This window comes from Carettochelys insculpta, chromosome 2 (assembly GCF_033958435.1).
Source record: "Carettochelys insculpta isolate YL-2023 chromosome 2, ASM3395843v1, whole genome shotgun sequence".
Taxonomy (NCBI): Eukaryota; Metazoa; Chordata; order Testudines; family Carettochelyidae; genus Carettochelys; species Carettochelys insculpta.
The window spans coordinates 4,573,135-4,643,334 of NC_134138.1; the positions used below are offsets into that span (position 1 = coordinate 4,573,135).

General features: G+C 58.6%; 2 pseudogenes; both read left to right on the forward strand.

Annotated features, from left to right (window-relative positions):
- Positions 1-5,819: 5,819 nt before the first annotated feature.
- Positions 5,820-6,699, forward strand: LOC142009486 (tonsoku-like protein; annotated as a pseudogene).
- A 568-nt stretch (positions 6,700-7,267) lies between these two features.
- On the forward strand, positions 7,268-31,446 carry LOC142009494 (tonsoku-like protein; annotated as a pseudogene).
- The last annotated feature ends 38,754 nt before the right edge of the window (positions 31,447-70,200 follow it).

The following is a 70,200-nucleotide window of genomic DNA, read 5'->3' on the forward strand; positions in this document are numbered from 1 at the left end:
CAAAACCAGACTCATTTTCTTCAAAATCTCTCTCTCCGTATGCCACAATTTTATTCTGTACCAGACTGGCATTTTGAAGACAACTCCGTAAGTTCTTTACAATCACCTCTGATGTTTCATCTGCATCTTCAAGAAAGTCTAGGAGTGATGTGCAGATTCCCTTATCTTTATTGAAGTACTGGATGACAACTGAGAATAGTTTCATGCTCCCTATATTAAAAGCATCCACTGAGATTGAGAAAGGTGCTGATCCAATGTCTTGCACAGCCAGTTTTAAAGAATGTGGTGCTAATACAGCCTCGATCAAAGCTTCTACTTTTGTCATTCCACAGTGAATTTTGGAGGCTATTTTGGAATCAGGGAAAACGGAGGGGTACAGTTTATTTCCACAATCTTGAGAACGGTAGCTGTGGTAGTGTTTAACTCCAGGATATGTTAAAAGCAATTCAGCTGCGCATATGCGTTGTTCTTCAGCATTGTTACTCTTTACGGAGACTTTATTGCTAGCATTACACCACACCTGTCCTTGTACTTTGATTTTGTGACCCTTTGTTTCTGCATGATGCTTGACGGCTTTTACAGAATCAAACTTAACTGTGAATTGAACATCACAAATAGAACAATATCCTGAGTCTTCATTTGCCTTTATAAGCCAATTCTGATACTCTGGGAGTTGCAGCCACTCATTTTTAAAAGTGCACAGCCTTCGAATCTTTTTTTTTCCGGGTTCTGTCATTTCGCCCTTGCATTTGTCCGACTGCAGCACAGTTTAGCCACCAGATAAGATTGTTGACTGTGGACATCAGTTGCTTCTCTCTGCTTTTGTTGACGCACTAAAAAAGTTACCCAGAGAGTCGATTAAACATATTGTTGTGACGGACCATCCCCCCACGCTTTACGGAAAAAGGGTTATGAACACACCTATGAATAACTCAGAAATGTTTTGAACAAAAAATGACTTGTGACCTATCATTTTTAATGTTATAACCCCCTGGACCTGTAAAATCTATTTATGTACACGTATAATTTTTATAGTTAAAGTTATGAGTAACGTCTGTTAATTAGGGTGGGGAGATAGCTCAGGGGTTTGAGCATTGGCCTACTAAACCTAGGGGTGTGAGCTCAAGCCTTGAGGAGGCCAGTGAGGGATTGGGGCAAATTGATGCCAGGGCAGGGGACTGGATGAGATGACCTCCAGAGGTCCCTTCCAGCTCTAGGGGGTGTGTGTGAGAGGGGGCGGGGCGGGGTGTGGGGTGATGGGGGGTGAGAGGGGACGGGGCAGGGCAGTGGGGTGTGGGGTGATGGGGGGTGAGAGGGGGCAGGGCAGTGGGGTGTGGGGTGATGGGAGGTGAGAGGGAGCAGGGCAGTGATGGGGTTTGGGGTGGGGTGGGGTGATGGGGGCGGGGCAGGGCAGTGGGGTATGGGGTGATGAGAGGGAGCAGGGCAGTGATGGGGTGGGGTGATGGGGGCGGGGCAGAGCAGTGGGGTGTGGGGTGATGGGGGGATCGAAGGGGGTGCACTATCTGGGGCGTGATGGGGGAGCAGAGGGGGCCGGGTGATGAGGGGAGTCAGAGGCAGGTGGGTGATAGGGTGGCAAGGGCAGAGGGGGTGTGGGATTTGAAGGCGATATTGCAGTTGTGTGTGGCAGGGAGGCAGGAGGGTGTCAGAGGGGGTGGAGTTGGGTGGGGCTGAGGGTGTGTGGGTCAACATGTGGGGCCAGAGAGAGGGTCGTTTATAGGTGGGATCGTTGAGCTAGGCTCCCAGACGGGTCTGGGCAGTGTGGGGTGAGGGGGTTTGGACTACCCTGCGACAGTCCTGTCCATCTGTCTGGGACTCAGCTCCTGTCTCCCCCAGGGAGCATGCAGCCAGGCTGGGGGTCAGATTCCATGGTGGTGGAGGTAATTGGAAATCCTGCGTGTTGTGATTTGTTGCCCTGAGCTGGGCACGTAGTTAGAGGGCCGATGACTCTGCGCCAGAGGGGTTTGATGCTGACAGGCTGTGGGAGCTTGACCGGGTTCTGATGTTCTTCTCTCCCCCCGGCCCCCCAGTGCTCCAGAAAGCAAAGGACAAGGCCCGGAGGAGTGGCAGCCTGAAGGAGGAAGCTGCCATTTGCAACCAGCTTGGGGAGATCTTGGCCAGACATGGTGAGTGGGTCCCAGGGCCTGGCTCTCAATGGCAAAGGGTGGCTAGCTGACTGCTGTCTGGCTCTCGTGGCCAGGGCTGACGCTGGGAGAGATGGGTCCGGGAGAGCCGTTCTGAGGAAGGTTTGGAGGCCCTGCTTTTGGGGCCACCGTTGGAAAGTTGGTCACTGGGCAATGCTCTAGGCTGTCTTTGTCGGTGCTGGTCTGGCTGTGTTTGTGACGGCTGGGCTGGGGAGGGCTCCTGGCCGTGGGAGCAGGCCTGGAATGGCTCTTGTTTGCAGGGATGGTACATCCATGGGCTGGGACCAGCCCCCAGGAGATTGTGTCTGGCACACAGCTGACCTTCCCCCAGCAGGGAGCCGATTCAGTGCGATGATCCTGGCCTGTGACCTGAGCCCTGCTCTTGAAGAAGAACGCCCCATGCCTGAAACTCCCTGCCATTGTGACATCTAGCTCTCTCTTTAACCTGAATCTTGTTTGGCCTCCGTCCCCACAGCTCCCTGCAATGGTTAGAAACCTTCTCCTTTGTGCCAGCCAACTTTACTCAAGACTCTCTGTTCTCAGGCCAGCATTGTCCCTTGCATTCCCTGCTTTGGCCCCAGCCTGGGCCTGACCTCCTGGGTGTATCACCGGAGACTCAGGGGACACACTCACAGCCTTCTCTTTGCGAGCTAGGCCAGCCAAGTTCTTCCAGTCACCTCTGCCTTCCTCAACAACCTGAGTGGCTCTTCTCTGCCTTTCTCTGGGGTGAAGTCCCCCTTTGTGCTCAGGAAATGGTACTTCGTGTTCCAGACCAGCTGTCACCAGTCATGGACGTGGTCCTCTCTCTGCTGGAGAGACTGTGCCTTTGCCTGCTGTGTGGCTGCATTGCATAGGTGGCTTTAGTCACCCTATAACCAGCCAAAGCATCCAGGTTTCTCTCACCTTCCTTCACTTCAGCTGATGAGCCTCCGGCTATCGGTAGCCCTTCACTCCAAGCACCTTGTCCTTTGTCGTACTGAGCAGCGCCTCGTTTCTGCTGCAGGCTTTGAGATCCCCCCGATCGTCCTGCCTACCATGCCGATCCTCCTCCGGAGCGAGCGCCCTTCCTGACTTGTGTCTGCAGCAAAGCCCATCAGTGCACTCCTGCTGTTCCTGCCTTGGGCATTAATAGATATGGTACAACTGGGCTCGTGTCGGATCTCTGAGGAGCTGTGCCAGGAGCATCCCTGCCCTCTGCCAGTTTACCTTTCGGCACAGCCTGTTGCCTTCACCCCCTGAAGCCTGTTCTCTCCCCCTGTACGCTCCTGGGCTGATCCCAGAGTGCTCCAGTTTGGCTAACGTTGCATGTAGCTAATTTTGTCTGATGCTCTGCTGCCATCCAAGTGTGCTAGAGCCACTGTATTTCCTGTAGCTAGAAAATCAGAGGCCGTCAGCTACAACATGGGAGATGAGTATCACAGAGGGAGCCATGTTAGTCTGTAACTTCGAGAACAACAAGCAGTCCTGAGGCACCGTATAGATTAACAGAGATTTTGGAGCATGAGCTTTTGGAGGCAATGAACCGCTTTGTCAGAGCATGTCTAGGAATGAGTACAGCAGAAAGGGATCTAGGGGTTACAGTGGACCACAAGCTAAATATGAGTCAACAGTGTGATGCTGTTGCAAAAAAAGCAAACATGATTCTAGGATGCATTAACAGGTGTGTTGTGAACAAGACACGAGAAGTCATTCTCCCGCTCTACTCTGCGCTGGTTAGGCCTCAGCTGGAGTATTGTGTCCAGTTCTGGGTACCGCAGAAGTTCAGGAAGGATGTGGAGAAACTAGAGAGGGTCCAGAAAAGAGCGACAAGAATGATTAAAGGTCTAGAGAATGTGACCTATGAAGAAAGGCTGAAAGAATTGGGCTTGTTGAGTTTGGAAAATAGAAGACTGAGGGGGGACATGATAGCGGTTTTCAGGTATCTAAAAGGGTGTCATAAGGAGGAAGGAGAAAACTTGTTCTTCTTGGCCTCTGAGGATAGAACAAGAGGCAATGGACTTAAACTGCAGCAAGGGAGGTTTAGGTTGGACATTAGGAAGAAGTTCCTCACTGTCAGGGTGGTCAAACGCTGGAATAAATTGCCAAGGGAGGTTGTGGAATCTCTGTTGCTGGAGATATTTAAGAACAGGTTAGATAGATGTCTATCAGGGATGGTTTAGACAGTACTTGGTCCTGCCATTGGGGCAGGGGGCTGGACTCGATGGCCTCTCAAGGTCCCTTCCAGTCCTAGTGTTCTCTGATTCTATGTGATGCAGCAGGTCTTTGCCCACGAAAGCCTTTGCTGCAAAATACGTTAGTCTATAAGGTGCCACGGGACTTGTTGTTGTTAACATAGGAGATGTGCTCTTGAGTCCCCGGTGCATGTCAGCTCTGAGCCCCAAGAGGGGTTACGGCCCGGGCTTGTTACTCTGGCTGCTCTTGTAGCTGATGGAGTGGGTGCGCCTCATCCCAGGGGCCCCTGCTGTGCCTTGGGAAGCCAGCTGGCTCGCTCGTCACCCCAGTGTCTCTCTGCTCCCGGCAGGGCGGTACCGAGAGGCGCTGGTGGACCACCAGGAGGAGCTGCGCCTCCTGGAGAGCGTGGAGGATGTTATCGGCTGTGCCGTGGCCCACCGGAAGATTGGGGAGCGCCTGGCTGAGCTGGAGAACTATGAAGCTGCTTTGAAGGTAATGGGGGAGAGGGGGATAATCAGCTGCAGGGATTGGGGCTCCCCAGGAGCTGGGCTGAGAGCTACTTTCCCAGTATTCAGCCCCGCCAAAGGCCACAGGGTGAGAGGGGCAGCAAGCCAGAGGAGGGGCGACAGAATGGCTGGAGGCGTTTAAAAGGGAACACTAGGGCACATAGTGGTAACCCCTGAGCTGTCAGCCTTGCAGGGCCCAATTCAAAGCCAGCCCAGATCCATGGGGCTTGGGGGGTCTCATGCGCCCTCTTGTTCTCCTGCTCCATCAGCACCAGCGCCAGCATCTGGAGCTGGCCTGCGCTGTGTCCGACCACACTGAGCAGCAGAGGGCTTGGGCCACCATTGGCCGCACCTACATGTTCGTGGCGGAGAGCGGCCAGGCCGGGGAGGCGCTCTGGGAGGCGGAGCAGGCCTTCATGAAGAGCCTGGCCATCTTGGAGGAGCAGCTGGAAGGTGAGAGCCGGGCTGGGAGCTGTGGGACACGGAGCTAGGGAGGGGAGCCATCAGCTTTGGATGTGGTGCGCCCTGGGGAGGGTCACCAGTCGGCCTCTGCCTTGGCTGTCTGACCAGACGGTCTAAGTCCCCACCTTTTACCCCTTGTCCTTGCCCCAGAGCCTGCATCTGGGATGTCCCTGGTCCCTGAGCTCCATCCCCTCCCCGAGCCGGAACTCCCTGGCCTGGCCAGGAAGGGGCAGGCCCTCAGGCTTTCATCCGGGCTTCCCATCTACTCGTGCTGGCTTGTAAGGCCCAGTTAGGCTCGCCGCCAGGATTGTGGGATATGCAGGGGCACTCAGGGACCTCCAGCCTTATCTGACCTGTCGGTTCCACACCAGGGCAGCCAGGACCGTGCCCGAGACTGTTCCGTAGGGACCTCCCAGCACTCCCACCCCATCCCTTGGGAGACAATTTGCTCAGCTCATTCGGCCAGCTGGAGGGTGAGGGGTCCAGCACCTGTCCAGCCCCTCTCTGGCCCTGGAGCTCCTGCCTTGTGGAGCCGGCTGGGTGACGGGCTGGCTCTGGCTGTCCCAGGGAAGGTGCCGCAGCGGGAGCTGAGTGAGATGAGGGCCCGGCTTTACCTCAACCTGGGCTTGGTGTACGACAGCATGAAGGACCAGGCCAGGTGCAGCCAGTACATCAAGAAGAGCATCTTCATCTCCGAGTAAGGCCCTGGCCCCACCCTGGGGGGGGCGGGTGGTGGTGCTGATAGGCCGAAGGCCCCTCTGAAGAGCTCCTGTGTTTCCCTGGGGTTCACCCTCTGCTGGTGGCTGCAGCCGTTTGGCTCAGGAAACCGGCTGGTGCTGTGGCTGGGGGGTGTCAGGTGGGGGCACAGGGCCCAGGGGTTTCCTGAGGACGTGAATGGGCGGGCGACCCTGGGGGTGACCCGTCTCCCTCTAGGCAGACTCACCTCTACGAAGACCTGTACCGGGCCTACTTCAATCTGGGCCACATCCACCTGCGGGAGGGGCAGCACTCCAAGGCCATGCGCTGCCTGGAGCGGGCACGCGACTGCGCCCACACCATGAAGGAGAAGTGCATGGAGAGTGAGTGCTGTGCCGGCATCGCCCAGGTGAGGGCAGCGGGGAGCCCGTACTTGGCCCCCAAGCTCTTCCCCCTGGGGCCTGACCACCCAGCATGGCCAGCAAGGGGACAGCCCCCTCCCCCCCGCCAGGCCAGCACCCTTTGGTAGTTGGACCTCTCTGCCCCTCCGCTTGCTGACCCTGCTGCCCTGGGGCCTTGCAGGTGCTCCTCAGCCTGGGGGACTTTGTGGCCGCCAGGCGCTCGCTGAAGAAGGCCTACGTGCTGGGCTCCCAGCAGCCCCAGCAGCGCGAGAGCATCCGCAGGAACCTGCGTTACGGTGAGGGGGCTCGGGTTGGGGCTCCCTGCGACACGGCGCGGGGGGGGGCTGAGGGGACCCAGTGGCCTGTGCAGCTGGCCGGGAGGAGGTTGGGTGTCACTCCCCAGGGCTCAGCCCAGGCTGACTGGGGCTGGGAGCTCTCCACCTCTGGCTCTCAGTGCAGCCCCTCCCCTTCACAGCCCTGTGTGGCTTGTGGCTCCTGGGGCGGTGCCCGCCCCCCCCACCCCCGTGTCACAGGCACGCCCAGGGAAAGGTGCCGCGGCTTCTCGGGTGCAGGGCCGCGCTTGCACAGGCCACTCCTGACAGGGCTTCTGGCACGTCCCCGACGTAGCCCCAGTGGCACCACAGGGCGGTGCTTTGACACTGACCCCGCACCAGCCCAGGGGGGCAGCGAAGGGGACTCGGCAGGTGCTCACTGTCCCAGAGGCCTGCAGGCTGGGTTGGGTGAGGGGGACCTTGGTCCCCACATACCCCTTCACCTGTGGCTCCCCTACCTGCCCTGAGCCTCTAGGGGGAAGAACCCAGCCCACCCCCGGTGCGTGCCACTCACACTGCTGGCCTCTCCCCCAGCCATGAAGGTCAGCCATCTGCAGGAGGCTCTGGAGGAGGCAGTGCCCGGCGACTTGCAGACAGCCCTGGGCCTGTGTGAGCAGCTGGGGGACCTGTTCTCCAAGCATGGGGACTATCGCCGGGCGGTGGAGTTCTACCAGAGGCAGGTGGGTGAGGGCTGCCCCTGCTCTCGGCCTGTGGGCTGGGGGAGGACCAGGCTGCCTCGAGGCTGGGCTCCGTGCATGGTAAGGGGCTGGTTCCGCTTCCTCCTAGCCGCCGAAGTGCTGCCAAGCTCTGGCCCGAGGGCAGGGGCACCCGCTCAGATTCCTGCAGGCAGCAGGGATGGGGCTGGGCGAGCCCTGCGGGGGCGGGCGGCCACCCCGGGCACAGCATGCTGTGGACGGTGTCTCTGGCAGCTGCGCTACGCCGAGTCCCTGCAGAAGCCTGAGCAGGAGCTGGGTGTGATCCATGTCTCTCTGGCTACCACCTTTGCGGACCTGAGGGAGCCCGGCCGGGCGGTCCAGCACTACCAGACGGAGCTGGCGCTGCGGCGAGGAAACCCACTGGAGGTGAGGGGGCGGCCTGGGCTCTGCCTTCTGCCCGCCGGTCTCACCCTGCAGGGCCTGGGGACCCCGTGCTGGGCTTGGCCGTGCTCTGGGGAGTTGCGGGAGGGGAGCTCAGCTAGCAAGCAGGGCCTGGCTGGGTCCCACAGCTCGGGAGCAGGGAAGGAGGGTGGGGCAGGCGTAAGAGTCAGGATGGCAAAGGACTTGCTGTTTGTCACTTACCCCGTGCCCCTGGGTGGGCTCCCTGCCAGTGGAGCTGGACTGGTGGGGGGAAGCTAATCCCATTGTCTGTGTGCCCCAGGAGGGGAAGACCTGGCTGAACATCGCCCTGGCCAGGGAGGAGGCTGGCGAAGGCTACGAGGCCCTGGAGCCCTGCTTTCAGAGCGCGCTCCGGTGCGCGGAGCAGGCTGGGGAGCCCAGGCTGCAGGTGAGGGGACGGGCCCAAAGCTGCTGCCCAATGGGGATGCCAGTGCTCGCCTGCAGCACCCCCTTCAGGCTGGGCAGCTGGCAGTGCCCCTCCCGGGGTCCCCCGAGCCTGCGATAACTGAGACTGGCACCCAGGAGTCCTCCCAGCCCCCCGCCCTACGCACAACACCTCCCTGCTAGGGCCTGTGGCCGAAAGTGCTGGTTTCTGGCCCCCTCCCGCTTCCAGGCTCTGCTCCTTGTTGGCACATGCCCGGGAGGGACCGTGCTGCTCACCTGCCGGGGAGCCCAGCTCCTCACTCCGCCCAGGATTCCAGGCTGCACCCGGCTCCTCCTGCGCCAGCACAGCAGAAAGGCAGGGGAAGGGCGTGGGGTGCCGGGGCTCGGAGCTGAAAGGCGCCCAGGGCAGCTGCGGTGCTGGGGCTGGACTCGAGAGTGCCTAGCCAGCGTCCTCCCCTCACTCGTAGCCTGTCTGCTGGGCCAGGCTGGGGGGCCTGGCAGCTGCTCCAGTGGTCAGTGCTGGGAGCTGCTCCTTCTGGGCTAGGCAGGGGCTGGGGGACCTGGGAGCTGCTCCAATGGTCAGTGCCCTGGCCTTGCTCCCTGCAGGGCCCCTTCAGGCCTGGGGCGGGGCCTGGGGACTGCCTTAAAGGCCAGCGCCCCCAGCTGACAAGGCCTGGGCTAGCAGCCCTGGGAGCGCCCAACCCCATCTGCGGCTGGGCAGGGTGATCAGCCCATCCTTTCACCCCCCCAGCGGCAAATCCTACAGCACCTTCACCCCCTGCAGCAGAAGTGGGGGCGCCCTGAGGCCCCCGACACGCTGGCCAGGCTTCAGGGCCTGTGCTGCTCGCAGGGCTGGAGCAGCGCCAGGGACAGCCGGGGGGAGGAGGAGGAGGAGGAGGAGGAGGACAGCAGCGAGCCCCTGGAGGAGAGCGACCTGGAGCTGTCTGAGAGCGGTGAGTGGGCCGGCTGGGGGGGACGGGGAGGGAGCCGGAGCCGAGTCCCGGCCGGGTGAGGCTGTAGCCCTGCGCGTCTGCCTGGCGCGGGCCCCCCTTTGGCAGGGTGGGGGCTGTATTGGAGCCGGGTGCCTCACTCAGGCCTGTGCGTTCCAGACGGGGAGGAAGATGACCTGGACGGCTACAGCAAGAGCGTGCCTGGCCGCCGCAGCATCGCCAAGGTGAGGCTGGGCCTGGGCGCAGCGTCCTCGCCCCGTGGGGCCGTCGCTCCAGCTCCTGCCCTGGCGAGGCCGGATCCCAGGGCGCTGCGCGGGGCGGGGGGCCGAGGGGGTGGCTCTGATCTGGGGCCCCCGGGCAGTGCTGACCCCGCCTCCGCCCTCCCTGTGCCCTGCAGTGGAACCGGCGCAAGGACCGGGGTGAGACCCCGCTGCACCGCGCCTGCATCGATGGGAACCTGCGCCGGGTCCATTTCTTCCTGGAGCAGGTGGGAGCCGCTCCTCGTTCCCGGGCAGGGCGCCCTGGGGTACCTTCCGTCGGCCCGTGGGGGCAGCTGGGCGGCTGGCTGGGGTCGCGGCGTCCCTCTGCTCTGGCCCTCACAGCCCCCAGCAGGGGACGCGTTCAGCAAGTGTGTCCTGCCTGCAGGGCGCGTGGGAGTGAGCCAGGTAGGCGCTGGGCACTGGGGCAGCTTCCCGGCCTGGCCTGCAGGGAGGGCAGCTGGAGGGGGAGATCCTGCGGGAGTTGGCATGAAGCCCAGCAGGGCACCTGGCCCCCACGTAACCCTCATGCCTGTTCATGTCTCTTTCCTCCTGGGGGCAGGGCCACCCCCTGAACCCGCGGGATTACTGTGGCTGGACCCCGCTGCACGAGGCCTGTAACCACGGGCACCTGGGTGAGTGGTGAGGAGGGTGGGAGGGTGTCGGTGTGGGGGGCGGATGACGGCAGGGGCTGGAACGGGTGATGGGGGCCGGCTGGAGGGGGCCCTGGTGCTGCCACCCAGCAGTAACTGCCGGCTCCTGTGCCCAGAGATCGTGCGGCTGCTGCTGGAGCGTGGTGCCTCCATCGATGACCCCGGGGGCCCAGGCTGCGAGGGGATCACCCCCCTGCACGACGCTCTCAACTGCGGCCACTTCGACATGGCCGAGCTGCTGCTCCAGAGGGGCGCGTCGGCGGTGCTGAGGAACGCCAAGGTGGGGGAGCAGCGGCCTGTGGGCGGGCGCTGGGCTCGGCACCCCTGCACAGCTGTGGGGTTTCTGGGGGCGGCCCTGAGGCTCAGCCCCTCCATCTTATCCGCCGCAGGGCCTGAGCCCTCTGGGCACCCTCCGGGAGTGGGTGAGGATGTACGGCCGGGACCTGGACCAGGAGACGCGCCAGCGCTGCTGAGCCATGGAGCAGCTGCTCAAGGAGGCGGTGGTGGGGCGAGGTGAGGCCGGGTGGGAGTGGTGCTGTGGGGGGGCATCTCTTGGGGGCTGGGCCCAACTCACGGGGTTCTCTGTCTCCCGCCCAGCAGCAGAGGTGGCTCAGCCCCCACAGGATGTGCCGCAGAGCCAGCTGTTTGATGCGGAGCTCTCTGAGCCGCTGACACCCCCCCACTCAGCTGTGGCCCCCCAGCCCCAGAGTGGGGGCCCCTCCACGAAGGCGACTGCGCCCTGCAGGATCCTGACCCAGCGTGGCGGGCAGGGGCCAGAGTGCTGGGCCAAGCTGGACGAGTGCATGACCCCGCTCCGGCCCATCAAGAAGAGGCAGCGGCTCCTGAGCCTGAGGGCGCCGGGGGAGGAGAGCCGGGTGCCGGGGTTCCTCGGGCGGGCAGAGCCTGGGCTGCCCCCCTCTGGCACCGGGCAGGCCAAGTACGAAGCATCCATCCGTGGCGTGGGCAGTGCCCAGTCCTGCCAGGTCCCTGAGCAGGTGCCGGCCGAGGCCTCTGCCAGGCCGTCCCTGATCCCAGCCGAGGAGTACGTGGGGGATGACTGGCTGGAGGACGACCTGGGGGCGAGCCGGGAGCCCCACAAGAGGAGCCACCGGCGCCCGGGGGAGTCGGGCTCGGACTCAGGGGGCACCAGTGGGTCTGAGAGCGACGGCGCAGCCCCCTTCCCAGCTGCTCTGCCCCAGAAGAGGAGGGCCCGGCAAAGCCGCCTCACCCAGATAGTGGACAGGACGTCGCTGGGTCGGTCCCGCGGGGGCCAGGCCCTGGTGGCTCCGGAGCCAGCCGCTGGTCTGAGGCCCGTAGACGGCAGTGGAGAGGCCCCACAGGTGAGGTGCTGGGGGTGCACAACAGCAAGGGAGTCCCCTGGGCTGTCTCTTGGGTCTTGACTCCCCTCCCCTGTTCCCAGGCCCCACTGCTGGCTGCAGCCCCGACTCGGCCACCCCCCATCCGAGTGCGGGTCCGGGTCCAAGACAACGTCTTCCTCATCCCCGTGCCTCACAGGTGAGAGCCGCCTCGCATCCTTCCTCCCAGCGTGGCCCAGAGCCCGGGAGTCCTGCCCCCCCAGCCGGGTCTGGGGCAACATTAGCAGCACCCTCGGAGGGGTCCAGCTCCCAGGCAGCGCCAGGGGGTCAGGGACTTGGGGTAACAGGGCCATTCCCCTCTGCCACTGGGGGGGCTGCCCTGTTCCTGCCCCACCCTGGGAGGGTGGGCTGGGGGCCTGGTTCTGGTGGGGCGCTCTGGCTCAGCCCTTCCCTTCCCTTCCCTTGCAGTGGCCTCGAGAGATGCCCGGTGGCGTGGCTGGCAGAGCAGGCGGCCCAGCGCCACTACCAGGCCTGTGGCCTGGTGCCCCAGCTCACCCTCAAGAAGGAAGGGGCACTGCTGGCTCCCCAGGATCTCATCGTGGACGTCCTGCAAAGCAACGAGGAGGTGAGGGGCACCCGAGCCAGGATTGGCGCTTCCAGGGCTGGGCCCACCAGGTCCCCCTGTAGGCCGCTGAAGGGTCGTGGTGGGGCCCATCACTGTGGACTCTGCACCAACCGGCAGGGCCCAGATGACTGGGAGCTCGGAGGTCTGGCTTCACCCCTCACTGGCGATGCCCTTCCCCTTGTGTTTGAGCCTGCCAGTGCTGCCCAGCCAGCCGGCCTTCCTTCCTACCCATAGGGCTCTCGTCTGCCTTGCAGGTGTTGGCAGAGGTGCAGTCCTGGGACCTGCCCCCGCTCGCCGACCGGTATCGCAAGGCCTGTTGCAGCCTGGCCGTGGGTAAGGGGATGCCACGGACCCTGCTGCCTGCCTGCGTGTGGGAACCGTTGGATGTACAGGGTCTTGCTGGGTTTTGTAGCGCCTCAGGGCGGTCAGCCGGCTGGGGAGAGTGCCAGCCGGCCCGTGGGGGGGACAGGCAGGAGGGGCTCCAGTGGGAAGGCTGGTCCAGGGGGCTTGGGCACAGCTGTGCCACCGTCTGCGTGTGTGACCTCGGGCAAGTCCCTCAGTCTCCGGGTCACTGGCCCAGCTACGGAAGGGGACAGAGGTGGAATGTGGCTTCGGGTGGACAGATTGGCACCCCCAGGGCCGTGCTACATGCCAGGGGAAGACCTGTCCAGCATCCGCTGAACGGTGCGCAATGTCAGGAGCCCCCGGTCGCGGCTGCCCCCCACGTGGTGCTGGGCGGGGGGAGGGTGTCCTCGGTCACGGCTGCCCCCCACCCTCTCCCTGGCTGCTTGGCTCTAGCCCCGGCCAGGCAGCAGCTGGCTGGGAGCTCGTCAGTCTGGGTGCCCCACAGCGACTGGTCTTCCCTCATGGACTCCTGTTGCAGGCGAGCACCGGCTTCTGCTGAAGATGATGGAGCTGCAGGAGTCGGGCCCCTCGTTCAGCACCTGTGGCCTCTCCTTGCACCAACCCCACCTCACCCCACTCCTGCGTGCCCTCAAGCTGCACAGCTCCATCCGCCAGCTGCGGCTGGCTGGGACGGGGCTGGACGATGGCCTGGCTGCCGAGCTGCTGGCTACGCTGGGCACCATGCCCAGCCTGGCCCTCCTCGACCTGTCGGCCAACCAGCTCGGTGCTGAGCGGCTCCGCGCGCTGGCAGCAGGGCTGCCCTCCCAAGCGGTCTTCCAGGTTGGCTTGTGGGTGTGTCCAGCACCTCCCTTCCCCTCAACGGCAGGTGGGAGGGGCCCCGGCCTCCCGCCTGAACCCCAGAGACACAAGCAGGTTCGGGGACCCCCAAGCTGCCCATCCTGGCGCTCTGGGCTACGGCTCTGGCACTGCTGGTGTAAAGGGCCCTGATGAGCTCCTGCCAGGGCTGCCCTGATGGACACCAGGGGCTCCCCGGATCAGGGAGGAGTAAGCTGTGGCCATGCTGGTGCCAAGGTGCCTGCTCCTAGGTCCTTCTGGGGAGGGGCTGGTTGTGAGGGTCCCTGTAGCATGGGGGGGGCTCTGCTGCTCTGTCCCTTCTCTGGGGCTGAGGCTGCCGCTGTGGTCCTCCCAGCGGGGGTGCAGCCCCGGCTGTCTGGTGGCACAGGGCAGAGCCCAGCAGGTTGGGGTGACTCCTCCGCCCCTGTTGTTCCAGAGCCTGGAAGAGCTGGACCTCAGCCTGAACCCCCTAGGGGACAAGAGCTGCGAGGCCCTGGCCTGCCTGGTTCGAGCCTGCCCGGTCCTGACCACGCTGCGGCTGCAGGTCTGTGGCTTCTCTGAGGCTTTTGGGCAGCACCACCGCCTCCTGCTGGCCAACAGCCTGAAAGGTAAGTGCCCCTGCACTCCCCCAGCCCCGAGTGGGGGCACAGCAGGCGTGGCCTCATGGTACAGGTGGTGCCCTCCCTTGTGGCTCCCCTCCCCCAGCGCCACGGTCTACAGGCTAGGCCCCCCTGTGACACAGAGGCACTGCCAGGAGGGCCCCATTCACTGGGACGGGGCCTACAGCTTGGGGGTGAGATGTGGTGACCTTGAATACTGGTGCAGGTGTGACGTGGAAGTACACGAGATTTATACGAAGGTGGAAGTGCCTTTGGTCCAGGGGAGGGAGGGAGAGAGAGAGAGTGTGTGTGTGCGCGCGCGCGTGCGCACACTCATCCCCCCAAGCCCAGGGGCCCCCTCTCTAAGCCAGGTGACCGCGAGAGTGTAATTCACCTTTGGTCGGTTCTCCAGCACCGACAGTTTTTAAATCTAGGCGGGCTGTATTTCTCATGGGACAGGTCTGCTCTGGGAGTGAGCTGGGGGCAGGGCTCTGGCCAGAGGGACACAGGGGAACAGCCTGGGTGACCACACTGGTTCCTCCAGGCTTGGAATAAACAAATCTATGCAGTCTCTCCCCCCAGCATCTAAGTCAGTCAGGCACAGTAGGGCTATGTCTACACAAGCCCCTTCCTTTCAGAAGGGACGTGGTAATGAGCGAGTTGGGAAGATGCTAAGGAGGCGCTGCCATGAATATGCAGTGCCTCTGTGATGTAGTGGGAGATACCTGTGTGTACACGTGGGGCTCCTGCTGAGGGTAACCTGGCGACCAGGTGACACCCCTGGGCTGCAGACAAAGGAGGAGGTGGAGCCTGAGGGGTTTGAACTGGAACTGGGTGTTGGAAACAGTTAGTCGGGGCTGGGAGAGAGAGAGACAAAGGAGGGGGCAAGACCCCGGCTCCGGGGGCCCCTCGGGGCCTCCTCTCCCCAGCATGGCTTGGACTGGCTGTCTCTGCCGGCTGCACTGACTCCTCTGTACGACGCTGTGCCCTGTTGCCTAATAAACCTGCTGTTCTCCTGCCTGCGGATGGGGTGCAGAGGATGGAGACCCCGAACCCCCTCACAGCCTCATTAGCATAATGGTGGCTGCATGTGATTTGAAAGTGTTGCTTTCAAATCGCGCACCGCCCATGTAGACAGGGGCTTTCGAAAGGACCCCCCGGACTTCGAAAGCCCCTTCTTCCTATTTGGTTTTAGGAAGAAGGGTTTTTCAAAGTCTGGGGGCGGAGGAGTGTCCTTTCAAAAAGCCCCCGTCTAAAGAGGCAGCGCACAATTCAAAAGCTGTGCTTTCCAATTGTGTGGGGCCACTATTATGCTAATGAGGCACTGCATATTCACAGTGGTGCCTCATTAGCATATTCCCAACTCGCCCCAAAAGGAGGGGACTAGTGTCGATGCGGCCTACATGTAGAACTCAGCAGCAACACAGCCCCCCCCCGCCCCCACTGTTCTGGGAGCCCTCCGAGATTCCTGTCCCAGAGTCCCCAAAAGCTGTACTGCTGGAGGCTGAACTCATCCGGAACTTGCGGCAAAATTCATCGATGGAGCCAATTTCGGATCCCTGTACCTGTTTGAAGGCAGCTTTGTACTGGACCAGGAGCCGGGAGCAGGCTGCGGTGTACCTGGGGCAGTGCATGGAGTAAGAACAGCTGGAGTGGCTCATGCCAAGCAGGAGGGGAACACGGAGGTCGAAGATGTACAAGCAGGTCCCCAGGGGAAAGGAGAACACTGTAACAGCCCCCACGGCAGAGGAGGCTCCCCAGGGTCTCTGACTGGAGACCCTCTGCATGGAGCAATGTTGCCTGGCCCCCAGGGGAAGTGGGCAGGGCCTGAGGGGGGACTAAGGGGCTGTTTTGATGCTTCTCTGAGCCCCCTCCCCAGTGTGTCCGCAGTGCCCTGGGGAGGGGAGGTCACTCTGCTCCACTCGGTAACGACGCATCCTGCAGGAGATGCTCCTGCTGCTGCATCCGCTTGGCTCCCCTGGGAGAGACCAGGCTGGAAACAAAACCCAGCTGGGGACTCACTCGTTGGGAGAGACACAGTCCTTGATATAGGCTTTCTCCAGAGCCTGCATCGTCTTCACCACCGCAAACAGCTCAGCCATGTTATCGTACCTGAAACCCAAGCGCAGAAGCCCGTGAAGGCGCATAGCCTGTGACCCCCACCGCTATACACGCGCCCGCGTCCTTGGGAACAGCACAGGGGCTCTCATGTTCCACAGCCCAGCAGGAGCACTCCCTTTTTGTGGAGAAGACCCTTCCGCCTATTGCATCTTTCTCAGCCGCAGGCTGCCCTGGCCAATGGCAGAGGCGGAGCAGAAGGGCTCTTGGGTCCTTCCTAGCTTGGCGCGGGGACAGAGCATCAGAACGCAGAGCTCCCTGCACCATCAGCCCCAGCATCTCCCGAGCAAGGACCTCACTGCAGACAACAGCTTGAAGTCCCAGCACTCCCAAGCCCCACAGAACTGTGTACCACATGGGAACCCATTCGGCTGGGGATGGACTCACTTTTCTCGCTCCCGTGCATTTTTATACAGCTTCACCTCCTGCAAGGAGAGCAGATACACAGCCTGTCAGGTACCCACACAGTGTGTGGTCAGCTGCACAAATGGACAGGCTGGAAGCAGGTGGGGACGGAGCTGACAGATACGGACCTCCTGCATCCTCACCACAGGGTGGAGGAGACAGGGACCAGAGAAACCCACACTGAGATGGAGGTAAGGAGCTGGGAATCACCTCAAGAGCTGGGGTCCCCTGAATGCTCCAGCACTGAGGGCTGTGAAACCGTTTGCAGAGCCAAACCCGACGTACGCTGGAAGGTCATTCTGCCTCCTGTGCCAGAGACAGGACGAGGAGGGGAACGTGACCAGCGTTACTCGCCTCGTACAGTTCTGGCTTATTCCCTGGGGCTGAAAAAGAGGAAATCCATGAACAGACCTAGCACTTATAGCTAGGGGCCTACCAGTGACGCCCACAATGCAAAACCTTCCTGGTAACCCGGTGTTAGGAAGGACCACGTCCACAGCTCCTTAGCCTACTAGCTACAGGGATACTGCTAGCACCCAGGACCTCTACAGCCTGCTCCGCTCTTCCATCCCGCCCCTCCTGCTGATCACCGCCCCTTGCTCCAGGCCAGAGAACCCAGCACAGTTCACAAGGGAGAATCAGAGTCTGAGCTGGAAGGGTCCTTGAGAAGTTGAGTCCAGCCCCTGCACTGGAGCAGGGCCAAGTAAACAGAGCCCATCCCTTCCAGGCATCTGTCCAGCCTGTTCTTAACAACTTCCACTGATGGGGATCCACAACCTCCCTGGGGCACCTGCTCCACAGCTTAACTGCCCTCAGTGTGGGAAAGCTGTTCTTTATCTCAGGGGGTCTCAAACTTCATTGCTGTACAATCCACTTCTGCCAAGAAAAAGTAATGCACAGACACATGCCTCAGCCAAAACCCAGGCCCTGCCACCAGGGGTGCGAGTAAGGGGAACAAAAGACCAGCCCCATTGCCCGAAGAAAGGAGAGGCTGAGGACCCAGGCTGCAGCCCCAGGAGGGGCCTGGAATCTGAGCCCCACTGCACAGGGCTGAAGCCCTTTGTCTGGCCTCGATCTCAGCAAGTCTAAGCCAACCCAGGGAAACTCATTAAAATGAGGTCCCAACCCAATTTGGGAACTGCTGTGCTATCCTAACCCCTGTTGATGCAGACTGAGCCATTGCTTTGTAACCTGCCTCTGTGGCCGTGATACCCACCCTCCCATGAGCCCAGTGTCCCACCACTCTGCTGCCCCCAGCCCCGCTAGCCTGACCCCTGGGGACTTTGAGGGCGGGCAGTCCCCTGAGGGGAGCTGGAGCCCACGGTGTCACTGGGTCTCTGGCCAGGGGCGGGGTGGGCCTGGGTCACAGCCCTGCTCATGGCCAGCATGCAGGGCTCTGTCAGGTGTCGACCGGGCCAGTCTGTGTCTCAGCCCAGGCCATGGGGTGGTGCTGTGGGGCCCCTTGCTCCCCACGGCGGCAGGGCCAGCGGGACTCACCTCCTGGGCCAGGCGCAGCAGGGATCCCGTGGAACATTGTGGTGGGCTGGGGCACTGCTGCCAGGGGGACCTCTGCGAGGGAGGGAGAGGGGCGTTAGTGTGGCCTGGTGGCCCGGCCCCTGCACCCGACGCGATCCCTGGACCCAAACAGCCTGGGGCCCCACACTCCCCACCGCCCCCTAGTGACAAACACCCCCCAGCCCTGCGCTCCCCACCGCCCCCTAGACACAAACACCCCCCCGGCCCCGCGCTCCCCACCGCCCCCCAGTCACAAACACCCCCCCGGCTCCGCGCTCCCCACCGCCCCCTAGACACAAACAACCCCCGGCCCTGCGCTCCCCACCGCCCCCCAGTCACAAACACCCCCCCCCAGCCCCGCGCTCCTCACCGCCCCCCAGTCACAAACACCCCCCCCGGCCCCGCGCTCCCCACCGCTCCCCAGTCACAAACACCCCCCCCCCCGGCCCCGCGCTCCTCACCGCCCCCCAGTCACAAACACCCCCCCCCGGCCCCGCGCTCCCCACCGCCCCCTAGTCACAAACACCCCCCCCGGCCCCGCACTCCCCACCGCCCCCCAGTCACAAACACCCCCCCCGGCCCTGCGCTCTCCACCGCCCCCTAGTGACAAACACCCCCCCTGTCCCTGCGCCCCCGACCGCCCCCAAGTCACAAACACCCCCCCGGCCCTGCGCTCTCCACCGCCCCCTAGTAACAAACACCCCCCCTGGCCCTGCGCCCCCGACCGCCCCCCAGTCACAAACACCCCCCCCGGCCCTGCGCTCCCCACCGCCCCCCAGTCACAAACACCCCCCCCCGGCCCTGCGCTCTCCACCGCCCCCAGTGACAAACACCCCCTCTACATGTCCTCCAGGGCCGGCAACGTCGATGTTCAACTTCGACGTTGCTCAGCCCAACATCGAAATAGGCGCAGCGAGGGAACGTCTACACGTCAAAGTACCACACATCGAAATAGGGATGCCAGGCACAGCTGCAGACAGCCGCAAACGCCCCCCCCCCCCCGGCCCCGCGCTCCCCACCGCCCCCCAGCCGCAAACACCACCCCCCGGCCCTGCGCTCCCCACCACCCCCTAGTCACAAACACCCCCCCGGCCCTGCGCTCCCCCCCGCCCCCCAGTCACAAACACCTCCCCGCCCTGCGCTCCCCACTGCCCCCCAGCCGCAAACGCCCCCCCCCCCGGCCCCGCGTTCCCCACCGCCCCCCAGTCACAAACACCCCCCCCCGGCCCCGAGCTCCTCACCGCCCCCCAGTCACAAACACCCCCCCCGGCCCTGCGCTCTCCACCGCCCCCTAGTCACAAACACCCCCCCCGGCCCTGCGCTCTCCACCGCCCCCAGTGACAAACACCCCCTCTAAACGTCCTCCAGGGCCGGCAACGTCGATGTTCAACTTCGACGTTGCTCAGCCCAACATCGAAATAGGCGCAGCGAGGGAACGTCTACACGTCAAAGTACCACACATCGAAATAGGGATGCCAGGCACAGCTGCAGACAGGGTCACAGGGTGGACTCAACAGCCAGCCGCTCCCTTAAAGTGCCCCTCCCAGACACAGTTGCACTAAACAACACAAGATACACAGACCTGACAACTGGTTGCAGACCCTGTGCCTGCAGTATAAATCCCCAGCTGCCGCAGAAGCAGCCAGAAGCCCTGGGCTAAGGGCTGCTGCCCACAGTGACCATAGAGCCCCGCAGGGGCTGGAAAAAGAGCATCTCTCAACCCCCCAGTTAATGGCCACCATGAAAGACCCAGCAATTTCTATGTTATGGGACACAGATCGTCTACATAGTCCCTACTTTGACATAGAACATAGAAGTAAAACACTATTCCTTCCTCCTCATGAGATTAGCAACTTCAACGTCTCACCATTTAACATCAAAGTTAACTTCAAAATAGTTCCCCATGCATGTAGACGTGACGGGCGCTATTTCAAAGTTGGTGCTACTACTTCAATGTATACGTAGCTAGGAAGAGTTTATCAAGCCAGGTTTACAGCTATGTGGCCAGAGCATAGGCAAGGCCATGGCACTCAGCAAACTAGCTCAACCAGTACTCCTCCCTTGTTCCCTCCAAACGCTTTAAACCAGGGAGCCCTGTGTAATCAACGTCTTTAACAGCTACGGTGGCTGCCCTGTCCCCCACAACAACCCAGAGCATTGGTGACATCTCACAACTCCCGCTTTAAGTGTCAGCTTAAATTGTGATTTTACAACTAGATGTTTACAATAGACCAAATCTCATGGCTAACTTGCTACCCATTAGGCTTTGCCTGAAAAGGTATGACACATGCACATCTTTTGCATACTCAAGCAGATGACCTCTGGGAGACTCAGTCCTCCCAGCCTTCAGCAGCGCTGCGTTCCCCTGCTCCCCATTCCCCACACAACCAAAGGCAGGGGAACTGCTGCTGCCCCCCACTTGAGCAGCCCACCTCCTCATCCAGCAGCTGCTGCATCCTCCCCCCCCAGGAAAGGTAAGGGGCTTCTGAAAGCGGCGGTTGGGCCCCCTCCACAGGCCTCCTCCTGTGGAGTGGCCTGGGAGGGGTGAGTTTGGGCAGAGCCCTTCTTTTCCACCGGGGCTCCAGAGGGGTGGCTGCATAGCCAGGGGTGGGGTGTTAGGGTGTGCCCCTGCCCCACCCCTGCAGCCACCCCCCCTTACTGCCCCCCCACCCCCACCCAGCTGCCGCTGGGGGCCCCTCCTCCACCTGGGCCCCCTTCTAACCAGCTGCCCCTTCCTTCTCCCCCTGGTTTGTTAAAGGCTCTGCAGCAGCTGCTGTGGGCCCCCCCCCCCCCTCAGGCGCACGTGGGCACCCCCACCCCCCCATTTCCACCAGGTTGGCTGTGCCCACGCCCCCTCCCACCCCCCTTTATTTTTCACTTCACCCAAGCGCCTGAGCCCCCCCCCACACGCACAAACTTCAATTCCCCACATCCCAGTGCAGAAAAGGAGCCATCTTACCATCTTGTGCTGGGAGCAGCGGCCGTCTTAGGTCTCACCTTCCCCTGACCTCACTGCCCTCGCTCTGCCCTTCCCCCACCTGACTGGGTCCTCAGCCCGGCCGGTGGGGGAGGGGCAGCCACGCCTCCACCCTTCCTTCCCCTCCACTCTCCTCCCCTCCCCCGCTCTCTCTTAAAGGCCCCACGCCCAACAAACTTCCCCCATCTTATAAACCCGCCACCATGACCCCCACACCCGCCGGAGGGTCATCCGGTGACCCCCTCCTCCCCTCGTCTTCCACTGTCACCCCTCCCACCCCCGAAACAGCGGCCCACTCACCCAGGGCCGCCCAAGACTCTGCCGCCATGTCGGCTGAGGGCGCGGGCGCAGGCTCCGGGGCTCCCACCACCTCCGCCGCGGCGTCCTCCAGCAACCTGGCCCCGAACCCACCCCCCCAAAAGGGCAGGAAGGGCCAGGGGAAAAGAAAGGGCAAGAGCCCCGCCCGGAAGGCTAAACCCCCCGTGGCGGGGACTCTCCCCCCGGCTGCAAAAGCATTCGCCGCAGCCTCCCCTTCTCCCCCTCCCCCTGCTCCCTCCACCACCCCTGGGGGCCCCGACATCTCGGCCCCCAGGTCGTATGCCCAGGTGGCGGCCGCCGCCCTACACCCTGCTCCTTCCGCCTCCGCCAGGACTACCATCCCCGACGGTCGCGGCCCCTTCCCCGCGCTCACCAGGAGGCACGGGGTCCGCTGCCTCCTGGTGGCTGCCTCGCCCCATGTGGAGACCTACGTGCGGGCGTTGGCACGGGTGGTGGGGTCCGCGGCCGTGGTGGCGGCCTCCCGGATGTTCGGGAAGATCGTCTTCTTCCTGGCTTCGGAGGCTGCCGCCCAGGAGGCGGTGGAGAGGGGCCTGGCGGTTGGAGGCGTGCACGTGCCCCTGGAGCCGCTGGAAGACCTGGGTGTGTGGGTGGTGTTCTCGTCCGTCCCGCCCTTCCTTCCCAACGCCGCCCTTCTGCCTTTCCTCACCGCCCTGGGCCGGCCTTTGACGGTCCTGAGTCCCCTCCCCCTAGGCTGCAAAGACCCCGCCCTCCGGCACGTGCTCTCATTCCGCCGGCAGGCCCGAGTCCAACTGCCGCCGGTGGCAGCACAGGGCGGGGTGGCCCAGGAGGGGACTATACTGGTGCCCTATCAAGGGGCCCAGTACCGGGTCTTCTACACCCTGGGGGAGGCCCGGTGCTTCGGGTGCCGGGCGGCGGGGCATGTCCGGAGGGATTGCCCCCTGGCCCGGCACGAAGGAGAGGAGCCCGGGACCTCCTCCGACCCGGGGGGCGTCAGCCACGAGACCGGCGGCGCCCCGACCGCGACAGGCCCTGGGACCGCCCCTCCTCTTTTAGGCCCGGACGGATCCATCGCTGCTCGGGCGTCGGAGGGCGCCCGGCAGCATGGTGCCGGGAGAGAAGAAGCGGGCGCCGGCGCCCGAGCGGGCACAAAAGCCGGGCCCGTGGAGGAGAGGGAGGCAGGCCCGGCGGCAGGACCAAAAGAGGGACCACCCCAGGGCGGGCCGCCCCTCTCCCTCGCCGCCCCACCCCCCTCCTCCCTCCCTCCCTCCTTGTCGGCTCTATCCCCTGGCCCCTCCTCCTCTACTGCCCAGCCCGCCTCCTCGGAGGACTGGGTATTGGTGGGGGGGAAAAGGAAAAAAGGGGGTGCGCGCGTCCGGCACCCCACCCCGCCGGAGGACGGGGTGGAGGTGCCACGCAAGGCACCCAAGAGATCCGCCAGCCCCGCTCCACCCGCCGAACCCCCGGCTACCAACCATCTGCCAGGGGTGATGGAGGTTGCCGCCGCGGCGGCCGAGGAAATTAACACCCCCTCGGCCCTGGAGCCAGAGCCAAAAGAGGCCGAGACGGCCCTCCCTGTGCCCGCGCCCTCCTCCGACACCCCTCCAGCCGCTACCCAGGCGGCTGTAATGGAGCGCCCGGAGGAGGTGGCTCCCAACCTCGCCCTCCTCTCACAGGAGGTCGAGGCCCTGGGCCTCACGCCGGTGGCCCTGGACATGGAAGGCCTGCTATTAGAGGCCTGTGGGCCGCCTTTGGACTCTCTCCCACCCCTCCCACTTTCCCTCACCCCTCCCACCAGCGATCCCTCACTTGCCACCTCCTTCTGCCCTGAGCTGTCCCAAGGGGCAACCCGTCCCCCAACTAGGGACGACCCCCCGGCGGAGGTCGGCCAGCCCCCACACGCCCTAGGGGAATTAGGGCTCCCCTTGCACCCCCCCTTCGTCCCTGCAACTGAAAACCCCGATACCCTCTCCCCCGACCTGCCGGCGCCTCCCGCTGAGAGTGCCGGCACCTCAACCTCTACCCTGCCATTGCCTCAGGAAGCCCCCCTCCTGGAGACCTCCTTGGCCCATATTTCCGCCCTTGCTCCCACCTTGGCCTCACTGCTTGCCACCCCCGCCATACCCCTTCCCAGCCAATGCCCCGCTCCAGAACCCGCAATCCCCCCCACTCTTAACCCTCCCCTTCCTCCTCCCCCCCACTCCTTCCTTTCCCTCCCCCGCATGACCCCTCTCTTCCCCCACTGATCTCTACCTCCCCTGCCCCCATACCTCCCCCTCCCTTTTACCCCTGCTCACTCATACCTGCCCCCGAGGACGTAACCCCTCAGGAGGCCCCTCTTGCACTGCCCTCTCCCAGCACTTCCGGGGCTGCTCTCCCTCCGCCGCCCTCATCCCTCCCAAACTTAGGCCCCAGTCCCTCCCCCAACCTCTTCTCTGGCCAGGGGGCCCAAGAGAACGCGAGGCCGACGGGTTCTCAAGACCCCGAGACCTCGGCACCCCACGCGCTGGCGGGTGAGATGCGCCAGTTCTTGGAGGACGTTCGCGGCTCCAAGAACAAGGTTACTCTCGCCCTCCAGCGCTGGGGAGATTTTCATTTTGTCCTGGAGTCCGCGAGGGCCCTTCTGAGGGAGGGCAAGGGGACCGGGAAGAGGGACGCCGCGGTCTACCAACGGGCCCGTGGCATCCGCGACGCCCTTGTCACCTTTGGCGTGGCTCACGGCTTGCTGCGTGGCCCCACGGGAACCGCCGGCGCTCCCTCTGGCGAGGATCCTCCCCAGCCCTCCAAATGGCGCCGTTCATCTTTGCCACACTAAACGTCAGGGGCTGCGGGTCGGGTCTCCGCAGGTGCCGAGTGCTCTCCTTCCTCCGAGAGGGCGGGTACTCGGTCACCTTTCTACAGGAGACCCACACTACTCCGGCCGCCGAAGCCAAGTGGCGGCTGGAGTGGGGAGACGGGGTCCACTTTAGTCATCTCTCGGCCCGGCGGGCCGGGGTAGCGACCCTGTTCTCCCCAGACCTGCAGCCCGAGGTGCTGGGGAGCGTCGAGGTCGTGCCGGGCCGCCTGCTGTATCTCCGGGTGCGGGTGGAGGGGCTGCCTCTTCACCTTGTCAACATCTATGCCCCGACACTCGTTCCGGAGAGAACCCCTTTCTTCCGGCAGGCGGCAGCCTTCCTCGACACCATCGATCCTCGCGAGTGCCTGGTCCTCGGCGGGGATTTCAACTGCACCCTCGAGGAGCGGGACCGCACGGGGACCGAGAAGTGCCAGGCCGCTGCGGACGTCCTCAGGGAGCTCATTAACCGTCGCTCCCTGGTGGACGTCTGGCGCAGCCACCACCCGGACGAGGACGCCGGCTTCACCTACGTCCGGGTGGTGGGCCATAAATCTGTACACTCCCGGTTGGACCGCATTTACATCTCGCGGCACCATCTCTCCCAGGCCCACGCCTCCAGCGTACGGCCGGCCCCCTTCTCGGACCACCATCTGGTGGCCGTGAAGGCTTCCCTCTCGCCGGGGAAGCGGGGGTCGGCCTACTGGCATTTTAACAACAGCCTGCTGGAGGACGTGGGCTTCGTGGCATCCTTCCGGGAGTACTGGCTGACCTGGCGCGAGCAGCGGCACGCCTTTCCCTCGGCACGGCGGTGGTGGGACCTGGGAAAGGTGCGCGCGCGGCTTTTCTGCCGCGACTATACCCGGGGGGCCAGCCGGCGGCGGGATGCGTTGATAGGGCAGCTGGAACGGGAGGTCCTTGAGCTGGAGAGGCGTCTAGCCGCCAGCCCCGGAGATCCATCCCTCTGCGGCACATACCAGGAGAAGCGGGACGAGCACAGGACCCTCGATGCCCATTGGGCACAGGGTGCCTTGGTGAAGTCGCGAATCCAACTCCTGCGGGAGATGGACCGCGGCTCCCGCTTCTTCTACGCCCTGGAGAAAAAGAGGGGCGCCCAAAAACATATCCCCTGCCTCCTGGCGGAGGATGGCACCCCTCTTACGGATCCGGTGGAGATGCGCGCGAGGGCTCGCGCCTTCTACGCCGCCCTTTTCTTCCCGGATCCGACCGACGCCGACGCCCGCAGGGTGCTCTGGGACCAACTCCCGTCGGTCAGCACGGGCGACCGGGACCGGCTGGAGCTTCCTCTCACTCTGGCCGAGCTCTCGGAAGCCCTCCGTCTCATGCCCACCAATAAATCCCCGGGCATGGACGGGCTGACCGTGGAGTTTTACCGCGTGTTTTGGGACGTCCTCGGCCCAGACCTGCTCGGCGTCTGGGCCGAGGCCCTGCAAAGCGGGGTGCTCCCCCTTTCCTGCAGGCATGCAGTCCTCAGCCTGCTACCGAAGAAGGGGGACCCCCGCGACCTCAAGAACTGGCGTCCCATCTCGCTCCTCAGCACGGACTACAAGATCATTGCCAAAGCCATCTCCCGTCGCTTGGGGTCCGTGCTGCAGGACGTGGTCCACCCCGACCAGACCTACACCGTCCCGGGCCGCACCATCTTGCAGAATTTGTCCCTGGTCCGGGATCTCTTAGAGCTTGGGTGTAGGGACGGCCTGTCGTTCGCCCTCCTGTCCCTGGACCAGGAGAAGGCGTTCGACAGGGTGGACCACGGGTATCTCCTAGGCACCCTGCAGGCCTTCGGCTTCGGACCCTGCTTCGTCGGGTTTCTCCGGGTGCTGTACGCTGCCTCGGAGTGCATGGTCAAGCTCAACTGGACCCTGACCGCTCCGGTCAGCTTCGGACGGGGAGTACGACAAGGCTGCCCGCTCTCAGGACAGCTGTACGCTCTGGCCATCGAGCCCTTCCTCTGCCTCCTTCGGCGAAGGTTTACGGGATTGGCGCTTCCAGAGGCAGGGCTGCGGCTAGTCTTGTCGGCGTATGCCGACGACGTGCTCCTCGTGGTCCAGGACCCGGGAGACCTGGCGCGTCTGGAGGCCTACCAAGCTATCTACTCGGCAGCCTCCTCCACCCGGGTCAACTGGGTCAAGAGCTCTGACGTGGTGGTCGGGACCGGCTGGCAGATGAGCCGCCTCCCACCCGCGCTTCAGGCCATCCGGTGGAGCGCGGGTCCGCTGCTCTATCTAGGCGTCTTTCTCTCCGCCACGCATCCCTCTCCGCCGGAAAACTGGCAAGGCCTAGAGAGCAGGGTCGCTGAGCGGTTGCGGAGGTGGACAGGGCTACTCCAGTGTCTCTCCCTCCGAGGGAGAGCGCTGGTGCTGAACCAACTTGTCCTGTCCATGCTCTGGCACCGCCTCAGCACCTTGGTCCCACCCCCCGGGTTCCTGGACCAGCTCCAGAGGTTAATCCTGGAGTTCTTCTGGCCAGGACTGCACTGGGTCCCTGCAGGGGTACTCCATCTTCCCCCAGAGGAGGGGAGACAGGGCCTGACCTGCACGCGCACTCAGGTCCATGTCTTCCGCCTCCGGGCCCTGCAGAGGCTTCTCAACACCAACAGTGCAGATAGTCCGGCGTGGAGCACGCTGGCGCACGCTTTCCTCCGCCGTTACCGAGGGCTCCGATACGACCGGCAGCTCCTCTATTTATCCTGCAGAGACCGTCCGCGAGGCCTCTCGGAGCTGCCGGCCTTCTACCAGGACCTCCTCCGCACTTGGCGGCTGCTCGCAGCCTCCAGGTCCTTAGGGGCCACCGTGGGAGAAGACCTCCTCGCGGAGCCCCTGCTACACAACCCCCACCTTCGTGTGCAGGCGGCGGAGTCTCGCACGGTGCGCTGGAGGCTGGTCCTAGGTGGAATCACCAGGGTCGGAGACCTCCTGGACTACGAGCGGGGGGACTGGATGGAGGCCCCGGCGCTCGCCCGGCGCGTGGGGCTCTCCGACCTACGCTCCTCCCGTCTCGTACTCCAGGAGGTGAAGGCTGCCCTGCCCTCCACCGCTCACAGTTACCTCGGCCGGGTCCTGCGAGAGGGTGCACCCCGCCCCCCTCCCACTCCTAGCCCTCCGGACCTCTTCGTGGGCCCCCGGCTTTGCGATCCTGCCCGCCCCCTCCCCCACATCACCTCAGCCGGCTGCACACTTTCCAGCCGGTCCCCTTCCGAACCACGCCTCGACACCTTCTGTACGCGCTCGTGCTTCACACGCTCCACTTCCCCACCCTCGTGTCCCGCCCCGATCACAAATGGCGGGACCTCTTGCCGTCATCGGAGGGTGGGGAGCCCCGGTGGGCCGGCCTCTACTCCACCTTGGTCCCGCGGCCCGCCGGGGACATCAGCTGGAGAATCCTCCACGGAGCGGTGAGCACGGGCGTGTACCTGGCGCGGTTCACCCCCATCCCGGACACCTGTACCTTTTGCGGCACGAGGGAGAACCTGGCGCACATCTACATCGAGTGCGCCAGGCTGCAGCCCCTCTTCCGGCTCCTCCAGAACCTCCTCTTGAGGTTCTGGCTGCACTTCTCCCCACACCTTCTCATCCTCTCACACCCTATCCGTGGCCCCACAAAGTCACGGGACCTCCTCGTCAGCCTCCTCCTGGCCACGGCCAAAATGGCCATTTACAAAACCAGGGAGAGGAGGCTGGCAGGGGGGGTGACCTGCGACTGTGGGGCCTACTTCCGTTCCTCCCTCCGCTCACGAATCCGAGCAGAGTTCCTCTGGGCGGCGTCCACCAACTCCCTGGACGCCTTTGAGGAACGGTGGGCGCTGTCTGGGGTCCTCTGCTCGGTGTCCCCCTCTGGCTCCGTCATTTTAAACCTTTGATCCTCACTCCCGCTCCTGGTTTTCTTTCGTTGTCCCCCGTATTTACTTGGAACCGGGCTGTTTTTAATGGGTCCCCTCTCATCGTGAGAGGGGCCTTGTAGCTGTAGCCTGCCCACTCCCCCGGCATCCAATAGGTACACTTAGAAATCTCATGAGTACATGAGACCAAGGGAACTTGAAACTACGTGGGTTTTTTTTCAAAAGCAGCTCTGTCTGAACAACGAGCATCTAACAAGCTACGTTGGCTGTGTCTACACGTGCCCAAAACTTCGAAATGGCCACCCAAATGGCCATTTTGAAGTTTACTAATCAAGCGCGGAAATGCATATTCAGAGCTTCATTAGCATGCAGGCGGCAGCAGCGCTTCGAAATTGACGCTTCTTGCCGCCACGCAGGGCATCCAGACAGGGCTCCTTTTTGAAAAGACCCCACCTAGCTCAAAGTCCCCTTATTTTCATGAGCTAATGGGAATAAAGGAACTTCAAAATAGGCAGCCTTTTTTGAAAAGCATCCCATTTAGACCTGTCACACAAGTGGCAAAAAGCATCAATTTTAAAGCACCACTCCTGGGTTGCGCAGGGATCCTTTCATCGGGGGTGGAGGATATAGACCTTTTTTTTGGAAGTGAAAGTGTTTGGTCAATGTGGGTCCTGTTTTTTTTTTGTTCTTCTTTTTGAGGAAACCTTTGGAAATGTGGTTGCAGGTGTTTTTGAGCTGGGGTTGCAGGAGGAGTGGGGGTTTGTTGTAATCAGTTTTCAGTAACTTTTCTTCATGGAAAAAGATAGAAGAAGTTCTTGGATTTTTGTAGTAAGCATGTGGTGGATGGTTGTTCTGGGGGTAATATAAGCTGTTGCAAAGGGGTGCTGTAGAAGGCATGGAATTTGTAGACAGGATTTTCATCTCCTGGACTGAAGCTGTATTTTGGAATGGCTATGCTAATAACTGAATGGAAAAACAGGAATGAGGTGCTGAAATGAATATTCAGTGCCTCATTAGCATGCTGCTGGACAGGGCACTTTGTGGCTTGGTTCCATGGGGATCCTTTTTGAAAGGCCCTTGCAGACTTGGAAATCCCCTTATCAGTGGATAGGAACAAGGGAATTTTGAAGTGTGCAGGGTCCTTTGGGAAAGGACCCCCATGTAGCCAACCCACACGCAAGCAAAATGGGGCACTTTTGAAGTGCCGCGGGCGGCAGTATGCTAATGAGGTGCTGAATATTCATTTCAGCACCTCATTGGTATTCTTCGATTTGGCCATTAGCACGGCCATTTCAAAATTTTGGCCAAGTGTGGCCACAGCCCCCTAGTCTTCAAAAGCCCCTAAAACCAAATAGGAATAAGGGGCTTTGCGAAGGCCCCCATCTGCACTGCATAGGCAGCCTGCTGTGGCTGCCGTTATGCTAATTAGGTGCCTCATATTCATGGTAGTGCCTCATTAGCATGTTCTGACCTTGCTTATTACCATGCCCCTTTTGGAAAGAAGGGGCTAGCGTAGATGTAGCCTTTGTGAGACTCCTTCTTGGTAGGTGCTGTAGTTAGGCCCAAAGCTGAAACTGCTACGAGCTGAGCAGAAGAACTGGCGGCTCAAGCCATGGAGAGCTGGTTTTGCCTCCAGCCACAATAGAGGGGACAAACGGCCAGTGGGGGGGCAAGCAGGACATGGGACCAATGAGAGGTTGTCTGGCCTTGCCTCAGGCTCAATGAGGGGTGCATCAGGGTGATGTGTCAGGGCCTGCACGGACTGGACAGAGCTTAAGTGGGGCATTTGAGGTGGGGTGCAGAGAAAGTTTGGGTGTGTGGATTGGATCTTTACAGTACTGGACTGGTGAGCCTGAGAGGCAAAGGACACTGCTCAATCCATCTGAGCTGGGACAGTTACTTGAGGGTTGGTTATGAACTCTGGGTGTGGGATTTTCCCAAGCTATTGCCATGTGAGTTCTCTGCCTCTTTCATTAAAAGTTTCTTTCCTACACTGAGGCTACGTCTACACGTGAAGCCTACATCGAAGTAGCCTATTTCGATGAATAGCGTCTACACGTCCTCCAGGGCCGGCAACGTCGATGTTCAACTTCGACGTTGCTCAGCCCAACATCGAAATAGGCGCAGCGAGGGTACGTCTACACGCCCAAGTAGCACACATCGAAATACGGATACCAGGCACAGCTGCAGACAGGGTCAACCTGCGGACTAGCGCTTCCGGGGCAACAGCTAGCTGCTCCCTTAAAGGGCCCCTCCCACACACACTCAGCCTGCACAGCACGCGGTCTGAGGAGCCATAGGCACACAGACCCCGGGCGCCGCAGTCATGGACCCCCAGCAGCAGCAGCAGCAGCTAGAGGTCCACCCAGCCCTCCCAGCAGGAGCAGGGCTTGCCCTGACCCATGCCATGCGGGAGGCAGCTGAGCACCTCCTTGCCCCAGGGGAGGAGATGCCCCCAGGGCAGCAGGGCTCAACCCCTACCCCTGCAGCACCCCGCTCCATCCTCCGCCTCACACGCCAGCGGCTGTGGAGCTACCCCACCAGCACCAACTGGTGGGAGTGGCTGCTGCTTGGGGAGTGGGACGACGACCCCTAGCTCAGGAACTTCAGGATGACCCGGCAGACATTCCTGGAGCTGTGCCAGTGGCTCACCCCCGCACTCAGGCACCAGGACACTGCTATGCGGCATGCCCTTACGGTGCAGAAATGGGTCGGCATCGCGGTCTGGAAGCTGGCCACTCCGGACAGCTACCGATCCGTGGGACAGCAGTTTGGTGTCGGAAAGGCCACCGTCGGGGCTGTCGTCATGGAGGTAAGCGAACCCACGGGGGGAGGCCAGAGCAGGGGGGCAGGGCAGGGCAGGCCAGGGCAGGGGGGCCAGAGCAGGGCAGGGGGGGCAGGACAGGGGGGCCAGAGCAGGGCAGGGGGGCCAGAGCAGGGCAGGCCACGGCAGGGGGGCCAGGGCAGGGCAGGGCAGGGCCACGTACACGCTGCTCACCCCTCATTGGTGCCGTCCCATGTGCTTTCTCTGCAGGTTGTGCGTGCCATCAACGCCATGCTCCTGCACAGGCTCGTGAGGCTGGGGGACCCACATGCCACCATCGCCGCCTTTGCCACCCTGGGCTTCCCCAGCTGCTTCGGGGCTCTGGATGGGACTCACATCCCCATCCGCGCCCCGCATCACAGTGGCGGACGATATCTCAATCGCAAGGGCTACCATTCTGTCGTCCTCAAGGCCTTGGTGGACAGCCGGGGACGTTTCCAGGACATTTACGTGGGCTGGCCTGGCAGCACCCACGACGCCCGGGTTTTCCGGAATTCGGGCCTGTGCCGCCGGCTGGAGGCGGGGACCTACATCCCCCAGTGGGAGATCCCTCTGGGGGACACCACCATGCCCTTCTGCATCATCGCAGATGCGGCCTACCCCGTCCGGCCGTGGCTCATGCACCCCTACACGGGCCATCTCTCCGCTAGCCAGGAGCGCTTCAACGAGCGCCTGAACCGTGTGCGCCAGGTGGTGGAGCGCTCATTTGGCCGCCTGAAGGGACGCTGGAGATGTCTCCTGACCCGCCTGGATGCGGGCCCCAACAACATCCCCCAGATTGTGGGTGCCTGCTGCGCCCTGCACAATTTGGTCGAGAGCAAGGGGGAGACCTTTCTGCAGGGCTGCGCTGCGGAGGCCGCCAGGGCACACGTCCAGCCACCTGCTGCCCCCAGTCGGCAGGTGGACCCCGAGGGGACCCGGGTCCGGGAGGCCCTGCGGGCCCACTTCGACGACCAGGCCGCGGGGTGAACGCTGCCCAGGCCCCCTACTGCCCGCCCCTTCCTCCCCCACACTCCTGCCCCAACGCCCACACCATGGAGCACCCCAGCGTCCCACCCTCCCACTTGTCCTGGACAAATGACAGCACGCACTTGTGGCTGAACGTAAACTTTTTTTTGGTCTTTCTGAAACTGTTTTTTTGGGGATGTAACAAGAAATATGTGAACCACAAACAGAAAACTGGGGAGAAACGTCCAACCAAAGCAATATGTAGAACAATAAAACAATGCAAATAAACAACAGTGTGCAATAAATAATAAAAAGGAAACCAGGGAGGATAAAGGGGAGAACTATTTACATGGGGGGGACGGGGAAAACGGGGGGGCCAAACAAACAGGGTGCAACTATATACAAAGGGGGGGGGCCACGTCCCGGGCCCCTCGCCCCTATAGCCCAGCACTGGGCGTCGCTGGCCGGGAGCCCCGCCGCGCCTGCAGCCTGGTCCGCGGCTGGGTGGGAGCGGGCTGGAGCAGAAGGTATCGGGGCCGGCGAGTGTCAGGTGGCTCCAGGGGTCCCTCGGCGCTCTGGCCCTCGCGGGTGGGTGGCGGGGCGACGGCGGACGGGCCGGTGACGGGCGGAGCAGCTGGTGGTGGGGCTGCAGGAGCGGGCAGGCCGGGCGATCTTTCGGCCGGCGCGTCATGGGGGGCCAGGTAGTCCACAAGCCGGTTAAATGTCTGCATGTAGGCCCCCCATGCCTCCTGGCGCCAGGCCAGCGCCCGCTCCTGCAGGTGGAGGTGCTGCTCCGCGACCTCCAGCTGCCGACGGAGGATGGCCAGCAGCTGGGGGTCCATCACCGGCGGCGGTTGGTGGCGCGGGGTCCGCCGTCTAGCCCTCCGCGGGGCCGGTCGGTCCTCGGCCGAGGGGCTGCCCTGGAGCGAGGGTCCCGGAGGGCTGTCCGGGACGACTGACGCCTCGCCGGCGCTCTCTTCCGGTCCTTGTGATGGTGCAGGTGCAGGACACAGGAGAGGAGGGGGGGAAGAAGAATGGAGACAGGCGTTAGTGTGGGCCCCGAGCCGTGGCCTTTGTCCCTCCAGCCCTGTGCTGCAGGTTCCCCATCCCCGTCCCCGGGAGATGCTGCTGTGATGGATGGGGTTCAGGGGTCCCCCGGCCCTGCATCCCGTCCCCTGGTGGGAGCGACTCTCACTTCACCCGGCAGGGTCTGACAGCAGGAGAGGTTTCTTAGGCCACAGATGGCCAGTTTCTGCCAGGAGTGACAGCACCAGCTGTCGGAAGAGACAGTCCTTCCAACCCGTGGTGGGGAGAAGACCCCAAGGGGGGGCCCCTCGGGGATGCAGCTTTCCCCCTCCTCAGGCTGGCTGCCTACCAGCTCTCCCTTCCCCTAGCCTCTACCTGTGGCCCCCGCCCTCGCCCCCCAATTCCAAGCCAGCTCGGCTCCTCCCTCCTGTTAGTTCAGGGCAGAGGTGTCACCTGCCAGCTGTAGCGCCAGGATCCTCCTTTGGCCCTGGGAGGTATTCAGCTCTTGGGGCTCATATGTAGCCTGAGTCTCCCTTTTGCATTCCCCCGACTCCATCACATGCTGCTGCTGCGGGGTGTCCCACCCCCTCCTCCCGGGGGCCTCTCGAGTTTCCGCTCCCCCCTGGCCCGGGGATGGGGCATGGCACTGTCATACGGAGGGGGGGCGGGGGAAGGGGCTGATGGCTGCAGTGCTGTGAGGGCCATGGCCCTGGTGTCCTTGGGGCCATGGCCATGTGAGCATGTGGGGGGCCCAGGACACATATTTCTTACCCCCGCCCCTCAAGCCCAGGGGTGTCCACCAGAGAGGGGTACCTACCTGTGGGTCCGCTCCCACGGTCCGGAGATCCCCGGGGGGTCAGAGGCCCTGCTGCTGCTCCAGGATGGCAGGAGGAGGATCTGTAGGCTGGATTCTGCGGAGGAGGAGCCCCCCTCCTCCTCCTCCTCCTGCCGCGATGTCCCGGGGGTGGCCTCCGGGGGGGGGCCCCGGGGTGCGGGGCTTGCCTCCGGGGCGGACTCCGTCTGCAGGGCCTGCTGGGGCTCATCAGCTGAGGTGTCAAGGGTGGCCGGAGGGGAGGAGGTGTGCCGGGAGCCCAGGATGTCCCTGAGCTCCCTGTAAAAGGGGCAAGTGACGGGGGCGGCCCCAGATCGGCTGGCCGCATCCCGGGCCCGGGCGTAACCCTGCCGCAGCTCCTTGACCTTACTCCTGACGTGGTCAGGAGTGCAGGCAGGGTGACCCCGGGCAGCTAGGCCGTCGGCCAGCCGAGCGAACGCATCCGCGTTCCGCCTCTTGCTCCCCATTACCTGGAGCACCTCCTCCTCGCTCCAGAGCCCCAGCAGGTCCCGCAGCTCGGCCTCCGTCCAGGAGGGGCCCCGCTGCCGCTTCCCAGCCTGGCTGCCCTGGCTCCCCTTGGGGGGGGTCCCCTGGGGGCGCTGGGGGGGCTTCCGGCCAGCCATCGCCGTTCTGTGGGGCGGCTGAGGGTGCTGCAGGCTGCCCGCGTGTGCAGGCTGGAGCCTGCACGTTGCCTCAGCTTCCTGCAGAGGCAGGGAGCGGGAGGGGACCTTTAAGGGGCCGCTCCACGCGGCCACCAGTGAGCTGAGGGGCTGGAGACAGCGTCTCTCAACCCCCCAGCTGATGGCCGCCATGGAGGACCCGGCAATTTCAACGTTGCAGGACGCGGATCGTCTACACTGTCCCTACTTCGACGTTGAACGTAGAAGTAGGGCGCTATTCCTATCCCCTCATGGGGTTAGCGACTTCGACGTCTCGCCGCCTAACATCGAAGTTAACTTCGAAATAGCGCCCGACGCGTGTAGCCGCGACGGGCGCTATTTTGAAGTTAGTGCCGCTACTTCGAAGTAGCGTGCACATGTAGACACAGCTTTAGACTCTGTGCGTGCGAGTGGGGAAGCATCGCCTCTCCGAGGCGCCCGGGGGTGTACATTTCCCAGGCTACGTGGTGTGGGCTGGAGTCAGTTCTGTGTGAGATGGGTGAAAAGGAGCCCCAAGATGTTGAACTCGGCCCTGCGTGCTGCCGATTCCTTCTGGCAGAAGACTTACATGTGAACAAAGGACAGGAACGCTGCTTGTTGTGTCTGCCTGGCTGGGTTTGCTGGGCACATGGGAACAGATAAGAGCAGTTACAGGGTTACGGGCCATGGTACGGGCCATGGCGGGAATGTAATACATGAGTATACACTGTAAGGCTGCCTGGCTCCCTCTCTCAAACTGAAGTCAATTTACGCCCATTTAGAACTGGCAAGAGGGCTGGGAGGGGCGGGGGCAGCAAAAGCAACAGTAAAAGCTAAAGAAAATCCTGGCCATGGCTGGAACGCACCCTCTCCCATGACCCCTCCCCCGTGGGATACAAAGGAGGTGGGATGAAGCCTCCTGTCTCAGGACTTGCCCAAGTATAGAGTAGGCATCCTTCAGTCTCCATAGACTATGGATCGCGCCCTTTATAGTTTCAATTGAGGACTTCATTTACAGCGTCTACTGTGACTATGAGGACCCACATGAGAGTGACAGTCCTTGCTGCATCTCTTGCAGATGTGGTGGGTGTCTGGCAAGTCCTTAGTGTGCTTTCTGTGCGCTTGCTTCTCCTCTGCTAGCTGTCTGATCTTCATCTCGCCCTTCTGAAGGCCCTTGTGTAACCCCTGCCTCCATCTGCTGCGGTCGTCTGCTAGTTCTTCCCCGTTGTCCAGCTCGATGTCTACCTCTCTGAGGTCTCTCTTGCAGACATCTTTGTAGCGCAACTGGGGGCATCCGGGAGGTCTTTTGCCAGAGGCTAGCTCACCATACAGGATGTCTTTTGGAATCCTTCCATCATTCATCCTGTGGACGTGGCCAAGCCAGCGGAGCCGACGCTGCCTGAGGAGGGTGTGCATGGTTGGGATTCCAGCTTGCTTGAGGACGGCGGTGTTGGTCACTTTGTCCTTCCATGATATTCCAAGGATGCGCCTGAGGCAGCGCAAGTGGAAGACGTTCAGCCTCTTTTCCTGGCAGGCATACAGGGTCCAAGTCTCGCTGCCATAAAAGAGGGTGCTGAGGATGCAGGCTCTGTAGACTTGCATTTTGGTGTGAGTGTTCAGCTTGTTGTTATTCCACACTCTCTTGCTGAGTCTGGACAGAGTTGTGGCCGCTTTTCAGATCCTCCTATTTAGCTCAGTGTCCAACGACAGGGTGTCAGTGATGGTGGACCCGAGGTAAACGAACTCGTGGACGACCTCTAAGGTATAGTTGTCAATGCTGATTGATGGGGATTCAGCAACATCCCGACCGAGTACGTTTGTCTTCTTTAGGCTGATGGTAAGCCCAAAGTCCTTGCATGCTTTGGAGAACTGATCCAGCATTTTTGAAGCTGGTCTTCTGTGTGAGACACTACAGCAGCATCGTCTGCGAACAGCATGTCTCTGATGAGGACTTCTCGCACGTTAAACTTAGGTTTCAGCCTTGCAAGGTTAAACAGTTTCCCATCAGATCTTGTGTGCAGCAAGATGCCCTCTGTTGAAGATCCAAAGGCATGCTTCAGGAGGATTGTGAAGAAGATCCCGAACAAGGTCGGAGCAAGCACGCATCCTTGTTTGACGCCGCTCCTGATTCTGAAAGCATCCGATAATGAGCCATCATATTGGATGGTTCCTCTCATGTCTTCGTGGAAGGACTGGATCATCTTGAGTAACCGTGGAGGACAGCCTATCTTGTGGAGCAGTTTGAACAGACCATCCCTGCTGACCAAGTCAAAGGCCTTGCTCAGGTCGATGAAGGCTATGTAGAGTGGCTTCCTCTTGTCAGGGATTTTTATCCCTTTGGGCATTATCGTCCCCATGGGCCAGGGGAAACAAGCCTTTGGCTTATTTAATATCATTGCAAGGGCAGGTAGACTCTAAAGATACATAGACTGCCATTTAGCAGCCCCCTGTAACCGTCACTCTGTGTCAATTGGTTTCCCCGGTAGCCTGAACTCACAAACACCTCAGAATCATGGATTTGAAATTCAGGCTCCTCATTGGGTGCAGGTGAGCAGCTTCTAGAAGCTTCCCTGGCTCGGAGGACCTGTTTGAAAACATGTGCCTAGAACCTTCGTATGGAAATTAGCTTATGAATCATGTATGAACTCTACCTATATAAGCCGTTCCTGGCATTCGGGGCCCTTGGGTACTGCAGACAAGGATCCTGCTGACCCGACACGAAACAGCGAGGCCACGAGGCGACCGCTGAGAGTTCCGAGGCCGGCCAGGCTTAAGAGCCGAAGAGAGCTGAATCACAGCCGCGCTTGCGGCTTAGAGCTGAAATCACCTCAGAACTCGCCTTTGAGCGGTGCTGAACAGAGCTAAATCTCTGCTTGGCTAGTTACACCTAGCCACCTCAGCCAATGGTGACAGGACCCTGAGCCGCCTTGCGGCCTGAAGCGGCGTCTTTGCACCATCGCGCCTCACCGCTCTCTAGCATCGAGGAGCAACAAGCAGCCCTGAGGTAGATCAGGCGGGCGGCGACCTGGCCTCACCACTAGGGTGAGGTACTGCGTGCTCGCCTGCTGAAACCCAGGGCCTGCCATCACAGCGGCACCTTTGCTCCTGCCGCCAGCCATCTTGCGGCATCGACGCTTCACCGCCACTGGACTGGACTCTTACTAGACTAGACCTTACCTAACCGGACTGGACACGTAAAATTGCCTTAACATAGCTATATACATATACTATGTTCACTCCCACCTGGGAAATCGGGACCCTCTGCGAGGGAACGGGGGGTTGCTCCTCCGTTGTTCCTTCCTCTGACGAGGGGAGGGAAGCGCCCGGGGGCCCGACCCCCTGAGGCCGGGCCTGGACACCCCAGGCAGGGTTCATTATATTAACCAGACCTCAGCACATTTAATTAAGAATTAATGTTTAAGTTTAAGTTGTTATAGTTTGTCCAGCTCTTCACGGTTTAACAATAAGGCAAAAGTTCTAACTTCCCTTTTCCCTTCTATCCTTTTCCCCCCATCCTTACTCACCTCCTCTAAATAGATTGCAGGAAAAGGCATTGCCTCCCTGCCGCCCTCAGTTGTCAAATCCTACCATAGTGACCTGAGGAAGAGCATAAGCCTCCCAGGTACACTTAGTTGGACCCACTAAGGGAGTACCGTGAGCCCCCCAAAAGAGGGACAGTCCAGACTGGCTCTCGGGTACCAACCCCTTGGGTCAGGCTAGCAACCTGACCCTGCACAGAGGTGGGGCTTAGCACCCCCACCCCGGCTTTGGAAGGAGACAGAGGGGATTTTTCAAACTCCCAACACCCCTCACTCCTAAACTCCTCTATCCTTTTACCTTTGCTCCTACAACCAAATCCTTTGCCTTGTGGTACAATAAAACCAACTCAAGGGCCAAAAGAAAGCCAACAAATGGACACAGTTTCAAACATAAGTGTACCTATCGTTAGAGCGTAAATAAGTTTCTCTCTTAGAACTGCTACTTGTTATAGTTCTAACCTCGTTGTGTCCTTTAATAAAATCCTAGTTACTTTGTTGTTTTTTAACCTTATAACCCTTGTCCTTGTCTCATTGTTCCTGCCAGCCTCTCCTTTCCAGAAGGCTCTAATGCAGACCCAAAAGATTCACCTAGGTGGTGACAACCGGTTTGTGGTTTGTAGCAGGGATTTGATCTGGGTCCCGGCATAGAAGAAACAGGGGGTTCACGTACTCCCTTATTCAGGGACTCATCACCTCTGCTCCCTGCACTTCTCCTGCAGCTGCCTTAGCGAGAAGACCATGTCAACAGTAGACCTCTGTGCTCGGAATCCGCACTGCGATTTGGGGTACACCCTCTCAGCAGTCTTCTGGAGTCTGCCAAGGATGACGCGAGCGAATAGTTTACCAGTGACGCTTAGGAGGGAGATTCCACGGTAGTTGTTGCAGTCGCTTCTGTCTCCTTTGTTCTTTACAACGTTACAATGTTAGCGTCGCGCATATCCTGTGGAACCTCACCCTCTTTCCAGCACAGGCACAGTAGCTCATGTGGACACCCAAGTGGAAGTGACTGTAAGGGATGTGGCTAAGGGCACACGCTGCAGGTATAGTGAGGCCTAATCAGAGGGGGTGTCAGGGCATGGGGCCAGCGCGGTGTTCTGCAGTGTCTGAGCTGGGAAGCGAGACAGCACGAAAGCTCTGGGGTGTCAGGCTGGCAGAGGAACCCTGGGGAGCAGATTTGGCCAGGTTGCAGAGCTAGGGGTGCACTCACTTGGAACTAACTTGCCTCGGGCTTCCGATCTCCTGATTTCCGCTTGTGTGACGAGAGGTGGGAGCGGGGTGAAGGGAAAGCCTTCTAACACTGCCTCCCTGGGAACCAGAGCCACCTCCCCACTTCCACCCCCACCCACCCCCCTCTACAGCCACTGGGCTCACACACCTCTAGCCTGGAGGCAGAGCTGGGCCCTGCCTGTTCACATTGTCCAAATGCCCACCAGCTAAACGGGGAGCCCAGGGGGTTTGGCCTTTGGATGAAGAATGCTTGAAAACAGGGGCAGCAGCTCAGGTCTGTTCAGCTTTTGCAAAGATCACCAGACCAGAACAGACACAATATATAAAGCCCAGAGGTCCAAAAATCGTCATCAAGGTTGGCAAATCAGAAGAGCAGAGGGGTGGCGGGACGGGGGGCGGGAGTTAAGAGTTAGATAAAATAAGCAAGCACTTAAAAGGTAAAAGAGTCCTTATAATGGGGTAGGTAGTTGCTGTCCCTCTTGAAACCACGTGTCAATGTGTCGAATTTGAATACGAATGTTAGTTCTGAGCATTCCCTCTGTAGACGGTCGTTAAAGTCCCGTTTCAGTAGCACACAAGCTCTCAGGTCTTTAACAGAATGGCCCGCTCCAGTAAAGTGCGGGCTGACAGGTTGGTGTATTTGGAGTTGTTTAATGTCTGCTCTATGTCCGTTCATTCTTTGTCGAAGAGCGTTTGCGGTCTGTCCTATATACGTGGTGTGTGGGCATTGTTGGGGGGTTGAGAGGGGGTCAGAGGCTCAACACATTCCACGTGCGCTGCCTTAGGCGCATACTCGGTACCTCATGGCAGGACAAGGTCCCCGATAGCGCAGAGCTTGAGAGAGCAGGCACCGCCTCCATGGTCCCCCTTCTCAACCACAGGCATATGCGCTGGCTGGGGCATGTCTCACGCATGACGGATGGCCGAATACCGCAGGACCTCCTCTTCGGCGAACTGGCGTCTGGAAAGAGGCTGAAAGGGCGATCTAAATTGCTCTACAAGGACACGTGCAAGCGTGACCTCAGCGCTCTCTCTATCAGCGTGAACACCTGGCATTCGCTCGCCTCAGACAGGAACGCCTGGGAACAGGGAGTGAAGGAAGCTCTTGTGATGTATGAAACTACCTTGGTGAAGGAAGGGGAAGACAGGAGAGCCCTCAGGAAGATCCCTGCCCGTGATACCAGAGCGACATCTGCCTACTGCTGCTCACAGTGCGGAAAGGACTGCCACTCCCGCATTGGATTGCACAGCCACAGAAGACGCTGCTCGAATCAGCCCAACTGGGGCACAAACCCATGATGCCTTGGGATCGAAGGATGCCTACTGAGCATTGTTGGCACATGAGGGCATATATGATTTTAGCTGAGGAACAGGAGAATGTGCCCATGATTCTGTACTTAATGTGGTTAGGTCCAGGGATGAAATCGCCAGCATAGATATGTGGGCAAAGCTGGCAACAGGGCTTGTTACAAGGAAAAGTTCCAGGATTAGTATTTTGGTGGTATATCCTGTGGTTGCTAGTGAGAATCCTCATAAGGTTGAGAGGTTGTCTGTAAGAGAGAACAGGCCTGTCACCTAGGTCCCTCTGGAGTGTGGCATCATGATGAAGGATAGGTTGTAGGTCTTTAATAATTCGTTGCAGTGGTTTGAGTTGGGGGCTGTAGGTGATGACCAGTGGTGTTCTGTTCTTGGCTTTTTTGGACCTATCTTGGGGTAGTTGGTTTCTGGATATTCATCTAGCCCTCCTGATTTGTTTTTTTTTTGTTTTTGTTTTTTGTTTTTAACGTCACCTGGTGGGTAATTCAGGCTTATGAATGTTTGGTAGAGATCTTACAAAACAAAGCAGCCGAAATGCAGCACTTTAAAGACTACCAAAATGATTTATTCGGTGATGAGCTTTCGTGGGACAGAGCCACTTCTTCGGATCAGTGGTAGAGATCTTGTAGTTTTCGGTCTCTGTCACTAGGATCAGAGCAGATGCGATAGTATCTCAGGGCTTGACCATAAATGATGGATTGTGTTGTGTGTGCAGGATGGAAGCTGGAAGCATATAGGTAAGTCTAGCGATGAGTTGGTTTCCGGTAGAGTGTGGTACCGATCAGGCCATCCTTGATTTGTACTGTAGTGTCCAGGAAATGGATCTCTTGTGTGGAGTGGTCAAGGCATAAGTTGATGGTGGGGTGCAGATTGTTAGAGTCTCTGTGGAATTCTCCTAGAGTCTCTACACCAGGGGTCCAAATCATAAAGACGTCATCCATGTTTCGTAAGTGCAGGAGGAGTCAAAGGGGACGAGAGCATCTTTGGGAGTGGCAGTGACACTGCTGTGGTCCCAGGAGTGGCTCCCTTTCCCAGCAGAAAATGCAACACAATCAACACAGGTAGGACTTGAATCTACAATCCTCCATTAGGCTACTGGGTCTGGCTGTAGATTACAGGCTTTTTGCTTCTCAGCGTGATGAACGCGACTGAGCTGCCGCCCCTCAATGTTCTGCCAGTGCGGGGGTCAGGAGGGAATTTCTGACTTCCAGACTTTGGCAGCCAAGTGCCTGATTAGGATCAAGTGGGACCTTTCTTAGAAACAGCTGGTGTTTGCCACTGGCCCAGAAAGGCTCCCACCAACCATCCCATGCTTGGAAAGCAAATCCCTGCAAGGGAAAGGACCAGAGTGTGTTGGCAGGTGTAATACGACAGGGTTTCTCGGCACAGCTAGAGAACTCAATCCAGGGAAACTTTGCTTAAAATCCAGGCTACTTACAACCTCAGGCTGGGATTTCCTTCTCACTAAGGCAAATCCAACCAGCCACCACAGCACCTCTGCCAGCTCCACTGGCCAGCCAGAGCCACACCAGCAAACCCCCAGACTTCCCAGCTGCTCTACCAGCCCCGACCAACAACCCTCAAATTCAGGTGAGAGGCTCTTAAGCCTATTTCACCAAACTCCACACAGATTGTTTCAGTTCCCAAAGGGCCAAGCCCCAGCCCCAGCCCCTAGTCAATATATACTTGGATCTTACCCAAAACAACACGCTCAGCAATTCTTTAGATCTCATATCTAAAGATTTATTTACAAAAAAGAAAGAACAGGGTTAGAGAGAAGAATTGTTAAAGCAAAACTTTACATGTCAGTCATAACTTCTGACGCAGCCAGCGATGTTATTTGCAGATTCTTGAAAGTCTCTGAAAGTTCATTGCATGTTACATAGATGCAGTCATTGGAGCACCGTAGGTCCGGCCCGCTGGAGTCCACATGCTGGAACATGGCCCCTTGGAGACCACAAGACAAAAGATCCAATATGGACACTGCTAAATCCACCTCATCCTGCCGAGGGATGGGCCCCCAGTCCAGACAGGCTTAACTCCTGAAGACTGAAGAACCAAGAAAGTCCCTGCCAGGGCCCATCTTACAGCTTTTCATATGCAGATGGACGATTCCATTCTGCTCCACGGGCCTTGGCCCACCACCTGAGCCGGTGGGTCACTGTGCCGAGTTCCCATTCGTTGCAGGCCCAGCAGTAAACCCACCGTCACAAAGTGAGCGTTGGCCGTCTGGGCCTCTGCTCAGCCAATTGTCCTGGCTGGGGTCGAGCCCCACCTCCCTCTGTGAACCTCAGCATTGAAGCATTTCTCAAACAGCTGCAGAGCTAAACGTCTATAACTCTGCCTACGTCCATGCTACAGACACACAAGTAGCACACATAGCTTCAGGGCATCAGCAGCTTTCATTCGACACCTCACATACCGCCCCCGCCGCCCCAGGAACAACATTTGGGGCCAATAGCCACCCTGGGCATTCAAATGGCTTCCAGACCCCATCCAAAAGTTCAGTCACATGACAGCATGGCCTATCTCTAACCCTCTGGCTCTCCGTCTCGCGCCGTGGGGCGACCATCCACGTCACTGCAGCATGCAGGGCAGCAAACAGGATCAGGGCACCAGGGCTGTACGGTAGCCAACTAACAGTACTGCAGCTGGCCCAGACAGAGACACACGCCTCATGGAGCGCGCTGGGGAGTGGGGCAAACTGGCGAGAAGGAGATCCTGGCCTGGGGCTGTGAGGGGCCTGCACTTTAAGCAAAGGTGCCCTGGAGTGATTTCTCCAGCCGTGCCCAGAACCTCCCGGCCGTTATGCCGCTAGTGGTGGCTCTGGGTCACTCCTGCAGGGGCTCGGTGCGCTGTCGGGCTAGGACGGTTCGGGCTTGGTGGCCGAGCTGGAGTTCAGGAGTGATGCAATGGGCCCTTGGGGTGAAAAGTCCTGTAGTACCTATAGTGCCCTGTAGTACCTATCCAGGGAGCCCAGGGCTCCCCCAGGCTGTCTTGCTGCTTGGGGCCGCCTTGCCGAGCAGGAGGAAGGATCTCATTTCCCGGGGAGGCAGTGCCAGGGTAGAGCATGCCCAGGACTCCCTTGGGGGATGTACATCTCCCGCCCCGGAGACGCACACGGGCCAATCTGCGGTGAGCTGTCAGCCAGCCCAGCCAGGCAGGCACCTTGTGCCGCTGCAGGTGACGAGCCCATCTCCTGTGCACAGGTGTGGAACGAGCAGGGGCAGTATTACCACCGCTGCCTCTGGCAGTCCAGATGCCAGGGTGATGGGCCCCTCCCAGCATGGCTGGCCCTGTCAGGCAGTATGGCACTTAGCCCCACGCCCCTGACACAGTCCTTTCGCCCCCCACCCCCGCCAGGTGAAGAGAGGAAGGTTGCGTGGCCAGGTCAGGCATCTCTGGGTGGACGAGGGAGAGCGGCTGGGCTGAGCTGGAGCTGGGATGCAGGACGTGTCCTGAAGGTGCGCTGGTGTGGCCTGGTGTCCCGTCCCAGCCCCAGCCCCAGGGGAGGAGGATGCACTGCAGAGCAGCCTGGGAACATGAGCTGCTGTGTGATGGGGTTCGGGGTCCCCCAAGCTCTGCACCCTGTCCGCAGGCAGGAGTGACTCTCACTCAGCAGGAGAACAGCGGGTTTATTAGCCGACAGGACACAGTGTCGTACAGAGGAGTCAGTACAGCCGGCAGAGACAGCTAGTCCTATCCATGCTGGGGAGAGGAGGCCCTGAAGGGCCCCCAGATCCAGGGGCTTGCCCCCTTCTTCATCTCTCTCTCTGTCAGCCCAGACTAACTGCTTCCCACTCCCAGTACCAATTTAAACACTTCAGGGTCCACCTCCTGCTTTGTCTCCAGTACAAAGGTGTTACCTGGTCATCAAGCAGGTGACCCACACGCTCTGTGGGCCCCTCACGCACACACAGCTATCCCCCACTCCTTGACATCTCTGCCCCCTTCCAGACCAAACTGAGCGGGGTCACTTAGCCAGTGAGCTGGGGAAGTTCGGGGTCTTCCCCATGGGATAGGGCATCAGCTGTACCCTCGGTGCTCCCCTTGATGTGCACCACCTCCATGTCATGAAGCTGTTGGGGGAGGCTTCACCTTAGGAGCTTGGTCTTGGGCCTTCTCATGTGATGCAGCCAGGCAAGTTCCTTTAGTCCGCTCGGGTTGGTTGGTCTCCCTGCTTCGGTCTCTGGTCCCTCAGCCACGTTCTCAAGTCGGGCAGACAGAGCCCGTACAGCTGCTGCAGCACCAGCAGATTAAACAGTTCTTGTGTGGTCTGAGCCCTGCCCTGTCTGCCCACCAGTCCATGCAGCTGCTTCGGCAAATGTTTGGAATTTAGTTACAGTCCAGGAAAGGAAGGTACAAATGGTTTCCACCCTGGGCATTTCGCCAGACCACCAAAATGGTTGTGTGCCTCAGTTTCCCCTTCCGTGCCACAAATAGGTTTGGAATGTTTCTTCTCATGTGAGAGGTTGCAAGACTAGTTACTGGGCACAACGGTGACATTGCAGAGTTACAAACTCCTTCAACACACAATTTATGCTTCTACATCCATGTCATCATGTCGCACGGCTTTTTTTAAACATTTACTACATGGGCTACTCTGCCTGTGCTGGAAAGTGGGTGAGGTTCCACAGGATATGCGACGCTAACATTGTAACCTTGTATAAGAACAAAGGAGACAGAAGCGACTGCAACAACTACTGTGGAATCTCCTTCGTAAGCGTCACTGGTAAACTGTTCGCTTGCGTCATCCTTGGCAGACTCCAGAAGATTGCTGAGAGGGTGTACCCTGAATCGCAGTGCGTATTCCGTGCAGAGAGGTCTACCGTTGACACGGTCTTCTCTCTAAGGCCGTGTCTACACGTGCCCCAAACTTCGAAATGGCCATGGAAATGGCCATTTCGAAGTTTACTAATGAAGCGCTGAAATGCATATTCAGTGGTTCATTAACATGCGGGCGGCAGCCGCGCTTCGAAATTGACGCTCCTTGCCGCCATGCGGCGCGTCCAGACAGGGCTCCTTTTCGAAAGGGCTCATGGGAATAAGGGGACTTCGAAGTAGGCGGCGTCCTTTCGAAAAGGAGCCCCGTCTGGACGCGCCGCGCAGCAGCAAGGAGCGTCAATTTTGAAGCACGGCTGCCGCCCGCATGCTAATGAAGCGCTGAATATGCATTTCAGCGCTTCATTAGTAAACTTCAAAATGGCCATTTGTATGGCCATTGCGAAGTTTGGGTCACATGTAGACACAGCTAATGTTACCCCCAGGGCACTAATCCACTGCATGCTTACAAAAAAAATCCAGCAAGGATAGTTGCTATAAATTAAGAGAAAAATTTTGAGCATGAGCTTTTACAAACACAGAAAGCTGATGTTCAGATTTTTAAAGTTAGTCTATGAAGCACTGTAGGACTCTTTCCTGCTGTTATTAACTCAGAGTAAAACAGCTATTGTTTGAACAACATAAGTACAAAAGCTTTTTCTATTTTTATCCACTTTGCTAAAAACAAAGTATTAAAACACTTTTTTCATAAACACCACACTTTTTTTGAAAAACAACTCAAAAACACAACTAATTCTGCCAAAAAGCATAATTATCCATTTCAATCACACACTTTGACTCAGAAAGAAACATCTCTGAGGAAAGGAGCCCTGTGCAACCCATAGCTTCCCACGTAACGGTGACTACCCTGGATTGCACAAAAACTTCAAGCATGGATGAGAACCCACATTTCTTACACTGAATGATAGCATAATTTGTGACTTTACAAGAACATGCTCATGACAAGAGATGAAACCTCACAGCTTCACCTGCTCCCATCAGACTCTGTTGAGAGGGTATTACATATGCATCTATTTAGATTTTCATGTAAATGACATCTGAAACACACAGGGCCTAAAGCCTTTCCCAGTCCTGAGCTCCTGCTGGCACATTCCTTACACACACATATCAACAAGTCAAGCCCCAAACTCTGTTCCAGGCTGAGGAAGATGCCTATATGCTAAAACGTCTGTTGCCAAGCCACATATGGTAGACCCCTGAGATACACACCCTCAATTTGAGTGAATCTTTGGTTGCCATGACCTGGAGTGTTAAGGAATTGAGAGCTGCCTCCAGGCTGCCTCACCCCAAAATGGGCAGGGTTGTGTAATGTTGCAGTTAAAATAAATATTTCTTGGTCCTGCTCTTCTGAGTTGTAGAAAAATAGATTAAAAAGCAGTCAAGTAAAGCTTTAAAAGCTGTTTAAATAGTTTGTTAGGTGAGTTTTCATAGGACAGGCCTGTGTTTTCAGACCCTAGCCAGGTTAAAAGGGATTCACTATTTCAAACACTGAGAACCAAAAACAACAACCAAAGAGAAAAAATCAGAAAAAGAAAAGCAAGATAAGCAAATCAGAGAGTGATTTCCAGTCTCTGATTTCTTCATCTTGATTCTCTTTTTCTGGTTTTGTGCTCCTTGCTTACTGTTTTTGGTTCTCTGTGTCTTAAATATTGAGTCTGTTCTGGCCTGTGATAACCAAGTAAAACGGCTGCACAGTCTGTTCCAGTCTGGCTATGGTCTGCAGAAGTGGGTCTGTCCCACGAAAGCTCACCTAGTAAACTATTTTGCTAGTCTTTAAAGTGCTACTTGGCTGCTTTTTGTTTTGGGTGCACAATCAATCTCTGTAGGATGCAGGAGAGGGCCAGCAATTTGCCATCTCCAGGTGGTGGAAACACTTATATTCTCATACTGGACTCCACTTCTGATTCCATGAGGGAGCCAGAAGTTGGAGGTGGAAGGACAAAGGAGCTGTGGGCCTGGTGGGCCAGTGAGGGATAAACAGGGATTCCTTCATGTGCATTCTGCATCTGGGACTCACAAAAGAACTTTTAGAAACCAGTTTGGTATGCAAATTTCCAGACTGGCTGGGAGGGGGCCGTCTCCCTGAGATCATCAATGGCCCAGCTCTTGTTAGAAGGGAGGGCCCACCCCGAGAGATCAGATTTCCACCCCAGGGGGCAAGAGAGAAGATTAGAACTTGATGGGGGAAAGAAAGGCCTCCGCCATTTAGCAGCAAAATACCAGATTCTCAAGGAGGTTACACAAACGTTGTGGTCTACCAAAGAGCAATGTAAATGTACAGTTGTAATGGGTTTGTTCTTGTTACTCACGCTGACTGCTGTAACCAGTGGGTGCTGCTACCCAAAGCTGTAGAATTGTACCATGTAAGGAATGTTTGGAAAGAGCCAAGTAACATGAGGACATTGATGTAGAAGCATGAGTTGTATGTTGAAGGAGTATGTAACTCTGAAATGTCACTGTTGTTCCCTGTAACTAGTCTTGCAACCTCTCACATGAGGAGGAACATTCCAAGCCTATTGTGTGGCATGGAAGGGGAAACTGAGGCACACAACCATTTTGGTGGTCTGGCTAAATGCCAAGGGTGGAAGCATTTGTACCTTCCTTTAGTGGACTGTAACTGAATTCCAAACATTTTCTGGAGCAGCTGTATGGACTGGTGGGCATATGGGGCAGGGCCCAGACCAGAGAAGAACTGTTTGATCTGCTGGTGCTGCAGCAGCTGTATGGGCTCTGCCTGCCCGACTTGAGAACGTGGCTGATGGACCGGAGACCGAAGCAGGGAGGCCAACCAACCCGAGGGGACTAAAGGGACTTGCCTGGCTGCATCACATGAAACGGGCCAAGACCAAGCTCCTGACTTGCAGCCTCCCCCAGCAGGATTATGACATGGAGGTGGTAACATCAAGGGGAGCACCGAGGGTACAGCTGATGACCTATGCCATGGGGAAGACCCCGAACTTCCCCAGCTCACCGGCTGAGTGACCCCGCTCAGTTCTGTCTGGAAGGGGGCAGAGATGTGATGGAGTGGGGGATAGCTGTGTGTATGTCAGTGGCTCACAGAGCATGTGGGCCTCCCGCTGAGGGTAACCTTGACGACCAGGTAACACCCTTGTACTGGAGACAAAGGAGGAGATGGAGCCTGAGGGGTTTGAATTGGAACTGGGAGTTGGAAGCAGTGAGTCGGGGCTGGGAGGGAGCAAGACCAAGGAGGGGGCAAGGCCCCAGCTCTGAGGGCCCCTCGGGGCCTCCTCTCCCCAGCATGGATCGGACTGGCTGTCTCTGCCGGCTGTACTGACTCCTCTGTACGACGCTGTGTCCTGTCGGCTAATAAACCCGCTGTTCTCCTGCTGAGTGAGAGTCACTCCTGCCTGCGGACGGGATGCAGAGCTTGGGGGACCCTGAACCCCATCACAGGAGCTCTAAAGAGGAGGGTAAGAAACTGTTCTCTGTGGTGTCAGATGGCAGAACAAGGAGCAACGGTCTGAAGTTCAAGAGGGGGAGGTGTAGGTTGGATATTAGGAAAAACTACTTCCCCAGGAGGGTGGTGAAGCACTGGAATGCGTTGCCTAGAGAGGTGGTGGATTCTCCATCCCTTGAGGTTTTTAAGTCCCAACTGGACAAGGTCATGGCTGGGATGACTTAGTGGGGGTTGATCCTGCTTGAAGTAGGGGACTGGACTAGATGACCTCCTGAGGTCCCTTCCAGCCCTGGGATTCTGGGATTCTGGGATTCTGTAGTGCCAGCGAGAAGGAGGTCGGTCCAGAAGTCCTAATAGAAAAAACTGAGTTAGGATAACTTAGCTGTCTTCAAGGCACCAGGGGCTGAAGCAATGGACCCTGGAGTACTCCAGGAGCTGCCCAAGGAGGTATCTGAGCCTTTAGCCATCACCTTTGAGAAGTCTTGCAAGACAGGAGAGATTCCAGAGGAAGGCAAAAGGCAAATACAGCACCCAAGTATAAACAGGGAAATAAGGACTGTCCAGGAACTCACAGACAAGCCAGCTTAACTGCTGTGCCAGGGAAGATAATGGAGCAAGTAATTAAGAAATCCATTTACAAACATCTGGAAGATAATAAGTTGATCAGTAACAGTCAGCATGGATTTGCCAGGAACAAATACTGTCAAACCAACCTGATAGCTTTCTTCGATTAGACTCACACGCCTTGTGGATAAGGGGAAAGCAGTAGCTAGACAAACTGGAAAAAGGCACCTGAGATAAATAGGATGAAATTCCATGAGGACGAATGCAAAGTACTGCACTTAGGGAGTAACAGTTTGTTTCACGCTTACAAAATGGGAGATGCCTACGAAGGAGCACGGCAGAAAGGATCTGGGAGTCAGAGTGGGCCACAAGCTGACTATAAGTCAACAGTGTGATAAGAAAACCCTGGCACGTCATTCTGGGGTGCGTTCATCGCAGCACGCAAGACCCGAGAAGTCATTCTTCTGCTCTACTCTGTGAAGCTTAGGTCTCAGCTGGACTATTGTCTCCAGTTCTGAGCCTCACATTTCAAATAAGATGTGGACACATTGGAGAAGGTCCAGAGAAGAGAAAGGCAAATGGAGAAAGTGCGAGAGAACATGGCCTGTGAGGGAGGATTGAAAGAACTGGGGTTGTTTTAGTTAGAAAAGAGAAGACTTGGGCGGTGGGGGACAATTGGAACTTTCAAGTACCTGAAAGGTTGTTACCAGGAGATATGTTATTCTCCTTTACCTCTGAGGATAGAACAAGAGGCAATGGGCTTAAACTGCAGCAAGGGAGGGGTAGGCTGGACCTGAGGAAAAACCTCCCAGCCCTCAGGTTGGGCAAACACTAGAATTAATTGCCTGGGGAGGCTGTGGAATCTCCACCGCTGGAGGTTTTTCAGGGCAGACAAACCCTGGCCTGGGAGAGTCATAAATGCAGAGGACTGGACTTGTTGACCTCTCATACTCTCTCGAGGTCCCTTCCATGATGCCATGATTCTGTGGGCTTCTGCTGGGCTGTTCCCCGTGCCGCACAGGGGGGGTATAACGTGGGCTTACGCACCAGAGGGAGGTGTGCTCTTGGGACGCTGGGCAAGGCCTCAGCTGCAGCCTTCCTGTGCAGCCCTCATCACAGAAGTCTGTAAATAACGTGGTAGGTGTGTCCTCCACCTCTATGTGAAGCCTTGGTAGGCTGGTGTCTGGTTGCAGCAGGACTGTGTTGAGGGAGCCCTGGCTGGTAGGTCAGGGGCTCACTGGTATCCTGGGGGAACCCGTCATACCAATGTCTAGTCCAGTGACAGCCTGGTGGAGGGGTCAGTGCAGGCAGGGTGGCCGTAGGGGTGTCTTCCGGCTGTGAATCTGTGACTCCCCTATGTCAGGTACATCCTCCCTAGGTCCTGGGGAACACTGGCCTGCCTGCATCACCTTCCCTGCGCATAACATTTGCAGCTGGCTCACGAGTCCTGGTGTTCTTGGTCCAGGGCTTCAGCCAGGCACCTGCTGTGACAACAAGGGAGTTTGGCTGGCTTCTCCCAGCTTCCTCTGCAGCCCCTGAGATCTGCCCCAGCTGGACACCGTGCTCCTGGGGAGCAGGGTTGCCTGGCTGGTAGGCGTCGTACACACACTCAGGGTCTAACTCGGTAGGCTGAGTGTCCCCAAAGAGCCAGGCAAGTCCCCGCTGGGGACCAAGGTCCTTTGGGGAGAGGGAGGCATTTTTGAGCCACCTGGAGCTTGTCTTCAGGTCTGGGCAAGATGCTGGGAGAGTCACGGGTTGAGTCTGCTCCCGTTTGCTTGCTCTGGAGTGACACAGCTACAACCTTCACCCCCGTGCAGGCAGACGAACCCCTCCCTCTGACACAGTGAGCACCTCTCTGGGAAGCGGATTAACTACGCTGGCGGGAGACCGTCTCCCCCAGTGGCACAGAGCAGCCACATCTGTGCAGATGCTGTGCCTGGAGCGTAGCCGGGCCCACGGCTAACGACCCGGTGGAACAGATCGTTGAGCCCAACGAGTTGATGTGCGTTGCAAGGGAAGCGGCCCGTGGACAGCTCTGCAGTCCTGGGGGGAGGGCAAAGCCAGAGGAGGCCTGTTCTCTGCCCTGGACAAGGCCACCTATTAACCCTCCAGCTAAGAGTTACTAGGCCCCCTCAAGAGATAACCCCCAGCAGTGCTGAGAGCAAGACACTGCCCCAGCCCATGTGAGAGCCAAGGGCTGGACTCGCTCAGTCTTTGATAGGCCCACGAGCCTGCGCGCAGCCTTGGGTCATGGCACTGGAGGAGCTGGGCACACACAGGCCCACCTGAGCCGGAGGGGCCAGGCCAGACAGGTGACTGCTGCCAGCCCCTCTGCCCCAGGCACCGCTGGTCGCCTTGACTACTATTCTGCATGGCTGAGCCAGCGCAAAGCCCGGCCCAGGGCAGTGCAAGGCGCCGGCAGTGTAATCCTGCACTGCACAGGCTGCACCCCAGCCCCCTCACTCCTGGGACTCCTGGCTCCCTCCCGACTGTTGATTGCAGCGATTCCCATCTGCATGTCAGTGATGGAGCTTTGCACAGTTTGCACCTCAGGCTTCTGCCCCCAGCCCCTGGGGCAGAACCCGGTGCTGGCTGCCTCTCTTTGGGCTGCCCTCCCCTATGGCCACCCACCCCTGCCGACAGGAGGCAGAGCCAGAACCAAACCCCGCTGGCAGCGGCTCGTGCTCCCAGGCTGCTCTGCAGTGCATCCTCCTCCCCTGGGGCTGGGGCTGGGGCTGGGGCTGGGACGGGACACCAGCCACACCAGCGCACCTTCAGGACACTTCCTGCATCCCAGCTCCAGCTCAGCCCAGCCGCTCTCCCTCGTCCACCCAGAGATGCCTGACCTGGCCACACACACTTCCTCTCTTCACCTGGGGGGGCGAAAAGACTGTGTCGGAGGGTGGGGCTAAGCGCCATACTGCCTGACAGGGCCAGCCATGCTGGGAGGGGCCCATCACCCTGGCATCTGGGCTGCCAGTGGCAGCGCTGGTAATACTGCCCCTGCTCATTCCGCACCTGTGCACAGGAGATGGGCCCGTCACTTGCAGCGGCACAAGGTGCCTGCCTGGCTGGGCTGGCTGACAGCTCACCACAGATTGGCCCGTGTGTGTCGCCGCGGCAGGAGATGCACATCCCCCGAGGGAGTCCTGGGCATGCTCTGCCCCGGCGCTGCCTCCCCGGGAAATGAGATCCTTCCTCCTGCTCGGCAAGGCGGCCCCAAGCAGCGGGACAGCCTGTGGGAGCCCTGGGCTCCATGGCAGGTCGGGGTTACCTGCTCCCCAGAAACCGACCCAAGACCCGGGGCCTGGAGTGTGCCCTCCCGTGCTCCGCCCGCTACTACTAAGAGCAACGGGAGCCCACAGCCTCCTCCAAACACAAGGTTCTCTGTCTGCCCAGCTCACCCTGCCGGTGCCACCTGCCTGGCTGCCCTTTGCCCACTGTCCTCAGCCGCTGTTAGGAAACGAGCTGACATCTGCACTCTCCCTTGGGACCGAAAGGAGGCTCATAAACCTGGCTGGGAGCTGACTCTTGGTCTGGCGCACTCGCTGCTCTTCCAGCGTGGCACTGGAGGTGGCTGCCCTGCCCTGCCCTGCGAGCTGATCTCAGGCACCCAGACTCAGAAGAAGCAGGACTCGGCTACACAGAGACTGGGAGAGGAAAGGGGATGGGGTCTGCTCACGGTGGAACTGGGAGATGGTCCAGACGGAATTAGCCTCTGCAGCAGGGCGTCCACCCCAGCCTCCAGTAGCCAGGAGGGTACAGTTACGTGGGGCCTCATCGGCACTGCCTGGATAGGCACTACGGGGCAGGCTGGAATTCCCCCCTGGTTACTCCAGACCAGGGCTGCAGGTTCTGGAGGGAGCACCTCTGGTTTCCAGGGAATTTTGGCCAATTTCTTACCCAGGCCAGCGATCTCAGAACACGGCCCCCACAAATCACCTGGCTGGGCTTAGCCCAGCAGGGGCAGCAAAGCCCTGAGACTGGGGCATGTGGGAGTCAAACTGAGATCCGGCCATGAACATGGAGCTAACCACAGCCGCAGCTCCAGCCTGACCTACAGCGCTAGTGCTGCAAGTGGACAAGAGGGCTAATGCTCCAAGTGGACAGCTGCAACAGGCCAGGCCCTGCAAGGTCCATGATACACACTGGCTGGAACATCGAATCCGCACGCCTGTCGCGGAGCCCGTGAAATACCCCCACCGCGCCTCAGGGCCCCGCTACGCTACTCCCCCAGCCCACGACTTTTCACCCCAAGGGCCCATTGCGTCACTCCTGAACTCCAGCTCGGCCACCAAGCCCGAACCGTGCTAGCCCGACAGCCCACCGAGTCCCTGCAGGAGTGACCCAGAGCCACCGCTAGTGGCATAACGGCCGGGAGGTTCTGGGCACGGCTGGAGAAATCACTCCAGGGCACCTTTGCTTAAAGTGCAGGCCCCTCACAGCCCCAGGCCGGGATCTCCTTCTCGCCAGTTTGCCCCACTCCCCAGCGCGCTCCTTGAGGTGTGTGTCTCTGTCTGGGCCAGCTGCAGTACTGCCAGTTGGCTACTTTACAGCCCTGGTGCCCTGATCCTGTTTGCTGCCCTGCATGCTGCAGTGACGTGGATGGTCGCCCCACGGCGCGAGACGGAGAGCCAGAGGGTTAGAGATAGGCCATGCTGTCATCTGGCTGAACTTTTGTGTGGGGTCTGGAAGCTATTTGAATGCCCAGGGTGGCTATTGGCCCCAAATGTTGTTCCTCGGGCGGGGAGGGGGTATGTGAGGTGTCGAATGAAAGCTGCTGATGCCCTGAAGCTATATGTGCTACTTGTGTGTCTGTAGCATGGACGTAGGCAGAGTTACAGACATTTAGCTCTGCAGCTGTGTGAGAAATGCTTCAGTGCTGAGGTTCAAAGAGGGAGGTGGGGCTCCACCCCAGCCAGGAGAATAGACTGAGCAGAGGCCCAGATGGCCAAAGCTCACTTTGTGATGGTGGGTTTCCTGCTGGGCCTGCAACGAATGGGAACTCGGCACAGTGACCCACCGGCTCAGGTGGTGGGCCAAGGCCCATGGAGCAGAATAGAATTGTCCCTCCGCGTATGAAAAGCTGTGAGATGGGCCCTGGCAGGGACTTTCTTGGTTCCTCAGTCTTCATGAGTTAAGCCTGTCTGGACTGGGGGCCCATCCCTCAGCAGGATGAGGTGGATTTAGCAGTGTCCATATTGGATCTTTTGTCTTGTGGTCTCCAAGGGGCCATGTTCCAGCATGTGGACTCCAGCGGGCCGGACCTACGATGCTCCAATGACTGCATCTATGTAACATGAAATGAACTTTCAGAGACTTTCAAGAATCAGCAAATAACATCGCTGGCTGCGTCGGAAGTTATGACTGAAGCATGTAAAGTTTTGCTTTAACAATTCTTCTCTCTAACCCTGTTCTTTCTTTTTTGTTAATAAATCTTTAGATATTGGATCTAAAGAATTGCTGAGCGTGTTGTTTTGGGTAAAACCCAAGTATATATTGACCAGGGGCTGGGGCTGGGCCCTTTGGGACCTGAAACAATCTGTGTGGAGTTTGGTGAAATAGGCTTAAGAGCCTCTCACATTAATTTGGGGTTTGTTGGTCTGGGCTGGTAGAGCAGCTGGGAAGTCTGGGGGTTTGCTGGTGTGGCTCTGGCTGGCCAGTGGGGTGGCAGAGGTGCTGTGGTGGCTGGTTGGATTTGCCTTAGTGAGAAGGAAATCCCAGCCTGAGGCTGTAAGCAGCCTGGATTTTGAGCAAAGTTTCCCTGGATTGAGTTCTCTTGAGCTGTGTCTACACGTGCACGCTACTTCGAAGTAGCGGCACTAACTTCGAAATAGCGCCCGTCGCGTCTACACGCATCAGGCGCTATTTCGAAGTTAACTTCGACGTTAGGCGGCGAGACGTCGAAGTCGCTAACCTCATGAGGGGATCGGAATAGCGCCCTACTTCGACGTTCAACGTCGAAGTAGGGACCGTGTAGACGATCCACGTCCCGCAACGTCGAAATTGCCGGGTCCTCTATGGTGGCCATCAGCTGGGGGGTTGAGAGATGCTCTCTCTCCAGCCCCTGCGGGGCTCTATGGTCACCGTGGGCAGCAGCCCTTAGCCCAGGGTTTCTGGCTGCTTCTGCGGCAGCTGGGGATCTATGCTGCAGGCACAGGGTCTGCAACCAGTTGTCAGCTCTGTGTATCTTGTGTTGTTTAGTGCAACTGTGTCTGGGAGGGGCCCTTTAAGGGAGCGGCTGGCTGTTGAGTCCGCCCTGTGACCCTGTCTGCAGCTGTGCCTGGCATCCCTATTTCGATGTGTGCTACTTTGACGTGTAGACGTTCCCTCGCTGCGCCTATTTCGATGTTGGGCTGAGCAACGTCGAAGTTGAACATCGACGTTGCTGGCCCTGGAGGACGTGTAGACATTATTCATCGAAATAGACCATTTCGATGTTGGCTGCACGTGTAGACGTAGCCTTGCTGTGCCCAGAAACCCCGTCCTATTTCACCTGCCAACACACTCTGGTCCTTTCCCTTGCAGGGATTTGCTTTCCAAGCATGGGATGGTTGGTGGGAGCCTTTCTGGGCCATTGGCAAACACCAGCTGCTTCTAAGAAAGGTCCCACTTGATCCTAATCAGGCACTTGGCTGCCAAGGTCTGGAAGTGAGAAATTCCTTCCTGACCCCCGCACTGGCAGAAAATTTAGGGGCGGCAGCTCAGTAGCCTTCATCACGCTCAGAAGCAAAAAGCCCGTAATCTACAGCCAGACCCAGTAGCCTAATGGAGGATTGCAGAGTTGTGGATTCAAGTCCTACCTGTGTTGATTGTGTTTCATTTTCTGCTGGGAAAGGGAGCCACTCCTGGGAGCACAGCAGTGTCACTGCCTCTCCCAAAGATGCTCTCGTCCCCTATGACTCCTCCTGTACTAACAAAACATGGATGACGTCTTTCGAATTTGGACCCCTGGTATAGAGACTCTAGGAGAATTCCACAGAGACTCTAACAATCTGTACCCCACCATCAACTTATGCCTTGACCACTCCACACAAGAGATACCTTTCCTGGACACTACAGTACAAATCAAGGATAGCCTGATCGGTACCACACCCTACCGGAAACCCACTGATCGCTAGACTTACCTACATGCTTCTAGCTTCCATCCTGCACACACAACACAATCCATCATTTCTAGTCAAGCCCTGAGATACTATCGCATCTACTCTGATCCTAGTGACAGAGGCTGAAAACTACAAGATCTCTACCATTGATCCGAAGAAGTGGGTCTGTCCCACGAAAGCTCATCACCGAATAAATCTTTTGGGTAGTCTATAAAGTGCTGCATTTCGGCTGCTTTGTTTTGTAAGATCTCTACCAAACATTCATAAACCTGAATTACCCACCAGGTTAAATAAAAAAAAAAAGAACAAATCAGCAGGGCTAGATGAATACCCAGAAACCAACAACCCAAAGATAGGTCCAAAAAAGCCAAGAACAGAACACCACTGGTCATCACCTACAGCCCCCAACTCAAACCACTGCAACGAATTATTAAAGACCTACAACCTATCCTTAATCATGATGCCACACTCCAGAAGGACCTCGGTGACAGGCCTGTTCTCTCCTACAGACGACCTCCCAACCTTATCAGGCTTCTCTCTACCAATCATAGGCTGTACCACCAAAATACTAATCCTGGAACTTTTCCTTGTAACAAGCCCTGTTGCCAGCTTTGCCCACATATCTATGCTGGAGATTTCATCCCTGGACCTAACCACATTAAGTACAGGATCAAGTGTTGACGCTGATAGAGAGAGCACTGAGGTCACGCTTGCATGCGTCCTTGTAGAGCTATTTAGGTCGCCCTTTCGGCCTCTTTCCAGACCCCAGCTCGCCGAAGAGGAGGTCCTTCGGTATTCGGCCATCCGTCATGCGTGAGGCATGGCCCAGCCAGCGCATACGCCTCTGTTTGAGAAGGGTGACCATGGAGGCGGCGCCTGCTCTCTCAAGCACTGCGCTATTGGGGACCTTGTCCTGCCATGAAATACCGAGTATGCACCTAAGGCAGCGCATGTGGAATGTGTTGAGCCTCTGACCCCCTCTACAATGCTCACACACCACGTATATCGGACAGACCACAAACGCTCTTCAACAAAGAATGAACGGACATAGAGCAGACATTAAACAACTCCAAATACACCAACCTGTCAGCCCGCACTTTACTGGAGCGGGCCATTCTGTTAAAGACCTGAGAGCTTGTGTGCTACTGAAAAGGGACTTTAACGGCCGTCTACAGTGGGACTGCTCAGAACTTACATTCGTATTCAAATTTGACACATTAACATGTGGTTTGAAGAGGGACAGCAACTACCTGCCCCATTATAAGGATTCTTTTACCTTTTGAGTGCTTTCTTGTTTTATCTAACACTTAACTCCCCCTCCCAGCCCCGCCAGCCCTCTGCTCTTCTGACTTGCCAACCTTGATGACGATTTGTGGACCTCTGTGCTTTATATATTGTGTCTGTTCTGGTCTGGCTATGATCTGAAGAAGTGGGTCTGTCCCATGAAAGCTCACCACTGAATAAATTATTTTGCTAGTCTTGAAAGCGCTAACAGACTGCTGTTTTGTTTTGCTAGAATACAGACTAACACGGCTCTCTCTGTCCCAAAGAAGCCGAGGTTAAGGGTCTTGCAGGCGGGCAAGCTGGAGGTGACGCATGGGCTGCTTTACCGCCCAGCCTGCTGCTCAGAGTATGCCCTAGAGCACCGATCCGAGTTTACGGGGATCAGCAGCTGCTGTCACAGTAACTGACTTCAAGCCAACTGTGGGGCGGAGGGAAGGGAATCCATACGTCCACACTCAGTACGCCAAGAATCAGGGGCACCATGTGGGAAGAGTTTAGCTACACACCCCTGCCAAGCTCTGAATGTGCCATTACATTTTCCCTCATTTGCCCTCCCCTAAAATTAGACACAGCCACAGCTTTGCCTTCCAGTCTCCATACGTTTCTGAAGGAGCCCCCCTACAGGCCTCAGGGAGACGGCTGTGCCTGTACGCAAATCGTCCTCAATCCCAAATGCCTTCCCAACGTGGGTCAATGGGGTGCGGGTGTCCCAAGCACCCACAGAGTCCAAATAATGCTTCATTTGGTGTGCCGATGTTCTGGGAAGCAGCATACCCCCCAGCCGTGCCCCTGCGCAGCACTGTCTGATGCAGCCTTTCGGCAGGGAGTCGGAAATGACCGTGTTGAGTGGCTCCATTCAGCTCAATGGCCGGTAACTCTAAAACCTGGTTGTGTTCTAATGTTAACTCGCTTGCTGCAGACTGTTTAAACAGAGGTACCCAACTGTAGCACAGCCTGGCCTGGGATCTGTCCCCCTCCTTGCCGTCACGGAGGTGTTTGCCGGAAAACCAGCTGCCCCAGCCGGTTGCTGACAGCTTTGCAAAGATCTTTGCAAAAGCTGAACAAACCTGAGCTGCTGCCCCTGTTCTCAAGCATTCTTCATCCAAAGGGCAAACCCCCTGGGCTCCCCGTTTAGCTGGTGGGCATTTGGACAATGTGAACAGGCAGGGCCCAGCTCTGCCTCCAAGCTAGAGGTGTGTGATCCCAGTGGCTGGGGGTGGAAGTGGGGAGGTGGCTCTGGTTTCCAGCAAGGCAGTGTTAGAAGGCTTTCCCTTTATCCCATCCCCAGCTCTCATGACAGAAGCGGAAATCAGGAGATCAGAAGCCTGAGGTAAGTTAGTTCCAAGCAAGTGCCCCCCTAGCTCTGCAACCTGGCCAAATCTGCTCCCCAGGGTTCCTCTGCCAGCCTGACACCGCAGAGCTTTCATGCTGTGTCGCCTCCCAGCTCAGACACTGCAGAACACCGCGCTGGCCCCATTCCCTGACACCCCCTCTGATTAGGCCTCGCTAGACCTGCAGTGTGTGCCCTTAGACACATCCCTTATAGTCACCAACCACTTGTGTGGGTCCTGAGACAGAAGGCTTCATCCCACCTCCTTTGTATCCCACAGGGGAGGAGTCATGGGAGAGGGTGCGTTCTGGCCACAGCCATGATTTTCTTTACCTTTCACTGTTGCTTTTGCTGCCCCGGCCCCTTACCAGTCCTCTTGCCAGTCCTAAATGGGCCTATTTTGACTTCAGTTTGAGAGAGGGAACCAGGCAACCTTCCCATGTAGGCTCATGGCTACATCTACGCGTGCAGCCAACATCGATATAGCTTATTTCGATGTTGCGACATCGAAATAGTCTATTTCGATGAATAACGTCTACACGTCCTCCAGGGCCGGCAACGTCGATGTTCAACTTCGACGTTGCTCAGCCCAACATCGAAATAGGCGCAGCGAGGGAACGTCTACACGTCAAAGTAGCACACATCGAAATAAGGATGCCAGGCACAGCTGCAGACAGGGTCACAGGGCGGACTCAACAGCAAGCCGCTCCCTTAAAGGGCCCCTCCCAGACACAGTTGCACTAAACAACACAAGATACACAGAGCTGACAACTGGTTGAAGACCCTGTGCCTGCAGCATAGATCCCCAGCTGCCGCAGAAGCAGCCAGAAGCCCTGGGCTAAGGGCTGCTGCCCACGGTGACCATAGAGCCCCGCAGGGGCTGGAGAGAGAGCATCTCTCAACCCCCCAGCTGATGGCCACCATGGAGGACCCAGCAATTTCGACGTTGCGGGACGCGGATCGTCTACACGGTCCCTACTTCTACGTTGAACGTCGAAGTAGGGCGCTATTCCTATCTCCTCATGAGGTTAGCGACTTCGACATCTCGCCGCCTAATGTCGAAGTTAACTTCGAAATAGCGCCCGACGAGTGTAGACGCAACGGGCGCTATTTCGAAGTTGGTGCCGCTACTTCGAAGTAGCGTGCACGTGTAGACGCAGCTCCTGTGTTACATTCCCACCACAGCCCAAATCTCAGCCCATAACCCTGAAGCAGCTCTGATCTGTTCCCATTAGCACAGCAAACCCAGTCCGCCACACACAACAGACAGCCTTTTTGTTGTTTGTTCATATGTAACTTTTTTACCAAATATCACCTGCACTAACCATTTGGAAGCTTACTAATAAACCTTTAAAATGTTGGTGCCTTTTTTTTTTTTTGTAAGTTGAGTCTTTCAGCTGGTTTTAATAAAACTGGGTTCTGAAAAAACCCCACCTATTTTAAAAACTCACGACCAAAAAAAAAAAAAGTGAGTTAAAACTACACAGATTTTTTTCCCCCAGAAAAGCTGTTCCTAAAACACTAACATCTAAGAAGCTCCATAGTTAAACCTCAAACAACCACCTGAGTGGTTTTTATTTTGCTAAAGCACAAACTAGCAAAACTTACTGTGCATTAGTATGCTTGCAAGAAAGATGCCCCCCCCAGGGATCGCTGTGCAACCCATATCTTTAGAAGTAACGGTGACTACCCTAGAGTCCACAACAACTTCAAGCATGGGTGAGAACCCACATTTCTTACATGCATCATAGCATAAATTGTGACTTTACAAGAACATGCTCATGACAAGAGATGAAACCTCACAGCTTCACCTGCTCCCATCAGACTTTGTTGAGAGGGTATTACATATGCATCTATTTAGATTTTCATGCAAATAAGCTCTGAAGCACACAGGCCCTAAAGCCTTTCCCAGTCCTGAGCTCCTGCTGGCACATTCCTTACACACACATATCAACAAGTCAAGCCCCAAACTCTGTCCCAGGCTGAGGAAGACGCCTATATGCTAAAACGTCTGTTGGCCAAGCCATGTACGGTGGATTCCTGATTCACGCAGCCTCAAGTTGAGTGAATTTTTGGTTGCCATGAGCTGGAGTGTTGAGGAATTGAGCCCTGTCTCCAGGCTGCCGAACAGCTCAACAAGCCTGGAGACCAAGTAATGCAATAGAAGCAAACTTGGTTTTCGGGCTTCAATAAACCAAAAAAAGGCTACGTCTGCACGTGCCCCACACTTCAAAATGAGCCTGCAAATGGTCATTTCGAGGTTTATTAGTTAAACGCTGAAATGCCTGTTCAGTATCGCGTTAGCGTGTGGGGTTCAGCAGTGCTTGGAAATTAACGTGCGTTACTGCCGCGCGGCGCGGCCAGGGGGGGCTTGGGGCTCCTTTTCCAAACTTGATGCGAATAATGGGACTTTGAAGCAGGGGGGGTCCTTGCGGACAGGAGCCCTGTCGGGACGCGCCGCGGGCTGCAAGGCACGTTAATTTGGAGGCGCCGCTGCCGCCCGCACGCTAACGAAGCGCTGCGTTTGAGTTTCAGTGCTTCGTTAGTAAAGTTCAAAATGGCCATTTGCGTGGCCATTTCGAAGTTTGGGGCACGTGTAGACACGGCCGAAGTGTGGGTGAGTCTGGTTCTGTACGAGAACCTGTTTTACTTTTCAGAAGCAGTTGCAATGGAGGTTTGTTTATTAGCTCTAAGCTCTGTGAGTATCAGACTCCACTGAGCATTTTACAGGTATTGCTGTTTTCTGTGGTTTGAAATGGCTCAAGAGGAGGGCTGGGGGATTTGTACATGTGAGTTTTGCCTTTTCTGTAAAGTATTGGAGCTGGCTCATGGTGCTCTCTTGGGGGGGACAAGGTCCCATAAATGTTGTTCTCGGTCTTGTGGCCACTCTCTGTGTTTCCTGGCATGGGTGCCAGGGTGTTGGAGAGGTGGGACCTGCTTTCTCTGATACGCAGCCTTCTCAAGGCCAAGCTGGCTGGCTGCTTTGAAAACAGTTGTGAAAATCCAGCAGCCCTTTGTGCTCTAGAGAACAGACTGGCCCTGCTGGTTGGCCTGGTGCAGAGAGAGCTACGCAGGACAGATGCGTCCCTCCCTGCCAGGACACCCAGCAGAGCCCCATGAGGTACACAGCCCCCAGCAGAGCCCCCTGGGGCCTACGCCTTCCCCCTTACAGCCAACAGCTTTGTTTGGGGACGGTGACACAAGCCCTGAGGTAAGTGGGGAAGGAAGGAGGAATAACAAAGGACGACCACTCGTTCGAAAGGAGAAAGTCGGCCAATCAGCAAATTGTCTCAGGTGTTTGTACAGGAATGCGAGAAGCCTGGGAAACAAACAGGAGAAATTAGAGGCCCTGGCAGAGTCAAAGGAGTATGAGGTGACTGGAAGAACGGAGACGTGGTGGGATGACTCACATAACTGGAGCACGGTCATGGAAAGGTATAAACTGCTCAGGAAGGACAGGCTGGGGGGAAAAGGAGGAGGCGTTGAGCTCCATGTGTGGGAGCAGCATGATGGCTCAGAGCTCCAGTATATGGAGGGATAAAAGCCAGTTGAGAATCTATGGGTTGAGCTCTATGATGAGAGAGCGGCAGCATGAGCGGGCCTTGGGGGAGCTGAGAAGCCCAGAGGCAGTGAGCAGCGAGAGGGCCAGGAGGCCTGGGACTGGGGGTCACTTAGAGATGCATGTGCTGGCCCAGCATAAGGATGGGGGGGGACCTGGATGGGTTTCTTACCTCCTTTGAGTGAACGTGCAAGTTGAACCAGGTACCCTCAGTGGAATGGCTCCAGAAGCTCACCCCCGGCTGGCTCAGAGGTGCTGGAGGGGCTGCAGCCTGAGCACTACAAACAGGCCCTGCTGCATAAATTCACGCTGAGCCCCGAGATGTACAAGAAGTTGTTCCAGGAGGCATAGAAGGGGCCGGAGGAGACCTGTGCAGACCTGGCCTCCCGTCTGCCACAGAACTACGGCAAGGGGGTGTGTGGGATGGGAGCCCAGACTGTAGAGGACCTGGTTAAGCTGATGGTCCATGTGTCCTGGAACGGTTCCATGGAGTGTGTCTCAGCCAGAGGACTCTCACAGCGCGGCCAGAGGACTCTCTCAGCGCGGAGGAGCTGGCAGATGACTTCACGGACAGCTGGGCTGAGCATGAAGGAGAGTCCTGGAGAAAGGAGAATCGGGGGGGGCGGGGTGTCCAGCAGCAGCTGCTGCTGGTTCCCCAAAGGTATCGCCCGAGGCACCCCCCTGTTGAGGCTGCTTCAGACCTTTCATTGGCCAGGGACATTTGCGGGCGTGCAGTGGGACTGCCAGACCTGCAGCTCCTGCCAGGGGCTGGGGAAAGCTGCCCTGAGGCATCTGCCCACCCGAGGAGCCCTCCCAGAAGGTAGCGATAGATACAGTGGGGCCCACTGGCAAGGCAACCCAGCTGGGGAAGAAATACACCCAGGTGGGGCCTGACTCTGCCCTCCCAAGGTGGACACGGCAGCAGACTTTCTCCTGGCCATTTCCAGCAGGGTTGGGTCCCCCCAGGAGGTCCTCAGCAACCAAGGGGCTGACTTCATGTCCACCCTGCTCCGGTGCAGGTGGGGGAAACCAGGGATCTGGCTTGCCTGGGCCTTGGGGCATTAGTCCCGGCCCCACGGGCTGCTGGGAAGGTTCCTTGGGATATGGAGAAGGGGTGCCGCTGCATAAAGGCCTCCGGCATCTCAGGACTGTGAGAAGCACTTGTCCCACCTGCTGTTTGCACCCAGGGACCCCAAGGGACCACCAGCTTCCCCCCCACCTAAGCTGTGGTGCAGAAGGGGGAGGGAACCCCTGGACTTGCTGAGAGAGTTGGGGGGGCTCCCCTGGGTGGACAGTGGGGGGTGGAGGACATCCTGGCTTTCCGGGAACGGCTTGCAGAGCTCATGGGCCTGCCTAGGGAGCCCCTGGGCAGAGCCCAAGGGAAGAGGAGGGGCTGGTGTGACCGCGGGGGGAGCTGGGCTGGCCTGGCCCCCAATGTCGTCCAGCCACCAGACAAGGTGGATCAGCTCCTGCAGGACGTCAGGGAGGCAGGCCCCAGCGAAGGGGAGCGCCGCTGGCTCAATTGATGTTTAACCCCAGGGCGCAGGGCCCAAACTTCCCCAGCTCCCTGGCTGAGTGACCCTGCTCAGCTTGGTCTGGAAGGGGGGAGCGATGTGCTGTGGGGGGGTGGATGTGTGAGTGACAGGCCCAGCAGCTCCCACGGGCCGGGGATGACCCCTGCGGCTGTAGCCTAAGCTGCCAGGTAACACCCTGGGCCGACCACAGCCAGGGAGGAGCCTGGCTGGGTGTGAATTAGACACGGCAGTTAGTGGGGGGCAGTTAGCCTGGACTGGAGGAGAGGAACAAAGGGGGAACTGAGGCCCTGGTGTGGAGGGCTCCTCTCCCCAGGATCGGCTGGAATGACTGTCTCTGCCGGCTGCATGGACCCCGCTGTGCTGAGCTGGGCCTCTGGCGACACAAAATGCCCATTCCACCTGCTGAGTCACTCCTGCCTGCGGCCGGGGGGCAGAGCTTGGGGACCCCTGAACCCATCACACTCCTGCCTGCAGCGGGGCGGGGGGCAGAGCTTGGGGACCCCTGAACCCATTACACTCCTGCCTGCAGCTGGGGGTCAGCGCTTGGGGACCCCTGAACCCCTCACCCTCCTGCCTGCGGCTGGGGGGCAGCGCTTGGGGACCCCTGAACCCCATCACACTCCTGCCTGCAGCTGGGGGTCAGCGCTTGGGGACCCTGAACCCCATCACACTCCTGCCTGCGGCCGGGGGCAGAGCTTGGGGACCCCCTCACATCCCTAGGGCTGTCCCTGGGCTGGGGGCTGGTAATATGGAGCTGCACTAGCCGCTGCGCTGGTGGGCGGAAATGCTGAGAGAATTCTTACCCTCCCCCGGACGAGCCCCTTGCTCCAGGGACCATCCCCCGTGGCGCTGAGCCCCAGCATTGCCCCAGCGGGGCCGAGCTGGCTGGACCTGCAGACCTGGGAGCCTCAGACAGCCCGGCTCTGCATTGCTGCCCCGGGCGGATCCGTGCCACAGGGTGGGAGTCGGGCAGGTATCGTTTAACTCCACTGCTCTGACTGTGCTGCCCGGCCAGCCGGTACGTCCCTCCCGGCAGCCAGGAAGGAGCTCGTCTCCCAACTGGGGCTGCAGCTCCAGAATCGGGGCCCCCCCAGGGCCAAGGTGGAGGTTTCCTTCCACTGTGACTCAGAGCAAAGCGCTGCCTCCCCCCTTCCCCATTGCGCTCCAGCTGCCCGGTACTTCTGCACGAGCTGGCCGGGGCTGCAGGCTCCGGCTGCATCTCTGGCTGTTGTGCATCTCTCTAAGTAGCAGGGCCCACAACTCCTTAACACCCAGCAGCTGTCCCCTGACCCCCACTATCGACAGCTTCCTCCTGTGGGCTCGGCTGGGAGATACCGGCAGCCCAGTGCCAGCCTCAGGCTGCCCAGCCATGCCAAGGCCTGCCTTGGGGGGGCAGAATCAGGTTCCGGGCAGGACAGCAGGGGTGGCTGGTGGGGGGAGCTGGCAGAGGGGACGGGCGAGGGTCTGGCAATAGGGCTGATGGGCTGTGTTGCAAAGGGCCTGTGTGGGCCAGAGCTGGGGCTGCAAGAGGCAGCGCTCATCTGCCTTAATTTCTCTCCAGGAGTAATGCAGCCGGGCCGTGGGCCTCGCCCTGACCTGCGCCCGGGTCCCTCCTCACCGGCTTGCAGGGAGCCCCCGTGCCTGCTGCTCCTGGCCCAAGCAGAGGGATGAAGCATCTGCAGGACTAGGGCAGAGGTGCTGGGGGTGTGCTCAGGCCAGGACTGAGCTGCTCCCGGGGTGCCCAGCCCAGCTGGCAGGCCTAGCCCGGCCCCAGGGGGCTCTCTGCAGCCAGGGGAGGCTCGCCTTGCTGCGGGCGGGTGCAGCCGGAGGAGAGCTGCAGGGCCCCACGGCGGCGAGCTGAGGGCGAGGCTCTGCTTTGGGCTGTGCAGCTTGGTGCTTGCCCCACACCTGGCCCTGGCGCTCAGCTCCTCTGGCCGGGCACCCCAGGGCGAGAAGCTCGGGAGGGGGGACCCGGCATTCTGGGGCAGAGCTCGGCCCCCCACAGCCGGGGCACTCGAGCCTGTGTGCACCGTCTCTGCCTCGGTACAGGCCCTCTTCCGGCTGGCGCAGCCCCTGGGGTCTCAGCCCCTGCCTGGTTCACTGCCCCTTTCCTGCCCCCCTCCCCCCCCGGTGATCCCACCTTCCTTTGAGGGCCTCACTGCCCACCACTGACATGGCCACGTCCCTGTCGGCGCCTTTCCCCTCCCCGAGGGCAGTCATATCCTCTGGCCTGGCGCCCCAGCCAGCCAGCAGCTCTCTCCTCCAGCTGGGGAGCGCCAGGAGGGCTGCTGGGCCCAGCTGAGAGCGGCCTGGGGGGGTACAGGGGAGCGGTGGAGCCGGCCTGAGGCCGTTGGGCTCGGGGGGGGGCGGGGGCAGGAAGGTACAGGGCTGGGCCTGGGGCAGGATGAACTCTGCAAGCCCATGACCTTGGTAGGCGCTGCAGGCTGGGGGCGGGGGGGGGGCAATGAGAACAGCTCTGGGGCAGGGAGTGGGGTGAGGGTAATTTCCTGGCTCAGGGCACTACCCCACCCGCCCCGGCACCACTCGGGGCCACCGGCAGCATCCTCGGGCACGGCTCCCCGGTGACCACCTCACAGCAACAGCTGGGGGGTCATTGGGGTGTCTCACACACACACACATCCCCGTATTGGTCCTCTCCTGGCCCTTCAGCACAGGGCCCGTGTGGGGAGTGTGGTGGGGCTGGGAGCAGGGAGAGGGGGGATGCGGGGGCTGAAAGGTGGATTCTGGAGGCTGCAAGAAGGGACTTTTGGGGTGGCTGGAAGAGGGGGATTTCAGAGGGGCTGGAAGAGGCGTATTGGGGGGGGTCTGGGGGTAGGGGCAGGTAGCGGGGTATTTTGGGGGGGCTGAAAGGGGGGGTATTTTGGGGTTCTGGGGGTAGGGGCAGGGAGAGAGGGATTGGGGGGCTGGAAGGGTGTATTTTGGGGGGCTGGGGTGGGGGTGGGGGTAGGGGCAGGGAGAGAGGGATGGGGGGCTGGAAGGGAGTATTTTGGGGGGCTGGGGTGGGGGTGGGGGTAGGGGTAGGGGCAGGGAGATAGGGATGGGGGGCTGGAAGGGGGTATTGTGGGGGGCTGGGGTGGGGGTAGGGGCAGGGGCAGGGAGAGAGGGATGGGGGGCTGGAAGGGGGTATTTTGGGGGGCTGGGGTGGGGTGGGGGTAGGGGTAGGGGCAGGGAGAGAGGGATGGGGGGCTGGAAGGGAGTATTTTGGGGGCTGGAGGTGGGGGTGGGGGTAGGGGCAGGGAGAGGGGGATTTTGGGGGGCTGGGAGCAGCAGCGGTGCAGCTGGAAGGTTTTTCTCCCTCCCTCGGCCTCTGACGAGAGCAGCAGGAGCCCGGTGCCGCCAGACTGGACGCTGGTCTGTGTGGTCACTGAGAGCAGCATCGGACACAGTGTGGCCCCTGTCCCGGAGGGTCAGCGCCAGGGCCAGCGCCCAGGGACTGGCAGGTCCCACCGAGGGGTTGAGCCAGCGGGAAGCCCTGGCAAACGCCTCTCTGCCACAAGGGGCCTCTGGCAAAAGCCTGACACACAACAATGCCACCCCCAGCGCCCCAGTTCTCCCCGGGGGACAGGACGGGGTTTCCGGGCATAGCTGGCGGAATCAATCCAGGGGATCTTTGCTTGCAGTCCAGGCCACTTACCGCCCCAGGCTGGGATTTCCTTCTTACCAAGGCAAAGCCAACCAGCCTCACCGGCCAGCCAGACACCACACAAGCAAACCCCCAGACTTCCCAGCTGCTCTAGCAGCCCAGCCCAACAACCCCCAAATTCAGGTGAGAGGCTCTTAAGCCTATTTCACCAAACTCCACACGGATGGTTCCAGTTCCCAAAGGGCCCAGCCCCTGCCCCTGCCCCTGGTCAATATACACTTGGATCTTACCCATACAACAAGCTTACTGATGCTTTAGCGCTAATATCTAAAGGTTTACTAATAAAAAAGAAAGAACAGGGGTTAGAGAGAAGAACTGTTAAAGCAAAACTTTACATGCATCAGTTATAACTTCTGACACAGCCTGTGGAGTTATTTGCTGACTCTTGGAGGGACCTGAAAGCTCATTTCAGGTTACATAGATTCCGTTATCAAAACATTGTAGGTCCAGCCTGCTGGGGCCCACATGCTGGGACATGGCCCCTTGGAGACCCAAAGAAAAAGGAGCCGAGCTGGAAACTACTAAGGCCACATCATCCCACTGAGGGATTGCGCACCGCCCCCCCCAGTCTGGACAGGCTCAGTTCATGAGGACTGAAGACCCAAGAAAGTCCCTGCCAGGGCCCATCTTACAGCTTTTCATATGCAGAGGGAATAAATGGTAAATGGGAATAAATGGTAAATTTTCACAATGGAGGGGGGTAACTAGTGGTGTTCCCCAGGGGTCAGTCCTGGGACCGATCCTGTTCAACTTGTTCATCAATGATCGAGAAAATGAGGTAAGCAGTGAGGTGGCAAAGTTTGCAGATGACACCAAGTTGTTCAGGGCAGTCAAAACCAAAAGGGATTGGAAAGAACTACAAAAAGATCTCAGCAAACTGAGTGATTGGGCAGCAAAATGGCAAATGAAATTTAATGTGGGGAAGTGTAAGGTAATGCACATTGGAAAAAATAACCCAAATTACACATACAACGTGATGGGGTCAAATCTAGATACGACAGATCAGGAAAGGGATCTTGGAGTTATAGTGGATAGTTCTCTGAAGACATCCACGCAGTGTGCAGTGGCAGTTAGTAAAGTAAATAGGATGTTAGGAATTATGAAAAAAGGGATAGATAATAAGACAAAAGATATCATACTTCCCCTATATAAAACTATGGTACATCCACATCTTGACTACTGCGTGCAGATGTGGTCTCCTCACCTCAAAAAAGATATACTGGCATTAGAAAAGGTTCAGAAAAGGGCGACTAAGATGATTAGGGGTTTGGAACGGGTCCCATATGGGGAGAGGCTAGAGAGACTGGGACTTTTCAGTCTGGAAAAGAGGCAAGTGAGGGGCGATATGATAGAGGTATATAAAATCATGAATGGTGTGGAGAAAATGAATATAGAAAAATTATTTATCTTTTCCCATAATACAAGAACTAGGGGACACCAAATGAAATTGATGGGAAGTAGGTTCAAAACTAATAAAAGGCAATTTTTCTTCACACAGCGCACAGTCAACCTGTGGAACTCCTTGCCCGAGGAGGCTGTGAAGGCCAGGACTCTATTAGGGTTTAAAAAAGAGCTTGATAAATTTTTGCAGGTTAGGTCCATAAATGGCTATTAGCCAGGGGTAAAGTATGGTGCCCCAGCCTTCAGAACAAGGGCAGGAGATGGATGGCAGGAGATAAATCACTTGATCATTGTCTTCTGTTCTCCTTCTCTGGGGCACCTGGCATTGGCCACTCTCGGCAGACGGGATACTGGGCTGGATGGACCTTTGGTCTGACCCAGTATGGCCATTCTTATGCTCTTATGAGGGCCAATTCCATTCTGCTCCATGGGCCTTGGCCCACCACCTGAGCCGGTGGGTCACTGTGCCGAGTTCCCATTTGTTGCAGGCCCAGCAGGAAACCCACCATCACAAAGTGAGTGTTGGCCATCCGGGCCTCTGCTCAGTCTATTGTCCTGGCTGGGGTGGAGCCCCACCTACCTCTGTGAAGCTCAGCACTGAAGCATTTCTCACACAGCTGCAGAGCTAAACGTCTATAACTCTGCCTATGTCCATGCTACAGACACACAAATAGCACACATAGCTTCAGGGCATCAGTAGCTTTCATTTGACACCTCACATACCCCCACCCCCAGCAACATTTGGGGCCAATAGCCACCCTGGGCATTCAAATGGCTTCCAGAACCAGCATAAACTCCAGCCACATATGACACCCAGACTGACCCGAACCTACAGCAGCGACACCCTCCCTCCTGGCTTCTCCAGTCAGGCAGGCTCTGCCAGCCAGCTGTCCTGCGAGGGGCTGCGCTCTGGAAGCGAGTGGGAAGGGGCAGGTGTATAAAAGCAGCCATTGCAGAGCAGGGTATGTCGCCGTTTACGTGCTGACAGGCGTTTACAGCAGCACTAAGGCCCCACGCAGCTGAGGGCGCAGGTGTTCAGGCTCAAAGGAGGAAGCCTGGAGTGTAGTCCACTTCCTGGATAATTCCCTGCCCGCCCATGCCAACCCTCTGTTCGGCACTGGTGAGGCCCCCATCTGGAATATTGTGTCCAGTTTGCCCCCCCCCCCACCCCTCAGTATAAAAAGGATGTGGATTTGCTGGAGCAGGTTCAGTGAAGGGCAACAAAAATGATTAAGGGGCTGGAGCACAAGACCTGTGAGGAGAGGCTGAGGGATTTGGGCTTGTTTAGTTTACAGAAGAGAAGGCTGATGGG